Source organism: Taudactylus pleione, unplaced genomic scaffold (assembly GCF_031769625.1).
Source record: "Taudactylus pleione unplaced genomic scaffold, aTauple2 ptg000016l, whole genome shotgun sequence".
In the NCBI taxonomy this organism is placed as follows: Eukaryota; Metazoa; Chordata; class Amphibia; order Anura; family Myobatrachidae; genus Taudactylus; species Taudactylus pleione.
The window spans coordinates 16,077,371-16,149,207 of record NW_028284418.1 but is presented as its reverse complement, the minus strand read 5'-3'; the positions used below and the strand labels follow the sequence as shown (position 1 = coordinate 16,149,207).

Genomic DNA, 71,837 nt, shown 5'->3' with positions numbered 1-71,837 from the left:
GTTGTTTGGATACATCAGTTGCGCTAAATGAAGGAAATTTGAAGTCAAATATAATCATTACTTGTTAAATGTACCTGGCTTCTTTTGCATTTTATCTCAGCTTTTCCTGACTTTGGGTAAAGTTTTGAATGACATTCCAGATATGAGAGCTAAAATATTTTAAAGTGTACAGCAGGTTGTAGGATGACAGAGCTATTCAAGCCACTGGAATCAAATCCCACTGCTGCCATATTTATTCTCCAAGGAGAAGATCCAGTGATATATACCAAAGTGGTTTCCTAAAGTAGATAAGGTATAAAAGAAGCTAAATTTGGTTGGTGGAAGCACACCTTAAGCTGTCACATGCAGTAGTTTAAAACAATTTATCATCAACTGATGATTGATCAGATATTAACCAACTGAAAAGGAGAAGATCCAGTGACTTATATCAAAGTGGTTTCCTAAAGTATATAAGGTATGAAAGAAGCTACATTTGGTTGGTGGAAGCACACCTTAAGCTGTCACATGCAGTAGTTCAAAACAATTTATCATCAATTCATGATTGATCAGATATTAACCAACTGAAAAAGGATGGTGATAGTATCCTGCATTAGTCATCGAGTTCTAAACAGTTCATCATAGTTGCAACAGTCTTCTCAAACCTTTAAAATAATGATATCTGCTAACAGTAAAGATATTCAAATTTTAATTTTGCATGAAGTAATTATGTGCCCAATCAGAACTAATATTTTACTACTTCATGCATCTCAATTTCTTTTGTTATTTCAATGAAAATAAACAAAATGCAATTCAATAAAAAATATGAATTTCTCATCGATTTTATGTTTAATAATGAACTTTCTTTTAACCTTTGCTGACATCTTTTCAATTAATACTTTAAAACAAAAAAACTTTCATTTTGATGTTCTAGATCTGTGAGCTATCCTAATGATAAGCACATGTGGTAGCATGGCCGAGCGGTCTAAGGCGCTGGATTAAGGCTCCAGTGTCTTCGGAGGCATGGGTTCAAATCCCTCTGCCGCCATATTTATTATACAAAGAGTAGGCCAGTTATTGATGTCAAACTGATTCTTTTTTTCCATTAGAAAGGATATTACCCAGCTGAAATTTGTTGGTGGAAGATTCCTCTAGCTACTCAACAGTTCATCATTGTTACAAGAGACTTCCCAAATGTTTTAAAAATGTTATCTGCTAACAGTCAAGATGAGCCAAAATTAAGTTGGCATGAAGTAACTAGAAGTAATATCATAACTAATATTTAATTACTGAGTTGTCTTATCATACAATTAGAGATGGAAATGTTGGCAACGTGACTCATTGGTATAAATTGATGGATTTATATTCCGATTTCTCTAACTTTTCTATCACTCTGGATTTTAATCTCACAGCTGTCTATTTTAGGCATTTGAATAATACTTCAAAGTTGTTTGGATACATCAGTTGCGCTAAATGAAGGAAATTTGAAGTCAAATATAATCATTACTTGTTAAATGTACCTGGCTTCTTTTGCATTTTATCTCAGCTTTTCCTGACTTTGGGTAAAGTTTTGAATGACATTCCAGATATGAGAGCTAAAATATTTTAAAGTGTACAGCAGGTTGTAGGATGACAGAGCTATTCAAGCCACTGGAATCAAATCCCACTGCTGCCATATTTATTCTCCAAGGAGAAGATCCAGTGATATATACCAAAGTGGTTTCCTAAAGTAGATAAGGTATAAAAGAAGCTAAATTTGGTTGGTGGAAGCACACCTTAAGCTGTCACATGCAGTAGTTTAAAACAATTTATCATCAACTGATGATTGATCAGATATTAACCAACTGAAAAGGAGAAGATCCAGAGACTTATATCAAAGTGGTTTCCTAAAGTAGATAAGGTATAAAAGAAGCTACATTTGGTTGGTGGAAGCACACCTTAAGCTGTCACATGCAGTAGTTCAAAACAATTTATCATCAATTCATGATTGATCAGATATTAACCAACTGAAAAAGGATGGTGATAGTATCCTGCATTAGTCACCGAGTTCTAAACAGTTCATCATAGTTGCAACAGTCTTCTCAAACCTTTAAAATAATGATATCTGCTAACAGTAAAGATATTCAAATTTTAATTTTGCATGAAGTAATTATGTGCCCAATCAGAACTAATATTTTACTACTTCATGCATCTCAATTTCTTTTGTTATTTCAATGAAAATAAACAAAATGCAATTCAATAAAAAATATGAATTTCTCATCGATTTTATGTTTAATAATGGACTTTCTTTTAACCTTTGCTGACATCTTTTCAATTAATACTTTAAAACAAAAAAACCTTTCATTTTGATGTTCTAGATCTGTGAGCTATCCTAATGACAAGCACATGTGGTAGCATGGCCGAGCGGTCTAAGGCGCTGGATTAAGGCTCCAGTCTCTTCGGAGGCGTGGGTTCAAATCCCTCTGCTGCCATATTTATTATACAAAGAGTAGGCCAGTTATTGATGTCAAACTGATTCTTTTTTTCCATTAGAAAGGATATTACCCAGCTGAAATTTGTTGGTGGAAGATTCCTCTAGCTACTCAACAGTTCATCATTGTTACAAGAGACTTCCCAAATGTTTTAAAAATGTTATCTGCTAACAGTCAAGATGAGCCAAAATTAAGTTGGCATGAAGTAACTAGAAGTAATATCATAACTAATATTTAATTACTGAGTTGTCTTATCATACAATTAGAGATGGAAATGTTGGCAACGTGACTCATTGGTATAAATTGATGGATTTATATTCCGATTTCTCTAACTTTTCTATCACTCTGGATTTTAATCTCACAGCTGTCTATTTTAGGCATTTGAATAATACTTCAAAGTTGTTTGGATACATCAGTTGCGCTAAATGAAGGAAATTTGAAGTCAAATATAATCATTACTTGTTAAATGTACCTGGCTTCTTTTGCATTTTATCTCAGCTTTTCCTGACTTTGGGTAAAGTTTTGAATGACATTCCAGATATGAGAGCTAAAATATTTTAAAGTGTACAGCAGGTTGTAGGATGACAGAGCTATTCAAGCCACTGGAATCAAATCCCACTGCTGCCATATTTATTCTCCAAGGAGAAGATCCAGTGATATATACCAAAGTGGTTTCCTAAAGTCGATAAGGTATAAAAGAAGCTAAATTTGGTTGGTGGAAGCACACCTTAAGCTGTCACATGCAGTAGTTTAAAACAATTTATCATCAACTGATGATTGATCAGATATTAACCAACTGAAAAGGAGAAGATCCAGTGACTTATATCAAAGTGGTTTCCTAAAGTAGATAAGGTATAAAAGAAGCTACATTTGGTTGGTGGAAGCACACCTTAAGCTGTCACATGCAGTAGTTCAAAACAATTTATCATCAATTCATGATTGATCAGATATTAACCAACTGAAAAAGGATGGTGATAGTATCCTGCATTAGTCACCGAGTTCTAAACAGTTCATCATAGTTGCAACAGTCTTCTCAAACCTTTAAAATAATGATATCTGCTAACAGTAAAGATATTCAAATTTTAATTTTGCATGAAGTAATTATGTGCCCAATCAGAACTAATATTTTACTACTTCATGCATCTCAATTTCTTTTGTTATTTCAATGAAAATAAACAAAATGCAATTCAATAAAAAATATGAATTTCTCATCGATTTTATGTTTAATAATGGACTTTCTTTTAACCTTTGCTGACATCTTTTCAATTAATACTTTAAAACAAAAAAACCTTTCATTTTGATGTTCTAGATCTGTGAGCTATCCTAATGATATGCACATGTGGTAGCATGGCCGAGCGGTCTAAGGCGCTGTATTAAGGCTCCAGTCTCTTCGGAGATGTGGTTTCAAATCCCTCTGCTGCCATATTTATTATACAAAGAGTAGGCCAGTTATTGATGTCAAACTGATTCTTTTTTTCCATTAGAAAGGATATTACCCAGCTGAAATTTGTTGGTGGAAGATTCCTCTAGCTACTCAACTGTTCATCATTGTTACAAGAGACTTCCCAAATGTTTTAAAAATGTTATCTGCTAACAGTCAAGATGAGCCAAAATTAAGTTGGCATGAAGTAATTAGAAGTAATATCATAACTAATATTTAATTACTGAGTTGTCTTATCATACAATTAGAGATGGAAATGTTGGCAACGTGACTCATTGGTATAAATTGATGGATTTATATTCCGATTTCTCTAACTTTCCTATCACTCTGGATTTTAATCTCACAGCTGTCTATTTTAGGCATTTGAATAATACTTCAAAGTTGTTTGGATTCATCAGTTGTGCTAAATGAAGGAAATTTGAAGTCAAATATAATCATTACTTGTTAAATGTACCTGGCTTCTTTTGCATTTTATCTCAGCTTTTCCTGACTTTGGGTAAAGTTTTGAATGACATTCCAGATATGAGAGCTAAAATATTTTAAAGTGTACAGCAGGTTGTAGGATGACAGAGCTATTCAAGCCACTGGAATCAAATCCCACTGCTGCCATATTTATTCTCCAAGGAGAAGATCCAGTGATATATACCAAAGTGGTTTCCTAAAGTAGATAAGGTATAAAAGAAGCTAAATTTGGTTGGTGGAAGCACACCTTAAGCTGTCACATGCAGTAGTTTAAAACAATTTATCATCAACTGATGATTGATCAGATATTAACCAACTGAAAAGGAGAAGATCCAGTGACTTATATCAAAGTGGTTTCCTAAAGTATATAAGGTATGAAAGAAGCTACATTTGGATGGTGGAAGCACACCTTAAGCTGTCACATGCAGTAGTTCAAAACAATTTATCATCAATTCATGATTGATCAGATATTAACCAACTGAAAAAGGATGGTGATAGTATCCTGCATTAGTCAACGAGTTCTAAACCGTTCATCATAGTTGCAACAGTCTTCTCAAACCTTTAAAATAATGATATCTGCTAACAGTAAAGATATTCAAATTTTAATTTTGCATGAATTAATTATGTGCCCTATCAGAACTAATATTTTACTACTTCATGCATCTCAATTTCTTTTGCTATTTCAATGAAAATAAACAAAATTCAATTCAATAAAAAATATGAATTTATCATCGATTTTATGTTTAATAATGAACTTTCTTTTAACCTTTGCTGACATCTTTTCAATTAATACTTTAAAACAAAAAAACCTTTCATTTTGATGTTCTAGATCTGTGAGCTATCCTAATGACAAGCACAAATGGTAGCATGGCCGAGCGGTCTAATGCGCTGGATTAAGGCTCCAGTCTCTTCGGAGGCGTGGGTTCAAATCCCTCTGCTGCCATATTTATTATACAAAGAGTAGGCCAGTTATTGATGTCAAACTGATTCTTTTTTTCCATTAGAAAGGATATTACCCAGCTGAAATTTGTTGGTGGAAGATTCCTCTAGCTACTCAACTGTTCATCATTGTTACAAGAGACTTCCCAAATGTTTTAAAAATGTTATCTGCTAACAGTCAAGATGAGCCAAAATGAAGTTGGCATGAAGTAATTAGAAGTAATATCATAACTAATATTTAATTACTGAGTTGTCTTATCATACAATTAGAGATGGAAATGTTGGCAACGTGACTCATTGGTATAAATTGATGGATTTATATTCCGATTTCTCTAACTTTTCTATCACTCTGGATTTTAATCTCACAGCTGTCTATTTTAGGCATTTGAATAATACTTCAAAGTTGTTTGGATACATCAGTTGCGCTAAATGAAGGAAATTTGAAGTCAAATATAATCATTACTTGTTAAATGTACCTGGCTTCTTTTGCATTTTATCTCAGTTTTTCCTGACTTTGGGTAAAGTTTTGAATGACATTCCAGATATGAAAGCTAAAATATTTTAAAGTGTACAGCAGGTTGTAGGATGACAGAGCTATTCAAGCCACTGGAATCAAATCCCACTGCTGCCATATTTATTCTCCAAGGAGAAGATCCAGTGATGTATATCAAAGTGGTTTCCTAAAGTAGATAAGGTATAAAAGAAGCTAAATTTGGTTGGTGGAAGCACACCTTAAGCTGTCACATGCAGTAGTTTAAAACAATTTATCATCAACTGATGATTGATCAGATATTAACCAACTGAAAAGGAGAAGATCCAGTGACTTATATCAAAGTGGTTTCCTAAAGTAGATAAGGTATAAATGAAGCTACATTTGGTTGGTGGAAGCACACCTTAAGCTGTCACATGCAGTAGTTCAAAACAATTTATCATCAATTCATGATTGATCAGATATTAACCAACTGAAAAAGGATGGTGATAGTATCCTGCATTAGTCACCGAGTTCAAAACCGTTCATCATAGTTGCAACAGTCTTCTCAAACCTTTAAAATAATGATATCTGCTAACAGTAAAGATATTCAAATTTTAATTTTGCATGAATTAATTATGTGCCCTATCAGAACTAATATTTTACTACTTCATGCATCTCAATTTCTTTTGTTATTTCAATGAAAATAAACAAAATGCAATTCAATAAAAACTATGAATTTCTCATCGATTTTATGTTTAATAATGAACTTTCTTTTAACCTTTGCTGACATCTTTTCAATTAATACTTTAAAACAAAAAACCCTTTAATTTTGATGTTCTAGATCTGTGAGCTATCCTAATGATATGCACATGTGGTAGCATGGCCGAGCGGTCTAAGGCGCTGTATTAAGGCTCCAGTCTCTTCGGAGACGTGGTTTCAAATCCCTCTGCTGCCATATGTATTATACAAAGAGTAGGCCAGTTATTGATGTCAAACTGATTCTTTTTTTCCATTAGAAATGATATTACCCAGCTGAAATTTGTTGGTGGAAGATTCCTCTAGCTACTCAACAGTTCATCATTGTTACCAGAGACTTCCCAAATGTTTTAAAAATGTTATCTGCTAACAGTCAAGATGAGCCAAAATTAAGTTGGCATGAAGTAATTAGAAGTAATATCATAACTAATATTTAATTACTGAGTTGTCTTATCATACAATTAGAGATGGAAATGTTGGCAACGTGACTCATTGGTATAAATTGCTGGATTTATATTCCGATTTCTCTAACTTTTCTATCACTCTGGATTTTAATCTCACAGCTGTCTATTTTAGGCATTTGAATAATACTTCAAAGTTGTTTGGATACATCAGTTGCGCTAAATGAAGGAAATTTGAAGTCAAATATAATCATTACTTGTTAAATGTACCTGGCTTCTTTTGCATTTTATCTCAGCTTTTCCTGACTTTGTGTAAATTTTTGAATGACATTCCAGATATGAGAGCTAAAATATTTTAAAGTGTACAGCAGGTTGTAGGATGACAGAGCTATTCAAGCCACTGGAATCAAATCCCACTGCTGCCATATTTATTCTCCAAGGAGAAGATCCAGTGATATATACCAAAGTGGTTTCCTAAAGTAGATAAGGTATAAAAGAAGCTAAATTTGGTTGGTGGAAGCACACCTTAAGCTGTCACATGCAGTAGTTTAAAACAATTTATCATCAACTGATGATTGATCAGATATTAACCAACTGAAAAGGAGAAGATCCAGTGACTTATATCAAAGTGGTTTCCTAAAGTATATAAGGTATGAAAGAAGCTACATTTGGTTGGTGGAAGCACACCTTAAGCTGTCACATGCAGTAGTTCAAAACAATTTATCATCAATTCATGATTGATCAGATATTAACCAACTGAAAAAGGATGGTGATAGTATCCTGCATTAGTCATCGAGTTCTAAACAGTTCATCATAGTTGCAACAGTCTTCTCAAACCTTTAAAATAATGATATCTGCTAACAGTAAAGATATTCAAATTTTAATTTTGCATGAATTAATTATGTGCCCTATCAGAACTAATATTTTACCACTTCATGCATCTCAATTTCTTTTGTTATTTCAATGAAAATAAACAAAATGCAATTCAATAAAAAATATGAATTTCTCATCGATTTTATGTTTAATAATGAACTTTCTTTTAACCTTTGCTGACATCTTTTCAATTAATACTTTAAAACAAAAAACCCTTTAATTTTGATGTTCTAGATCTGTGAGCTATCCTAATGATATGCACATGTGGTAGCATGGCCGAGCGGTCTAAGGCGCTGTATTAAGACTCCAGTCTCTTCGGAGACGTGGTTTCAAATCCCTCTGCTGCCATATTTATTATACAAAGAGTAGGCCAGTTATTGATGTCAAACTGATTCTTTTTTTCCATTAGAAAGGATATTACCCAGCTGAAATTTGTTGGTGGAAAATTCCTCTAGCTACTCAACTGTTCATCATTGTTACAAGAGACTTCCCAAATGTTTTAAAAATGTTATCTGCTAACAGTCAAGATGAGCCAAAATTAAGTTGGCATGAAGTAATTAGAAGTAATATCATAACTAATATTTAATTACTGAGTTGTCTTATCATACAATTAGAGATGGAAATGTTGGCAACGTGACTCATTGGTATAAATTGATGGATTTATATTCCGATTTCTCTAACTTTCCTATCACTCTGGATTTTAATCTCACAGCTGTCTATTTTAGGCATTTGAATAATACTTCAAAGTTGTTTGGATTCATCAGTTGCGCTAAATGAAGGAAATTTGAAGTCAAATATAATCATTACTTGTTAAATGTACCTGGCTTCTTTTGCATTTTATCTCAGCTTTTCCTGACTTTGGGTAAAGTTTTGAATGACATTCCAGATATGAGAGCTAAAATATTTTAAAGTGTACAGCAGGTTGTAGGATGACAGAGGTATTCAAGCCACTGGAATCAAATCCCACTGCTGCCATATTTATTCTCCAAGGAGAAGATCCAGTGATATATACCAAAGTGGTTTCCTAAAGTAGATAAGGTATAAAAGAAGCTAAATTTGGTTGGTGGAAGCACACCTTAAGCTGTCACATGCAGTAGTTTAAAACAATTTATCATCAACTGATGATTGATCAGATATTAACCAACTGAAAAGGAGAAGATCCAGTGACTTATATCAAAGTGGTTTCCTAAAGTATATAAGGTATGAAAGAAGCTACATTTGGATGGTGGAAGCACACCTTAAGCTGTCACATGCAGTAGTTCAAAACAATTTATCATCAATTCATGATTGATCAGATATTAACCAACTGAAAAAGGATGGTGATAGTATCCTGCATTAGTCACCGAGTTCTAAACCGTTCATCATAGTTGCAACAGTCTTCTCAAACCTTTAAAATAATGATATCTGCTAACAGTAAAGATATTCAAATTTTAATTTTGCATGAATTAATTATGTGCCCTATCAGAACTAATATTTTACTACTTCATGCATCTCAATTTCTTTTGCTATTTCAATGAAAATAAACAAAATGCAATTCATTAAAAAATATGAATTTCTCATCGATTTTATGTTTAATAATGAACTTTCTTTTAACCTTTGCTGACATCTTTTCAATTAATACTTTAAAACAAAAAAACCCTTTAATTTTGATGTTCTAGATCTGTGAGCTACTGTAATGACATGCACAAGTGGTAGCATAGCTGAGCGGTCTAAGGTGCTGGATTAAGGCTCCAGTTTCTTCAGAGGCATGGGTTCAAATCCCTCTGCTGCCATATTTGTTATACAAAGAGTAGCCCAGTTATTGATGTCAAACTGATTCTTTTTTTCCATTAGAAATGATATTACCCAGCTGAAATTTGTTGGTGGAAGATTCCTCTAGCTACTCAACAGTTCATCATTGTTACAAGAGACTTCCCAAATGTTTTAAAAATGTTATCTGCTAACAGTCAAGATGAGCCAAAATTAAGTTGGCATGAAGTAATTAGAAGTAATATCATAACTAATATTTAATTACTGAGTTGTCTTATCATACAATTAGAGATGGAAATGTTGGCAACGTGACTCATTGGTATAAATTGATGGATTTATATTCCGATTTCTCTAACTTTTCTATCACTCTGGATTTTAATCTCACAGCTGTCTATTTTAGGCATTTGAATAATACTTCAAAGTTGTTTGGATACATCAGTTGCGCTAAATGAAGGAAATTTGAAGTCAAATATAATCATTACTTGTTAAATGTACCTGGCTTCTTTTGCATTTTATCTCAGCTTTTCCTGACTTTGGGTAAAGTTTTGAATGACATTCCAGATATGAGAGCTAAAATATTTTAAAGTGTACAGCAGGTTGTAGGATGACAGAGCTATTCAAGCCACTGGAATCAAATCCCACTGCTGCCATATTTATTCTCCAAGGAGAAGATCCAGTGATATATACCAAAGTGGTTTCCTAAAGTAGATAAGGTATAAAAGAAGCTAAATTTGGTTGGTGGAAGCACACCTTAAGCTGTCACATGCAGTAGTTTAAAACAATTTATCATCAACTGATGATTGATCAGATATTAACCAACTGAAAAGGAGAAGATCCAGTGACTTATATCAAAGTGGTTTCCTAAAGTATATAAGGTATGAAAGAAGCTACATTTGGTTGGTGGAAGCACACCTTAAGCTGTCACATGCAGTAGTTCAAAACAATTTATCATCAATTCATGATTGATCAGATATTAACCAACTGAAAAAGGATGGTGATAGTATCCTGCATTAGTCATCGAGTTCTAAACAGTTCATCATAGTTGCAACAGTCTTCTCAAACCTTTAAAATAATGATATCTGCTAACAGTAAAGATATTCAAATTTTAATTTTGCATGAAGTAATTATGTGCCCAATCAGAACTAATATTTTACTACTTCATGCATCTCAATTTCTTTTGTTATTTCAATGAAAATAAACAAAATGCAATTCAATAAAAAATATGAATTTCTCATCGATTTTATGTTTAATAATGAACTTTCTTTTAACCTTTGCTGACATCTTTTCAATTAATACTTTAAAACAAAAAAAACTTTCATTTTGATGTTCTAGATCTGTGAGCTATCCTAATGATAAACACATGTGGTAGCATGGCCGAGCGGTCTAAGGCGCTGGATTAAGGCTCCAGTCTCTTCGGAGGCATGGGTTCAAATCCCTCTGCTGCCATATTTATTATACAAAGAGTAGGCCAGTTATTGATGTCAAACTGATTCTTTTTTTCCATTAGAAAGGATATTACCCATCTGAAATTTGTTGGTGGAAGATTCCTCTAGCTACTCAACAGTTCATCATTGTTACAAGAGACTTCCCAAATGTTTTAAAAATGTTATCTGCTAACAGTCAAGATGAGCCAAAATTAAGTTGGCATGAAGTAACTAGAAGTAATATCATAACTAATATTTAATTACTGAGTTGTCTTATCATACAATTAGAGATGGAAATGTTGGCAACGTGACTCATTGGTATAAATTGATGGATTTATATTCCGATTTCTCTAACTTTTCTATCACTCTGGATTTTAATCTCACAGCTGTCTATTTTAGGCATTTGAATAATACTTCAAAGTTGTTTGGATACATCAGTTGCGCTAAATGAAGGAAATTTGAAGTCAAATATAATCATTACTTGTTAAATGTACCTGGCTTCTTTTGCATTTTATCTCAGCTTTTCCTGACTTTGGGTAAAGTTTTGAATGACATTCCAGATATGAGAGCTAAAATATTTTAAAGTGTACAGCAGGTTGTAGGATGACAGAGCTATTCAAGCCACTGGAATCAAATCCCACTGCTGCCATATTTATTCTCCAAGGAGAAGATCCAGTGATATATACCAAAGTGGTTTCCTAAAGTAGATAAGGTATAAAAGAAGCTAAATTTGGTTGGTGGAAGCACACCTTAAGCTGTCACATGCAGTAGTTTAAAACAATTTATCATCAACTGATGATTGATCAGATATTAACCAACTGAAAAGGAGAAGATCCAGTGACTTATATCAAAGTGGTTTCCTAAAGTATATAAGGTATGAAAGAAGCTACATTTGGTTGGTGGAAGCACACCTTAAGCTGTCACATGCAGTAGTTCAAAACAATTTATCATCAATTCATGATTGATCAGATATTAACCAACTGAAAAAGGATGGTGATAGTATCCTGCATTAGTCATCGAGTTCTAAACAGTTCATCATAGTTGCAACAGTCTTCTCAAACCTTTAAAATAATGATATCTGCTAACAGTAAAGATATTCAAATTTTAATTTTGCATGAAGTAATTATGTGCCCAATCAGAACTAATATTTTACTACTTCATGCATCTCAATTTCTTTTGTTATTTCAATGAAAATAAACAAAATGCAATTCAATAAAAAATATGAATTTCTCATCGATTTTATGTTAAATAATGAACTTTCTTTTAACCTTTGCTGACATCTTTTCAATTAATACTTTAAAACAAAAAAACCCTTTAATTTTGATGTTCTAGATCTGTGAGCTACTGTAATGACATGCACAAGTGGTAGCATAGCTGAGCGGTCTAAGGTGCTGGATTAAGGCTCCAGTTTCTTCAGAGGCATGGGTTCAAATCCCTCTGCTGCCATATTTGTTATACAAAGAGTAGGCCAGTTATTGATGTCAAACTGATTCTTTTTTTCCATTAGAAATGATATTACCCAGCTGAAATTTGTTGGTGGAAGATTCCTCTAGCTACTCAACAGTTCATCATTGTTACAAGAGACTTCCCAAATGTTTTAAAAATGTTATCTGCTAACAGTCAAGATGAGCCAAAATTAAGTTGGCATGAAGTAATTAGAAGTAATATCATAACTAATATTTAATTACTGAGTTGTCTTATCATACAATTAGAGATGGAAATGTTGGCAACGTGACTCATTGGTATAAATTGATGGATTTATATTCCGATTTCTCTAACTTTTCTATCACTCTGGATTTTAATCTCACAGCTGTCTATTTTAGGCATTTGAATAATACTTCAAAGTTGTTTGGATACATCAGTTGCGCTAAATGAAGGAAATTTGAAGTCAAATATAATCATTACTTGTTAAATGTACCTGGCTTCTTTTGCATTTTATCTCAGCTTTTCCTGACTTTGGGTAAAGTTTTGAATGACATTCCAGATATGAGAGCTAAAATATTTTAAAGTGTACAGCAGGTTGTAGGATGACAGAGCTATTCAAGCCACTGGAATCAAATCCCACTGCTGCCATATTTATTCTCCAAGGAGAAGATCCAGTGATATATACCAAAGTGGTTTCCTAAAGTAGATAAGGTATAAAAGAAGCTAAATTTGGTTGGTGGAAGCACACCTTAAGCTGTCACATGCAGTAGTTTAAAACAATTTATCATCAACTGATGATTGATCAGATATTAACCAACTGAAAAGGAGAAGATCCAGTGACTTATATCAAAGTGGTTTCCTAAAGTATATAAGGTATGAAAGAAGCTACATTTGGTTGGTGGAAGCACACCTTAAGCTGTCACATGCAGTAGTTCAAAACAATTTATCATCAATTCATGATTGATCAGATATTAACCAACTGAAAAAGGATGGTGATAGTATCCTGCATTAGTCATCGAGTTCTAAACAGTTCATCATAGTTGCAACAGTCTTCTCAAACCTTTAAAATAATGATATCTGCTAACAGTAAAGATATTCAAATTTTAATTTTGCATGAAGTAATTATGTGCCCAATCAGAACTAATATTTTACTACTTCATGCATCTCAATTTCTTTTGTTATTTCAATGAAAATAAACAAAATGCAATTCAATAAAAAATATGAATTTCTCATCGATTTTATGTTTAATAATGAACTTTCTTTTAACCTTTGCTGACATCTTTTCAATTAATACTTTAAAACAAAAAAAACTTTCATTTTGATGTTCTAGATCTGTGAGCTATCCTAATGATAAACACATGTGGTAGCATGGCCGAGCGGTCTAAGGCGCTGGATTAAGGCTCCAGTCTCTTCGGAGGCATGGGTTCAAATCCCTCTGCTGCCATATTTATTATACAAAGAGTAGGCCAGTTATTGATGTCAAACTGATTCTTTTTTTCCATTAGAAAGGATATTACCCATCTGAAATTTGTTGGTGGAAGATTCCTCTAGCTACTCAACAGTTCATCATTGTTACAAGAGACTTCCCAAATGTTTTAAAAATGTTATCTGCTAACAGTCAAGATGAGCCAAAATTAAGTTGGCATGAAGTAACTAGAAGTAATATCATAACTAATATTTAATTACTGAGTTGTCTTATCATACAATTAGAGATGGAAATGTTGGCAACGTGACTCATTGGTATAAATTGATGGATTTATATTCCGATTTCTCTAACTTTTCTATCACTCTGGATTTTAATCTCACAGCTGTCTATTTTAGGCATTTGAATAATACTTCAAAGTTGTTTGGATACATCAGTTGCGCTAAATGAAGGAAATTTGAAGTCAAATATAATCATTACTTGTTAAATGTACCTGGCTTCTTTTGCATTTTATCTCAGCTTTTCCTGACTTTGGGTAAAGTTTTGAATGACATTCCAGATATGAGAGCTAAAATATTTTAAAGTGTACAGCAGGTTGTAGGATGACAGAGCTATTCAAGCCACTGGAATCAAATCCCACTGCTGCCATATTTATTCTCCAAGGAGAAGATCCAGTGATATATACCAAAGTGGTTTCCTAAAGTAGATAAGGTATAAAAGAAGCTAAATTTGGTTGGTGGAAGCACACCTTAAGCTGTCACATGCAGTAGTTTAAAACAATTTATCATCAACTGATGATTGATCAGATATTAACCAACTGAAAAGGAGAAGATCCAGTGACTTATATCAAAGTGGTTTCCTAAAGTAGATAAGGTATGAAAGAAGCTACATTTGGTTGGTGGAAGCACACCTTAAGCTGTCACATGCAGTAGTTCAAAACAATTTATCATCAATTCATGATTGATCAGATATTAACCAACTGAAAAAGGATGGTGATAGTATCCTGCATTAGTCATCGAGTTCTAAACAGTTCATCATAGTTGCAACAGTCTTCTCAAACCTTTAAAATAATGATATCTGCTAACAGTAAAGATATTCAAATTTTAATTTTGCATGAAGTAATTATGTGCCCAATCAGAACTAATATTTTACTACTTCATGCATCTCAATTTCTTTTGTTATTTCAATGAAAATAAACAAAATGCAATTCAATAAAAAATATGAATTTCTCATCGATTTTATGTTAAATAATGAACTTTCTTTTAACCTTTGCTGACATCTTTTCAATTAATACTTTAAAACAAAAAAACCTTTAATTTTGATGTTCTAGATCTGTGAGCTGTCCTAATGATAAGCACATTTGGTAGCATGGCCGAGCGGTCTAAGGCGCTGGATTAAGGCTCCAGTCTCTTTGGAGGTGTGGGTTCAAATCCCTCTGCTGCCATATTTGTTATACAAAGAGTAGGCCAGTTATTGATGTCAAACTGATTCTTTTTTTCCATTAGAAATGATATTACCCAGCTGAAATTTGTTGGTGGAAGATTCCTCTAGCTACTCAACAGTTCATCATTGTTACAAGAGACTTCCCAAATGTTTTAAAAATGTTATCTGCTAACAGTCAAGATGAGCCAAAATTAAGTTGGCATGAAGTAATTAGAAGTAATATCATAACTAATATTTAATTACTGAGTTGTCTTATCATACAATTAGAGATGGAAATGTTGGCAACGTGACTCATTGGTATAAATTGATGGATTTATATTCCGATTTCTCTAACTTTTCTATCACTCTGGATTTTAATCTCACAGCTGTCTATTTTAGGCATTTGAATAATACTTCAAAGTTGTTTGGATACATCAGTTGCGCTAAATGAAGGAAATTTGAAGTCAAATATAATCATTACTTGTTAAATGTACCTGGCTTCTTTTGCATTTTATCTCAGCTTTTCCTGACTTTGGGTAAAGTTTTGAATGACATTCCAGATATGAGAGCTAAAATATTTTAAAGTGTACAGCAGGTTGTAGGATGACAGAGCTATTCAAGCCACTGGAATCAAATCCCACTGCTGCCATATTTATTCTCCAAGGAGAAGATCCAGTGATATATACCAAAGTGGTTTCCTAAAGTAGATAAGGTATAAAAGAAGCTAAATTTGGTTGGTGGAAGCACACCTTAAGCTGTCACATGCAGTAGTTTAAAACAATTTATCATCAACTGATGATTGATCAGATATTAACCAACTGAAAAGGAGAAGATCCAGTGACTTATATCAAAGTGGTTTCCTAAAGTATATAAGGTATGAAAGAAGCTACATTTGGTTGGTGGAAGCACACCTTAAGCTGTCACATGCAGTAGTTCAAAACAATTTATCATCAATTCATGATTGATCAGATATTAACCAACTGAAAAAGGATGGTGATAGTATCCTGCATTAGTCATCGAGTTCTAAACAGTTCATCATAGTTGCAACAGTCTTCTCAAACCTTTAAAATAATGATATCTGCTAACAGTAAAGATATTCAAATTTTAATTTTGCATGAAGTAATTATGTGCCCAATCAGAACTAATATTTTACTACTTCATGCATCTCAATTTCTTTTGTTATTTCAATGAAAATAAACAAAATGCAATTCAATAAAAAATATGAATTTCTCATCGATTTTATGTTTAATAATGAACTTTCTTTTAACCTTTGCTGACATCTTTTCAATTAATACTTTAAAACAAAAAAAACTTTCATTTTGATGTTCTAGATCTGTGAGCTATCCTAATGATAAACACATGTGGTAGCATGGCCGAGCGGTCTAAGGCGCTGGATTAAGGCTCCAGTCTCTTCGGAGGCATGGGTTCAAATCCCTCTGCTGCCATATTTATTATACAAAGAGTAGGCCAGTTATTGATGTCAAACTGATTCTTTTTTTCCATTAGAAAGGATATTACCCATCTGAAATTTGTTGGTGGAAGATTCCTCTAGCTACTCAACAGTTCATCATTGTTACAAGAGACTTCCCAAATGTTTTAAAAATGTTATCTGCTAACAGTCAAGATGAGCCAAAATTAAGTTGGCATGAAGTAACTAGAAGTAATATCATAACTAATATTTAATTACTGAGTTGTCTTATCATACAATTAGAGATGGAAATGTTGGCAACGTGACTCATTGGTATAAATTGATGGATTTATATTCCGATTTCTCTAACTTTTCTATCACTCTGGATTTTAATCTCACAGCTGTCTATTTTAGGCATTTGAATAATACTTCAAAGTTGTTTGGATACATCAGTTGCGCTAAATGAAGGAAATTTGAAGTCAAATATAATCATTACTTGTTAAATGTACCTGGCTTCTTTTGCATTTTATCTCAGCTTTTCCTGACTTTGGGTAAAGTTTTGAATGACATTCCAGATATGAGAGCTAAAATATTTTAAAGTGTACAGCAGGTTGTAGGATGACAGAGCTATTCAAGCCACTGGAATCAAATCCCACTGCTGCCATATTTATTCTCCAAGGAGAAGATCCAGTGATATATACCAAAGTGGTTTCCTAAAGTAGATAAGGTATAAAAGAAGCTAAATTTGGTTGGTGGAAGCACACCTTAAGCTGTCACATGCAGTAGTTTAAAACAATTTATCATCAACTGATGATTGATCAGATATTAACCAACTGAAAAGGAGAAGATCCAGTGACTTATATCAAAGTGGTTTCCTAAAGTAGATAAGGTATAAAAGAAGCTACATTTGGTTGGTGGAAGCACACCTTAAGCTGTCACATGCAGTAGTTCAAAACAATTTATCATCAATTCATGATTGATCAGATATTAACCAACTGAAAAAGGATGGTGATAGTATCCTGCATTAGTCACCGAGTTCTAAACAGTTCATCATAGTTGCAACAGTCTTCTCAAACCTTTAAAATAATGATATCTGCTAACAGTAAAGATATTCAAATTTTAATTTTGCATGAAGTAATTATGTGCCCAATCAGAACTAATATTTTACTACTTCATGCATCTCAATTTCTTTTGTTATTTCAATGAAAATAAACAAAATGCAATTCAATAAAAAATATGAATTTCTCATCGATTTTATGTTTAATAATGGACTTTCTTTTAACCTTTGCTGACATCTTTTCAATTAATACTTTAAAACAAAAAAACCTTTCATTTTGATGTTCTAGATCTGTGAGCTATCCTAATGACAAGCACATGTGGTAGCATGGCCGAGCGGTCTAAGGCGCTGGATTAAGGCTCCAGTCTCTTCGGAGGCGTGGGTTCAAATCCCTCTGCTGCCATATTTATTATACAAAGAGTAGGCCAGTTATTGATGTCAAACTGATTCTTTTTTTCCATTAGAAAGGATATTACCCAGCTGAAATTTGTTGGTGGAAGATTCCTCTAGCTACTCAACTGTTCATCATTGTTACAAGAGACTTCCCAAATGTTTTAAAAATGTTATCTGCTAACAGTCAAGATGAGCCAAAATGAAGTTGGCATGAAGTAATTAGAAGTAATATCATAACTAATATTTAATTACTGAGTTGTCTTATCATACAATTAGAGATGGAAATGTTGGCAACGTGACTCATTGGTATAAATTGATGGATTTATATTCCGATTTCTCTAACTTTTCTATCACTCTGGATTTTAATCTCACAGCTGTCTATTTTAGGCATTTGAATAATACTTCAAAGTTGTTTGGATACATCAGTTGCGCTAAATGAAGGAAATTTGAAGTCAAATATAATCATTACTTGTTAAATGTACCTGGCTTCTTTTGCATTTTATCTCAGTTTTTCCTGACTTTGGGTAAAGTTTTGAATGACATTCCAGATATGAGAGCTAAAATATTTTAAAGTGTACAGCAGGTTGTAGGATGACAGAGCTATTCAAGCTGTTGGAATCAAATCCCACTGCTGCCATAATTATTCTCCAAGGAGAAGATCCAGTGATGTATATCAAAGTGGTTTCCTAAAGTAGATAAGGTATAAAAGAAGCTAAATTTGGTTGGTGGAAGCACACCTTAAGCTGTCACATGCAGTAGTTTAAAACAATTTATCATCAACTGATGATTGATCAGATATTAACCAACTGAAAAGGAGAAGATCCAGTGACTTATATCAAAGTGGTTTCCTAAAGTAGATAAGGTATAAAAGAAGCTACATTTGGTTGGTGGAAGCACACCTTAAGCTGTCACATGCAGTAGTTCAAAACAATTTATCATCAATTCATGATTGATCAGATATTAACCAACTGAAAAAGGATGGTGATAGTATCCTGCATTAGTCACCGAGTTCAAAACCGTTCATCATAGTTGCAACAGTCTTCTCAAACCTTTAAAATAATGATATCTGCTAACAGTAAAGATATTCAAATTTTAATTTTGCATGAATTAATTATGTGCCCTATCAGAACTAATATTTTACCACTTCATGCATCTCAATTTCTTTTGTTATTTCAATGAAAATAAACAAAATGCAATTCAATAAAAAATATGAATTTCTCATCGATTTTATGTTTAAAAATGAACTTTCTTTTAACCTTTGCTGACATCTTTTCAATTAATACTTTAAAACAAAAAACCCTTTAATTTTGATGTTCTAGATCTGTGAGCTATCCTAATGATATGCACATGTGGTAGCATGGCCGAGCGGTCTAAGGCGCTGTATTAAGGCTCCAGTCTCTTCGGAGATGTGGTTTCAAATCCCTCTGCTGCCATATTTATTATACAAAGAGTAGGCCAGTTATTGATGTCAAACTGATTCTTTTTTTCCATTAGAAAGGATATTACCCAGCTGAAATTTGTTGGTGGAAGATTCCTCTAGCTACTCAACTGTTCATCATTGTTACAAGAGACTTCCCAAATGTTTTAAAAATGTTATCTGCTAACAGTCAAGATGAGCCAAAATTAAGTTGGCATGAAGTAATTAGAAGTAATATCATAACTAATATTTAATTACTGAGTTGTCTTATCATACAATTAGAGATGGAAATGTTGGCAACGTGACTCATTGGTATAAATTGATGGATTTATATTCCGATTTCTCTAACTTTCCTATCACTCTGGATTTTAATCTCACAGCTGTCTATTTTAGGCATTTGAATAATACTTCAAAGTTGTTTGGATTCATCAGTTGCGCTAAATGAAGGAAATTTGAAGTCAAATATAATCATTACTTGTTAAATGTACCTGGCTTCTTTTGCATTTTATCTCAGCTTTTCCTGACTTTGGGTAAAGTTTTGAATGACATTCCAGATATGAGAGCTAAAATATTTTAAAGTGTACAGCAGGTTGTAGGATGACAGAGCTATTCAAGCCACTGGAATCAAATCCCACTGCTGCCATATTTATTCTCCAAGGAGAAGATCCAGTGATATATACCAAAGTGGTTTCCTAAAGTAGATAAGGTATAAAAGAAGCTAAATTTGGTTGGTGGAAGCACACCTTAAGCTGTCACATGCAGTAGTTTAAAACAATTTATCATCAACTGATGATTGATCAGATATTAACCAACTGAAAAGGAGAAGATCCAGTGACTTATATCAAAGTGGTTTCCTAAAGTATATAAGGTATGAAAGAAGCTACATTTGGATGGTGGAAGCACACCTTAAGCTGTCACATGCAGTAGTTCAAAACAATTTATCATCAATTCATGATTGATCAGATATTAACCAACTGAAAAAGGATGGTGATAGTATCCTGCATTATTCACCGAGTTCTAAACCGTTCATCATAGTTGCAACAGTCTTCTCAAACCTTTAAAATAATGATATCTGCTAACAGTAAAGATATTCAAATTTTAATTTTGCATGAATTAATTATGTGCCCTATCAGAACTAATATTTTACTACTTCATGCATCTCAATTTCTTTTGCTATTTCAATGAAAATAAACAAAATGCAATTCAATAAAAAATATGAATTTCTCATCGATTTTATGTTTAATAATGAACTTTCTTTTAACCTTTGCTGACATCTTTTCAATTAATACTTTAAAACAAAAAAACCCTTTAATTTTGATGTTCTAGATCTGTGAGCTACCGTAACGACATGCACAAGTGGTAGCATAGCTGAGCGGTCTAAGGTGCTGGATTAAGGCTCCAGTTTCTTCAGAGGCATGGGTTCAAATCTCTCTGCTGCCATATTTATTATACAAAGAGTAGGCCAGTTATTGATGTCAAACTGATTCTTTTTTTCCATTAGAAATGATATTACCCAGCTGAAATTTGTTGGTGGAAGATTCCTCTAGCTACTCAACTGTTCATCATTGTTACAAGAGACTTCCCAAATGTTTTAAAAATGTTATCTGCTAACAGTCAAGATGAGCCAAAATTAAGTTGGCATGAAGTAAATAGAAGTAATATCATAACTAATATTTAATTACTGAGTTGTCTTATCATACAATTAGAGATGGAAATGTTGGCAACGTGACTCATTGGTATAAATTGATGGATTTATATTCCGATTTCTCTAACTTTCCTATCACTCTGGATTTTAATCTCACAGCTGTCTATTTTAGGCATTTGAATAATACTTCAAAGTTGTTTGGATTCATCAGTTGCGCTAAATGAAGGAAATTTGAAGTCAAATATAATCATTACTTGTTAAATGTACCTGGCTTCTTTTGCATTTTATCTCAGCTTTTCCTGACTTTGGGTAAAGTTTTGAATGACATTCCAGATATGAGAGCTAAAATATTTTAAAGTGTACAGCAGGTTGTAGGATGACAGAGCTATTCAAGCCACTGGAATCAAATCCCACTGCTGCCATATTTATTCTCCAAGGAGAAGATCCAGTGATATATACCAAAGTGGTTTCCTAAAGTAGATAAGGTATAAAAGAAGCTAAATTTGGTTGGTGGAAGCACACCTTAAGCTGTCACATGCAGTAGTTTAAAACAATTTATCATCAACTGATGATTGATCAGATATTAACCAACTGAAAAGGAGAAGATCCAGTGACTTATATCAAAGTGGTTTCCTAAAGTATATAAGGTATGAAAGAAGCTACATTTGGATGGTGGAAGCACACCTTAAGCTGTCACATGCAGTAGTTCAAAACAATTTATCATCAATTCATGATTGATCAGATATTAACCAACTGAAAAAGGATTGTGATAGTATCCTGCATTAGTCACCGAGTTCTAAACCGTTCATCATAGTTGCAACAGTCTTCTCAAACCTTTAAAATAATGATATCTGCTAACAGTAAAGATATTCAAATTTTAATTTTGCATGAATTAATTATGTGCCCTATCAGAACTAATATTTTACTACTTCATGCATCTCAATTTCTTTTGCTATTTCAATGAAAATAAACAAAATGCAATTCAATAAAAAATATGAATTTCTCATCGATTTTATGTTTAATAATGAACTTTCTTTTAACCTTTGCTGACATCTTTTCAATTAATACTTTAAAACAAAAAAACCCTTTAATTTTGATGTTCTAGATCTGTGAGCTACCGTAATGATATGCACAAGTGGTAGCATAGCTGAGCGGTCTAAGGTGCTGGATTAAGGCTCCAGTTTCTTCAGAGGCATGGGTTCAAATCTCTCTGCTGCCATATTTATTATACAAAGAGTAGGCCAGTTATTGATGTCAAACTAATTCTTTTTTTCCATTAGAAATGATATTACCCAGCTGAAATTTGTTGGTGGAAGATTCCTCTAGCTACTCAACTGTTCATCATTGTTACAAGAGACTTCCCAAATGTTTTAAAAATGTTATCTGCTGACAGTCAAGATGAGCCAAAATTAAGTTGGCATGAAGTAATTAGAAGTAATATCATAACTAATATTTAATTACTGAGTTGTCTTATCATACAATTAGAGATGGAAATGTTGGCAACGTGACTCATTGGTATAAATTGATGGATTTATATTCCGATTTCTCTAACTTTCCTATCACTCTGGATTTTAATCTCACAGCTGTCTATTTTAGGCATTTGAATAATACTTCAAAGTTGTTTGGATTCATCAGTTGCGCTAAATGAAGGAAATTTGAAGTCAAATATAATCATTACTTGTTAAATGTACCTGGCTTCTTTTGCATTTTATCTCAGCTTTTCCTGACTTTGGGTAAAGTTTTGAATGACATTCCAGATATGAGGGCTAAAATATTTTAAAGTGTACAGCAGGTTGTAGGATGACAGAGCTATTCAAGCCACTGGAATCAAATCCCACTGCTGCCATATTTATTCTCCAAGGAGAAGATCCAGTGATATATACCAAAGTGGTTTCCTAAAGTAGATAAGGTATAAAAGAAGCTAAATTTGGTTGGTGGAAGCACACCTTAAGCTGTCACATGCAGTAGTTTAAAACAATTTATCATCAACTGATGATTGATCAGATATTAACCAACTGAAAAGGAGAAGATCCAGTGACTTATATCAAAGTGGTTTCCTAAAGTAGATAAGGTATAAAAGAAGCTACATTTGGTTGGTGGAAGCACACCTTAAGCTGTCACATGCAGTAGTTCAAAACAATTTATCATCAATTCATGATTGATCAGATATTAACCAACTGAAAAAGGATGGTGATAGTATCCTGCATTAGTCACCGAGTTCTAAACCGTTCATCATAGTTGCAACAGTCTTCTCCAACCTTTAAAATAATGATATCTGCTAACAGTAAAGATATTCAAATTTTAATTTTGCATGAATTAATTATGTGCCCTATCAGAACTAATATTTTACTACTTCATGCATCTCAATTTCTTTTGTTATTTCAATGAAAATAAACAAAATGCAATTCAATAAAAAATATGAATTTCTCATCGATTTTATGTTTAATAATGAACTTTCTTTTAACCTTTGCTGACATCTTTTCAATTAATACTTTAAAACAAAAAACCCTTTAATTTTGATGTTCTAGATCTGTGAGCTATCCTAATGATATGCACATGTGGTAGCATGGCCGAGCGGTCTAAGGCGCTGGATTAAGGCTCCAGTCTCTTTGGAGGTGTGGGTTCAAATCCCACTGCTGCCATATTTATTATACAAAGAGTAGGTCAGTTATTGATGTCAAACTGATTCTTTTTTCCATTAGAAAGGATATTACCCAGCTGAAATTTGTTGGTGGAAGATTCCTCTAGCTACTCAACAGTTCATCATTGTTACAAGAGACTTCCCAAATGTTTTAAAAATGTTATCTGCTAACAGTCAAGATGAGCCAAAATTAAGTTGGCATGAAGTCATTAGAAGTAATATCATAACTAATATTTAATTACTGAGTTTTCTTATCATACAATTAGAGATGGAAATGTTGGCAACGTGACTCATTGGTATAAATTGATGGATTTATATTCCGATTTCTCAAACTTTTCTATCACTCTGGATTTTAATCTCACAGCTGTCTATTTTAGGCATTTGAATAATACTTCAAAGTTGTTTGGATACATCAGTTGCGCTAAATGAAGGAAATTTGAAGTCAAATATAATCATTACTTGTTAAATGTACCTGGCTTCTTTTGCATTTTATCTCAGCTTTTCCTGACTTTGGGTAAAGTTTTGAATGACATTCCAGATATGAGAGCTAAAATATTTTAAAGTGTACAGCAGGTTGTAGGATGACAGAGCTATTCAAGCCACTGGAATCAATTCCCACTGCTGCCATATTTATTCTCCAAGGAGAAGATCCAGTGATATATACCAAAGTGGTTTCCTAAAGTAGATAAGGTATAAAAGAAGCTAAATTTGGTTGGTGGAAGCACACCTTAAGCTGTCACATGCAGTAGTTTAAAACAATTTATCATCAACTGATGATTGATCAGATATTAACCAACTGAAAAGGAGAAGATCCAGTGACTTATATCAAAGTGGTTTCCTAAAGTATATAAGGTATGAAAGAAGCTACATTTGGTTGGTGGAAGCACACCTTAAGCTGTCACATGCAGTAGTTCAAAACAATTTATCATCAATTCATGATTGATCAGATATTAACCAACTGAAAAAGGATGGTGATAGTATCCTGCATTAGTCACCGAGTTCTAAACAGTTCATCATAGTTGCAACAGTCTTCTCAAACCTTTAAAATAATGATATCTGCTAACAGTAAAGATATTCAAATTTTAATTTTGCATGAAGTAATTATGTGCCCTATCAGAACTAATATTTTACTACTTCATGCATCTCAATTTCTTTTGTTATTTCAATGAAAATAAACAAAATGCAATTCAATAAAAAATATGAATTTCTCATCGATTTTATGTTTAATAATGAACTTTCTTTTAACCTTTGCTGACATCTTTTCAATTAATACTTTAAAACAAAAAAACCTTTAATTTTGATGTTCTAGATCTGTGAGCTATCCTAATGATAAGCACATGTGGTAGCATGGCCGAGCGGTCTAAGGCGCTGGATTAAGGCTCCAGTCTCTTCGGAGGTGTGGGTTCAAATCCCTCTGCTGCCATATTTATTATACAAAGAGTAGGCCAGTTATTGATGTCAAACTAATTCTTTTTTTCCATTAGAAAGGATATTACCCAGCTGAAATTTGTTGGTGGAAGATTCCTCTAGCTACTCAACAGTTCATCATTGTTACAAGAGACTTCCCAAATGTTTTAAAAATGTTATCTGCTAACAGTCAAGATGAGCCAAAATTAAGTTGGCATGAAGTAATTAGAAGTAATATCATAACTAATATTTAATTACTGAGTTGTCTTATCATACAATTAGAGATGGAAATGTTGGCAACGTGACTCATTGGTATAAATTGATGGATTTATATTCCGATTTCTCTAACTTTTCTATCACTCTGGATTTTAATCTCACAGCTGTCTATTTTAGGCATTTGAATAATACTTCAAAGTTGTTTGGATACATCAGTTGCGCTAAATGAAGGAAATTTGAAGACAAATATAATCATTACTTGTTAAATGTACCTGGCTTCTTTTGCATTTTATCTCAGCTTTTCCTGACTTTGGGTAAAGTTTTGAATGACATTCCAGATATGAGAGCTAAAATATTTTAAAGTGTACAGCAGGTTGTAGGATGACAGAGCTATTCAAGCTGTTGGTATCAAATCCCACTGCTGCCATATTTATTCTCCAAGGAGAAGATCCAGTGATGTATATCAAAGTGGTTTCCTAAAGTAGATAAGGTATAAAAGAAGCTAAATTTGGTTGGTGGAAGCACACCTTAAGCTGTCACATGCAGTAGTTTAAAACAATTTATCATCAACTGATGATTGATCAGATATTAACCAACTGAAAAGGAGAAGATCCAGTGACTTATATCAAAGTGGTTTCCTAAAGTAGATAAGGTATAAAAGAAGCTACATTTGGTTGGTGGAAGCACACCTTAAGCTGTCACATGCAGTAGTTCAAAACAATTTATCATCAATTCATGATTGATCAGATATTAACCAACTGAAAAAGGATGGTGATAGTATCCTGCATTAGTCACCGAGTTCTAAACCGTTCATCATAGTTGCAACAGTCTTCTCCAACCTTTAAAATAATGATATCTGCTACCAGTAAAGATATTCAAATTTTAATTTTGCATGAATTAATTATGTGCCCTATCAGAACTAATATTTTACTACTTCATGCATCTCAATTTCTTTTGTTATTTCAATGAAAATAAACAAAATGCAATTCAATAAAAAATATGAATTTCTCATCGATTTTATGTTTAATAATGAACTTTCTTTTAACCTTTGCTGACATCTTTTCAATTAATACTTTAAAACAAAAAACCCTTTAATTTTGATGTTCTAGATCTGTGAGCTATCCTAATGATATGCACATTTGGTAGCATGGCCGAGCGGTCTAAGGCGCTGGATTAAGGCTCCAGTCCCTTTGGAGGCGTGGGTTCAAATCCCACTGCTGCCATATTTATTATACAAAGAGTAGGTCAGTTATTGATGTCAAACTGATTCTTTTTTTCCATTAGAAAGGATATTACCCAGCTGAAATTTGTTGGTGGAAGATTCCTCTAGCTACTCAACAGTTCATCATTGTTACAAGAGACTTCCCAAATGTTTTAAAAATTTTATCTGCTAACAGTCAAGATGAGCCAAAATTAAGTTGGCATGAAGTAATTAGAAGTAATATCATAACTAATATTTAATTACTGAGTTGTCTTATCATACAATTAGAGATGGAAATGTTGGCAACGTGACTCATTGGTATAAATTGATGGATTTATATTCCGATTTCTCTAACTTTTCTATCACTCTGGATTTTAATCTCACAGCTGTCTATTTTAGGCATTTGAATAATACTTCAAAGTTGTTTGGATACATCAGTTGCGCTAAATGAAGGAAATTTGAAGTCAAATATAATCATTACTTGTTAAATGTACCTGGCTTCTTTTGCATTTTATCTCAGCTTTTCCTGACTTTGGGTAAAGTTTTGAATGACATTCCAGATATGAGAGCTAAAATATTTTAAAGTGTACAGCAGGTTGTAGGATGACAGAGCTATTCAAGCCACTGGAATCAATTCCCACTGCTGCCATATTTATTCTCCAAGGAGAAGATCCAGTGATATATACCAAAGTGGTTTCCTAAAGTAGATAAGGTATAAAAGAAGCTAAATTTGGTTGGTGGAAGCACACCTTAAGCTGTCACATGCAGTAGTTTAAAACAATTTATCATCAACTGATGATTGATCAGATATTAACCAACTGAAAAGGAGAAGATCCAGTGACTTATATCAAAGTGGTTTCCTAAAGTATATAAGGTATGAAAGAAGCTACATTTGGTTGGTGGAAGCACACCTTAAGCTGTCACATGCAGTAGTTCAAAACAATTTATCATCAATTCATGATTGATCAGATATTAACCAACTGAAAAAGGATGGTGATAGTATCCTGCATTAGTCACCGAGTTCTAAACAGTTCATCATAGTTGCAACAGTCTTCTCAAACCTTTAAAATAATGATATCTGCTAACAGTAAAGATATTCAAATTTTAATTTTGCATGAAGTAATTATGTGCCCAATCAGAACTAATATTTTACTACTTCATGCATCTCAATTTCTTTTGTTATTTCAATGAAAATAAACAAAATGCAATTCAATAAAAAATATGAATTTCTCATCGATTTTATGTTTAATAATGAACTTTCTTTTAACCTTTGCTGACATCTTTTCAATTAATACTTTAAAACAAAAAACCCTTTAATTTTGATGTTCTAGATCTGTGAGCTATCCTAATGATATGCACATTTGGTAGCATGGCCGAGCGGTCTAAGGCGCTGGATTAAGGCTCCAGTCTCTTTGGAGGCGTGGGTTCAAATCCCACTGCTGCCATATTTATTATACAAAGAGTAGGCCAGTTATTGATGTCAAACTGATTCTTTTTTTCCATTAGAAAGGATATTACCCAGCTGAAATTTGTTGGTGGAAGATTCCTCTAGCTACTCAACAGTTCATCATTGTTACAAGAGACTTCCCAAATGTTTTAAAAATGTTATCTGCTAACAGTCAAGATGAGCCAAAATTAAGTTGGCATGAAGTCATTAGAAGTAATATCATAACTAATATTTAATTACTGAGTTGTCTTATCATACAATTAGAGATGGAAATGTTGGCAACGTGACTCATTGGTATAAATTGATGGATTTATATTCCGATTTCTCTAACTTTTCTATCACTCTGGATTTTAATCTCACAGCTGTCTATTTTAGGCATTTGAATAATACTTTAAAGTTGTTTGGATACATCAGTTGCGCTAAATGAAGGAAATTTGAAGTCAAATATAATCATTACTTGTTAAATGTACCTGGCTTCTTTTGCATTTTATCTCAGCTTTTCCTGACTTTGGGTAAAGTTTTGAATGACATTCCAGATATGAGAGCTAAAATATTTTAAAGTGTACAGCAGGTTGTAGGATGACAGAGCTATTCAAGCCACTGGAATCAATTCCCACTGCTGCCATATTTATTCTCCAAGGAGAAGATCCAGTGATATATACCAAAGTGGTTTCCTAAAGTAGATAAGGTATAAAAGAAGCTAAATTTGGTTGGTGGAAGCACACCTTAAGCTGTCACATGCAGTAGTTTAAAACAATTTATCATCAACTGATGATTGATCAGATATTAACCAACTGAAAAGGAGAAGATCCAGTGACTTATATCAAAGTGGTTTCCTAAAGTATATAAGGTATGAAAGAAGCTACATTTGGTTGGTGGAAGCACACCTTAAGCTGTCACATGCAGTAGTTCAAAACAATTTATCATCAATTCATGATTGATCAGATATTAACCAACTGAAAAAGGATGGTGATAGTATCCTGCATTAGTCACCGAGTTCTAAACAGTTCATCATAGTTGCAACAGTCTTCTCAAACCTTTAAAATAATGATATCTGCTAACAGTAAAGATATTCAAATTTTAATTTTGCATGAAGTAATTATGTGCCCAATCAGAACTAATATTTTACTACTTCATGCATCTCAATTTCTTTTGTTATTTCAATGAAAATAAACAAAATGCAATTCAATAAAAAATATGAATTTCTCATCGATTTTATGTTTAATAATGAACTTTCTTTTAACCTTTGCTGACATCTTTTCAATTAATACTTTAAAACAAAAAAACCTTTAATTTTGATGTTCTAGATCTGTGAGCTATCCTAATGATAAGCACATGTGGTAGCATGGCCGAGCGGTCTAAGGCGCTGGATTAAGGCTCCAGTCTCTTCGGAGGTGTGGGTTCAAATCCCTCTGCTGCCATATTTATTATACAAAGAGTAGGCCAGTTATTGATGTCAAACTAATTCTTTTTTTCCATTAGAAAGGATATTACCCAGCTGAAATTTGTTGGTGGAAGATTCCTCTAGCTACTCAACAGTTCATCATTGTTACAAGAGACTTCCCAAATGTTTTAAAAATGTTATCTGCTAACAGTCAAGATGAGCCAAAATTAAGTTGGCATGAAGTAATTAGAAGTAATATCATAACTAATATTTAATTACTGAGTTGTCTTATCATACAATTAGAGATGGAAATGTTGGCAACGTGACTCATTGGTATAAATTGATGGATTTATATTCCGATTTCTCTAACTTTTCTATCACTCTGGATTTTAATCTCACAGCTGTCTATTTTAGGCATTTGAATAATACTTCAAAGTTGTTTGGATACATCAGTTGCGCTAAATGAAGGAAATTTGAAGTCAAATATAATCATTACTTGTTAAATGTACCTGGCTTCTTTTGCATTTTATCTCGGCTTTTCCTGACTTTGGGTAAAGTTTTGAATGACATTCCAGATATGAGAGCTAAAATATTTTAAAGTGCACAGCAGGTTGTAGGATGACAGAGCTATTCAAGCCACTGGAATCAATTCCCACTGCTGCCATATTTATTCTCCAAGGAGAAGATCCAGTGATATATACCAAAGTGGTTTCCTAAAGTAGATAAGGTATAAAAGAAGCTAAATTTGGTTGGTGGAAGCACACCTTAAGCTGTCACATGCAGTAGTTTAAAACAATTTATCATCAACTGATGATTGATCAGATATTAACCAACTGAAAAGGACAAGATCCAGTGACTTATATCAAAGTGGTTTCCTAAAGTATATAAGGTATGAAAGAAGCTACATTTGGTTGGTGGAAGCACACCTTAAGCTGTCACATGCAGTAGTTCAAAACAATTTATCATCAATTCATGATTGATCAGATATTAACCAACTGAAAAAGGATGGTGATAGTATCCTGCATTAGTCACCGAGTTCTAAACAGTTCATCATAGTTGCAACAGTCTTCTCAAACCTTTAAAATAATGATATCTGCTAACAGTAAAGATATTCAAATTTTAATTTTGCATGAAGTAATTATGTGCCCAATCAGAACTAATATTTTACTACTTCATGCATCTCAATTTCTTTTGTTATTTCAATGAAAATAAACAAAATGCAATTCAATAAAAAATATGAATTTCTCATCGATTTTATGTTAAATAATGAACTTTCTTTTAACCTTTGCTGACATCTTTTCAATTAATACTTTAAAACAAAAAAACCTTTAATTTTGATGTTCTAGATCTGTGAGCTGTCCTAATGATAAGCACATTTGGTAGCATGGCCGAGCGGTCTAAGGCGCTGGATTAAGGCTCCAGTCTCTTCGGAGGTGTGGGTTCAAATCCCTCTGCTGCCATATTTATTATACAAAGAGTAGGCCAGTTATTGATGTCAAACTAATTCTTTTTTTCCATTAGAAAGGATATTACCCAGCTGAAATTTGTTAGTGGAAGATTCCTCTAGCTACTCAACAGTTCATCATTGTTACAAGAGACTTCCCAAATGTTTTAAAAATGTTATCTGCTAACAGTCAAGATGAGCCAAAATTAAGTTGGCATGAAGTAATTAGAAGTAATATCATAACTAATATTTAATTACTGAGTTGTCTTATCATACAATTAGAGATGGAAATGTTGGCAACGTGACTCATTGGTATAAATTGATGGATTTATATTCCGATTTCTCTAACTTTTCTATCACTCTGGATTTTAATCTCACAGCTGTCTATTTTAGGCATTTGAATAATACTTCAAAGTTGTTTGGATACATCAGTTGCGCTAAATGAAGGAAATTTGAAGTCAAATATAATCATTACTTGTTAAATGTACCTGGCTTCTTTTGCATTTTATCTCAGCTTTTCCTGACTTTGGGTAAAGTTTTGAATGACATTCCAGATATGAGAGCTAAAATATTTTAAAGTGTACAGCAGGTTGTAGGATGACAGAGCTATTCAAGCTGTTGGAATCAAATCCCACTGCTGCCATATTTATTCTCCAAGGAGAACATCCAGTGATGTATATCAAAGTGGTTTCCTAAAGTAGATAAGGTATAAAAGAAGCTAAATTTGGTTGGTGGAAGCACACCTTAAGCTGTCACATGCAGTAGTTTAAAACAATTTATCATCAACTGATGATTGATCAGATATTAACCAACTGAATAGGAGAAGATCCAGTGACTTATATCAAAGTGGATTCCTAAAGTATATAAGGTATGAAAGAAGCTACATTTGGTTGGTGGAAGCACACCTTAAGCTGTCACATGCAGTAGTTCAAAACAATTTATCATCAATTCATGATTGATCAGATATTAACCAACTGAAAAAGGATGGTGATAGTATCCTGCATTAGTCACCGAGTTCTAAACCATTCATCATAGTTGCAACAGTCTTCTCAAACCTTTAAAATAATGATATCTGCTAACAGTAAAGATATTCAAATTTTAATTTTGCATGAATTAATTATGTGCCCTATCAGAACTAATATTTTACTACTTCATGCATCTCAATTTCTTTTGTTATTTCAATGAAAATAAACAAAATGCAATTCAATAAAAAATATGAATTTCTCATCGATTTTATGTTTAATAATGAACTTTCTTTTAACCTTTGCTGACATCTTTTCAATTAATACTTTAAAACAAAAAACCCTTTAATTTTGATGTTCTAGATCTGTGAGCTATCCTTATGATATGCACATGTGGTAGCATGGCCGAGCGGTCTAAGGCGCTGGATTAAGGTTCCAGTCTCTTCGGAGGCGTGGGTTCAAATCCCTCTGCTGCCATATTTATTATACAAAGAGTAGGCCAGTTATTGATGTCAAACTGATTCTTTTTTTCCATTAGAAAGGATATTACCCAGCTGAAATTTGTTGGTGGAAGATTCCTCTAGCTACTCAACAGTTCATCATTGTTACAAGAGACTTCCCAAATGTTTTAAAAATGTTATCTGCTAACAGTCAAGATGAGCCAAAATTAAGTTGGCATGAAGTAATTAGAAGTAATATCATAACTAATATTTAATTACTGAGTTGTCTTATCATACAATTAGAGATGGAAATGTTGGCAACGTGACTCATTGGTATAAATTGATGGATTTATATTCCGATTTCTCTAACTTTTCTATCACTCTGGATTTTAATCTCACAGCTGTCTATTTTAGGCATTTGAATAATACTTCAAAGTTGTTTGGATACATCAGTTGCGCTAAATGAAGGAAATTTGAAGTCAAATATAATCATTACTTGTTAAATGTACCTGGCTTCTTTTGCATTTTATCTCAGCTTTTCCTGACTTTGGGTAAAGTTTTGAATGACATTCCAGATATGAGAGCTAAAATATTTTAAAGTGTACAGCAGGTTGTAGGATGACAGAGCTATTCAAGCCACTGGAATCAAATCCCACTGCTGCCATATTTATTCTCCAAGGAGAAGATCCAGTGATATATACCAAAGTGGTTTCCTAAAGTAGATAAGGTATAAAAGAAGCTAAATTTGGTTGGTGGAAGCACACCTTAAGCTGTCACATGCAGTAGTTTAAAACAATTTATCATCAACTGATGATTGATCAGATATTAACCAACTGAAAAGGAGAAGATCCAGTGACTTATATCAAAGTGGTTTCCTAAAGTATATAAGGTATGAAAGAAGCTACATTTGGTTGGTGGAAGCACACCTTAAGCTGTCACATGCAGTAGTTCAAAACAATTTATCATCAATTCATGATTGATCAGATATTAACCAACTGAAAAAGGATGGTGATAGTATCCTGCATTAGTCACCGAGTTCTAAACAGTTCATCATAGTTGCAACAGTCTTCTCAAACCTTTAAAATAATGATATCTGCTAACAGTAAAGATATTCAAATTTTAATTTTGCATGAAGTAATTATGTGCCCAATCAGAACTAATATTTTACTACTTCATGCATCTCAATTTCTTTTGTTATTTCAATGAAAATAAACAAAATGCAATTCAATAAAAAATATGAATTTCTCATCGATTTTATGTTTAATAATGAACTTTCTTTTAACCTTTGCTGACATCTTTTCAATTAATACTTTAAAACAAAAAAACCCTTTAATTTTGATGTTCTAGATCTGTGAGCTATCCTAATGATAAGCACATGTGGTAGCATGGCCGAGCAGCCTAAGGCGCTGGATTAAGGCTCCAGTCTCTTCGGAGGCGTGGGTTCAAATCCCTCTGCTGCCATATTTATTATACAAAGAGTAGGCCAGTTATTGATGTCAAACTGATTCTTTTTTTCCATTAGAAAGGATATTACCCAGCTGAAATTTGTTGGTGGAAGATTCCTCTAGCTACTCAACAGTTCATCATTGTTACAAGAGACTTCCCAAATGTTTTAAAAATGTTATCTGCTAACAGTCAAGATGAGCCAAAATTAAGTTGGCATGAAGTAATTAGAAGTAATATCATAACTAATATTTAATTACTGAGTTGCCTTATCATACAATTAGAGATGGAAATGTTGGCAACGTGACTCATTGGTATAAATTGATGGATTTATATTCCGATTTCTCTAACTTTTCTATCACTCTGGATTTTAATCTCGCAGCTGTCTATTTTAGGCATTTGAATAATACTTCAAAGCTGTTTGGATACATCAGTTGCGCTAAATGAAGGAAATTTGAAGTCAAATATAATCATTACTTGTTAAATGTACCTGGCTTCTTTTGCATTTTATCTCAGCTTTTCCTGACTTTGGGTAAAGTTTTGAATGACATTCCAGATATGAGAGCTAAAATATTTTAAAGTGTACAGCAGGTTGTAGGATGACAGAGCTATTCAAGCTGTTGGAATCAAATCCCACTGCTGCCATATTTATTCTCCAAGGAGAAGATCCAGTGATGTATATCAAAGTGGTTTCCTAAAGTAGATAAGGTATAAAAGAAGCTAAATTAGGTTGGTGGAAGCACACCTTAAGCTGTCACATGCAGTAGTTTAAAACAATTTATCATCAACTGATGATTGATCAGATATTAACCAACTGAAAAGGAGAAGATCCAGTGACTTATATCAAAGTGGTTTCCTAAAGTAGATAAGGTATAAAAGAAGCTACATTTGGTTGGTGGAAGCACACCTTAAGCTGTCACATGCAGTAGTTCAAAACAATTTATCATCAATTCATGATTGATCAGATATTAACCATCTGAAAAAGGATGGTGATAGTATCCTGCATTAGTCACCGAGTTCTAAACCGTTCATCATAGTTGCAACAGTCTTCTCAAACCTTTAAAATAATGATATCTGCTAACAGTAAAGATATTCAAATTTTAATTTTGCATGAATTAATTATGTGCCCAATCAGAACTAATATTTTACTACTTCATGCATCTCAATTTCTTTTGTTATTTCATCGAAAATAAACAAAATGCAATTCAATAAAAAATATGAATTTCTCATCGATTTTATGTTTAATAATGAACTTTCTTTTAACCTTTGCTGACATCTTTTCAATTAATACTTTAAAACAAAAAACCCTTTAATTTTGATGTTCTAGATCTGTGAGCTATCCTAATGATATGCACATGTGGTAGCATGGCCGAGCGGTCTAAGGCGCTGGATTAAGGCTCCAGTCTCTTCGGAGGCGTGGGTTCAAATCCCTCTGCTGCCATATTTATTATATAAAGAGTAGGTCAGTTATTGATGTCAAACTGATTCTTTTTTTCCATTAGAAAGGATATTACCCAGCTGAAATTTGTTGGTGGAAGATTCCTCTAGCTACTCAACAGTTCATCATTGTTACAAGAGACTTCCCAAATGTTTTAAAAATGTTATCTGCTAACAGTCAAGATGAGCCAAAATTAAGTTGGCATGAAGTAATTAGAAGTAATATCATAACTAATATTTAATTACTGAGTTGTCTTATCATACAATTAGAGATGGAATTGTTGGCAACGTGACTCATTGGTATAAATTGATGGATTTATATTCCGATTTCTCTAACTTTTCTATCACTCTGGATTTTAATCTCACAGCTGTCTATTTTAGGCATTTGAATAATACTTCAAAGTTGTTTGGATACATCAGTTGCGCTAAATGAAGGAAATTTGAAGTCAAATATAATCATTACTTGTTAAATGTACCTGGCTTCTTTTGCATTTTATCTCAGCTTTTCCTGTCTTTGGGTAAAGTTTTGAATGACATTCCAGATATGAGAGCTAAAATATTTTAAAGTGTACAGCAGGTTGTAGGATGACAGAGCTATTCAAGCCACTGGAATCAATTCCCACTGCTGCCATATTTATTCTCCAAGGAGAAGATCCAGTGATATATACCAAAGTGGTTTCCTAAAGTAGATAAGGTATAAAAGAAGCTAAATTTGGTTGGTGGAAGCACACCTTAAGCTGTCACATGCAGTAGTTTAAAACAATTTATCATCAACTGATGATTGATCAGATATTAACCAACTGAAAAGGAGAAGATCCAGTGACTTATATCAAAGTGGTTTCCTAAAGTATATAAGGTATGAAAGAAGCTACATTTGGTTGGTGGAAGCACACCTTAAGCTGTCACATGCAGTAGTTCAAAACAATTTATCATCAATTCATGATTGATCAGATATTAACCAACTGAAAAAGGATGGTGATAGTATCCTGCATTAGTCACCGAGTTCTAAACAGTTCATCATAGTTGCAACAGTCTTCTCAGACCTTTAAAATAATGATATCTGCTAACAGTAAAGATATTCAAATTTTAATTTTGCATGAAGTAATTATGTGCCCAATCAGAATAAATATTTTACTACTTCATGCATCTCAATTTCTTTTGTTATTTCAATGAAAATAAACAAAATGCAATTCAATAAAAAATATGAATTTCTCATCGATTTTATGTTTAATAATGAACTTTCTTTTAACCTTTGCTGACATCTTTTCAATTAATACTTTAAAACAAAAAACCCTTTAATTTTGATGTTCTAGATCTGTGAGCTATTCTAATGATATGCACATGTGGTAGCATGGCCGAGCGGTCTAAGGCGCTGGATTAAGGCTCCAGTCTCTTCGGAGGCGTGGGTTCAAATCCCTCTGCTGCCATATTTATTATACAAAGAGTAGGCCAGTTATTGATGTCAAACTAGTTCTTTCTTTCCATTAGAAAGGATATTACCCAGGTGAAATTTGTTGGTGGAAGATTCCTCTAGCTACTCAACAGTTCATCATTGTTACAAGAGACTTCCCAAATGTTTTAAAAATGTTATCTGCTAACAGTCAAGATGAGCCAAAATTAAGTTGGCATGAAGTAATTAGAAGTAATATCATAACTAATATTTAATTACTGAGTTGTCTTATCATACAATTAGAGAGGGAAATGTTGGCAACGTGACTCATTGGTATAAATTGATGGATTTATATTCCGATTTCTCTAACTTTTCTATCACTCTGGATTTTAATCTCACAGCTGTCTATTTTAGGCATTTGAATAATACTTCAAAGTTGTTTGGATACATCAGTTGCGCTAAATGAAGGAAATTTGAAGTCAAATATAATCATTACTTGTTAAATGTACCTGGCTTCTTTTGCATTTTATCTCAGCTTTTCCTGTCTTTGGGTAAAGTTTTGAATGACATTCCAGATATGAGAGCTAAAATATTTTAAAGTGTACAGCAGGTTGTAGGATGACAGAGCTATTCAAGCCACTGGAATCAATTCCCACTGCTGCCATATTTATTCTCCAAGGAGAAGATCCAGTGATATATACCAAAGTGGTTTCCTAAAGTAGATAAGGTATAAAAGAAGCTAAATTTGGTTGGTGGAAGCACACCTTAAGCTGTCACATGCAGTAGTTTAAAACAATTTATCATCAACTGATGATTGATCAGATATTAACCAACTGAAAAGGACAAGATCCAATGACTTATATCAAAGTGGTTTCCTAAAGTATATAAGGTATGAAAGAAGCTACATTTGGTTGGTGGAAGCACACCTTAAGCTGTCACATGCAGTAGTTCAAAACAATTTATCATCAATTCATGATTGATCAGATATTAACCATCTGAAAAAGGATGGTGATAGTATCCTGCATTAGTCACCGAGTTCTAAACCGTTCATCATAGTTGCAACAGTCTTCTCAAACCTTTAAAATAATGATATCTGCTAACAGTAAAGATATTCAAATTTTAATTTTGCATGAATTAATTATGTGCCCAATCAGAACTAATATTTTACTACTTCATGCATCTCAATTTCTTTTGTTATTTCATCGAAAATAAACAAAATGCAATTCAATAAAAAATATGAATTTCTCATCGATTTTATGTTTAATAATGAACTTTCTTTTAACCTTTGCTGACATCTTTTCAATTAATACTTTAAAACAAAAAACCCTTTAATTTTGATGTTCTAGATCTGTGAGCTATCCTAATGATATGCACATGTGGTAGCATGGCCGAGCGGTCTAAGGCGCTGGATTAAGGCTCCAGTCTCTTCGGAGGCGTGGGTTCAAATCCCTCTGCTGCCATATTTATTATATAAAGAGTAGGTCAGTTATTGATGTCAAACTGATTCTTTTTTTCCATTAGAAAGGATATTACCCAGCTGAAATTTGTTGGTGGAAGATTCCTCTAGCTACTCAACAGTTCATCATTGTTACAAGAGACTTCCCAAATGTTTTAAAAATGTTATCTGCTAACAGTCAAGATGAGCCAAAATTAAGTTGGCATGAAGTAATTAGAAGTAATATCATAACTAATATTTAATTACTGAGTTGTCTTATCATACAATTAGAGATGGAAATGTTGGCAACGTGACTCATTGGTATAAATTGATGGATTTATATTCCGATTTCTCTAACTTTTCTATCACTCTGGATTTTAATCTCACAGCTGTCTATTTTAGGCATTTGAATAATACTTCAAAGTTGTTTGGATACATCAGTTGCGCTAAATGAAGGAAATTTGAAGTCAAATATAATCATTACTTGTTAAATGTACCTGGCTTCTTTTGCATTTTATCTCAGCTTTTCCTGTCTTTGGGTAAAGTTTTGAATGACATTCCAGATATGAGAGCTAAAATATTTTAAAGTGTACAGCAGGTTGTAGGATGACAGAGCTATTCAAGCCACTGGAATCAATTCCCACTGCTGCCATATTTATTCTCCAAGGAGAAGATCCAGTGATATATACCAAAGTGGTTTCCTAAAGTAGATAAGGTATAAAAGAAGCTAAATTTGGTTGGTGGAAGCACACCTTAAGCTGTCACATGCAGTAGTTTAAAACAATTTATCATCAACTGATGATTGATCAGATATTAACCAACTGAAAAGGACAAGATCCAGTGACTTATATCAAAGTGGTTTCCTAAAGTATATAAGGTATGAAAGAAGCTACATTTGGTTGGTGGAAGCACACCTTAAGCTGTCACATGCAGTAGTTCAAAACAATTTATCATCAATTCATGATTGATCAGATATTAACCAACTGAAAAAGGATGGTGATAGTATCCTGCATTAGTCACCGAGTTCTAAACAGTTCATCATAGTTGCAACAGTCTTCTCAGACCTTTAAAATAATGATATCTGCTAACAGTAAAGATATTCAAATTTTAATTTTGCATGAAGTAATTATGTGCCCAATCAGAATAAATATTTTACTACTTCATGCATCTCAATTTCTTTTGTTATTTCAATGAAAATAAACAAAATGCAATTCAATAAAAAATATGAATTTCTCATCGATTTTATGTTTAATAATGAACTTTCTTTTAACCTTTGCTGACATCTTTTCAATTAATACTTTAAAACAAAAAACCCTTTAATTTTGATGTTCTAGATCTGTGAGCTATTCTAATGATATGCACATGTGGTAGCATGGCCGAGCGGTCTAAGGCGCTGGATTAAGGCTCCAGTCTCTTCGGAGGCGTGGGTTCAAATCCCTCTGCTGCCATATTTATTATACAAAGAGTAGGCCAGTTATTGATGTCAAACTAGTTCTTTCTTTCCATTAGAAAGGATATTACCCAGGTGAAATTTGTTGGTGGAAGATTCCTCTAGCTACTCAACAGTTCATCATTGTTACAAGAGACTTCCCAAATGTTTTAAAAATGTTATCTGCTAACAGTCAAGATGAGCCAAAATTAAGTTGGCATGAAGTAATTAGAAGTAATATCATAACTAATATTTAATTACTGAGTTGTCTTATCATACAATTAGAGAGGGAAATGTTGGCAACGTGACTCATTGGTATAAATTGATGGATTTATATTCCGATTTCTCTAACTTTTCTATCACTCTGGATTTTAATCTCACAGCTGTCTATTTTAGGCATTTGAATAATACTTCAAAGTTGTTTGGATACATCAGTTGCGCTAAATGAAGGAAATTTGAAGTCAAATATAATCATTACTTGTTAAATGTACCTGGCTTCTTTTGCATTTTATCTCAGCTTTTCCTGTCTTTGGGTAAAGTTTTGAATGACATTCCAGATATGAGAGCTAAAATATTTTAAAGTGTACAGCAGGTTGTAGGATGACAGAGCTATTCAAGCCACTGGAATCAATTCCCACTGCTGCCATATTTATTCTCCAAGGAGAAGATCCAGTGATATATACCAAAGTGGTTTCCTAAAGTAGATAAGGTATAAAAGAAGCTAAATTTGGTTGGTGGAAGCACACCTTAAGCTGTCACATGCAGTAGTTTAAAACAATTTATCATCAACTGATGATTGATCAGATATTAACCAACTGAAAAGGACAAGATCCAATGACTTATATCAAAGTGGTTTCCTAAAGTATATAAGGTATGAAAGAAGCTACATTTGGTTGGTGGAAGCACACCTTAAGCTGTCACATGCAGTAGTTCAAAACAATTTATCATCAATTCATGATTGATCAGATATTAACCAACTGAAAAAGGATGGTGATAGTATCCTGCATTAGTCACCGAGTTCTAAACAGTTCATCATAGTTGCAACAGTCTTCTCAGACCTTTAAAATAATGATATCTGCTAACAGTAAAGATATTCAAATTTTAATTTTGCATGAAGTAATTATGTGCCCAATCAGAACTAATATTTTACTACTTCATGCATCTCAATTTCTTTTGTTATTTCAATGAAAATAAACAAAATGCAATTCAATAAAAAATATGAATTTCTCATCGATTTTATGTTTAATAATGAACTTTCTTTTAACCTTTGCTGACATCTTTTCAATTAATACTTTAAAACAAAAAACCCTTTAATTTTGATGTTCTAGATCTGTGAGCTATCCTAATGATATGCACATGTGGTAGCATGGCCGAGCGGTCTAAGGCGCTGGATTAAGGCTCCAGTCTCTTTGGAGGCGTGGGTTCAAATCCCTCTGCTGCCATATTTATTATACAAAGAGTAGGCCAGTTATTGATGTCAAACTAGTTCTTTCTTTCCATTAGAAAGGATATTACCCAGGTGAAATTTGTTGGTGGAAGATTCCTCTAGCTACTCAACAGTTCATCATTGTTACAAGAGACTTCCCAAATGTTTTAAAAATGTTATCTGCTAACAGTCAAGATGAGCCAAAATTAAGTTGGCATGAAGTAATTAGAAGTAATATCATAACTAATATTTAATTACTGAGTTGTCTTATCATACAATTAGAGAGGGAAATGTTGGCAACGTGACTCATTGGTATAAATTGATGGATTTATATTCCGATTTCTCTAACTTTTCTATCACTCTGGATTTTAATCTCACAGCTGTCTATTTTAGGCATTTGAATAATACTTCAAAGTTGTTTGGATACATCAGTTGCGCTAAATGAAGGAAATTTGAAGTCAAATATAATCATCACTTGTTAAATGTACCTGGCTTCTTTTGCATTTTATCTCAGCTTTTCCTGTCTTTGGGTAAAGTTTTGAATGACATTCCAGATATGAGAGCTAAAATATTTTAAAGTGTACAGCAGGTTGTAGGATGACAGAGCTATTCAAGCCACTGGAATCAATTCCCACTGCTGCCATATTTATTCTCCAAGGAGAAGATCCAGTGATATATACCAAAGTGGTTTCCTAAAGTAGATAAGGTATAAAAGAAGCTAAATTTGGTTGGTGGAAGCACACCTTAAGCTGTCACATGCAGTAGTTTAAAACAATTTATCATCAACTGATGATTGATCAGATATTAACCAACTGAAAAGGACAAGATCCAGTGACTTATATCAAAGTGGTTTCCTAAAGTATATAAGGTATGAAAGAAGCTACATTTGGTTGGTGGAAGCACACCTTAAGCTGTCACATGCAGTAGTTCAAAACAATTTATCATCAATTCATGATTGATCAGATATTAACCAACTGAAAAAGGATGGTGATAGTATCCTGCATTAGTCACCGAGTTCTAAACAGTTCATCATAGTTGCAACAGTCTTCTCAGACCTTTAAAATAATGATATCTGCTAACAGTAAAGATATTCAAATTTTAATTTTGCATGAATTAATTATGTGCCCAATCAGAACTAATATTTTACTACTTCATGCATCTCAATTTCTTTTGTTATTTCAATGAAAATAAACAAAATGCAATTCAATAAAAAATATGAATTTCTCATCGATTTTATGTTTAATAATGAATTTTCTTTTAACCTTTGCTGACATCTTTTCAATTAATACTTTAAAACAAAAAACCCTTTAATTTTGATGTTCTAGATCTGTGAGCTATCCTAATGATATGCACATGTGGTAGCATGGCCGAGCGGTCTAAGGCGCTGGATTAAGGCTCCAGTCTCTTCGGAGGCGTGGGTTCAAATCCCTCTGCTGCCATATTTATTATACAAAGAGTAGGCCAGTTATTGATGTCAAACTAGTTCTTTCTTTCCATTAGAAAGGATATTACCCAGGTGAAATTTGTTGGTGGAAGATTCCTCTAGCTACTCAACAGTTCATCATTGTTACAAGAGACTTCCCAAATGTTTTAAAAATGTTATCTGCTAACAGTCAAGATGAGCCAAAATTAAGTTGGCATGAAGTAATTAGAAGTAATATCATAACTAATATTTAATTACTGAGTTGTCTTATCATACAATTAGAGAGGGAAATGTTGGCAACGTGACTCATTGGTATAAATTGATGGATTTATATTCCGATTTCTCTAACTTTTCTATCACTCTGGATTTTAATCTCACAGCTGTCTATTTTAGGTATTTGAATAATACTTCAAAGTTGTTTGGATACATCAGTTGCGCTAAATGAAGGAAATTTGAAGTCAAATATAATCATTACTTGTTAAATGTACCTGGCTTCTTTTGCATTTTATCTCAGCTTTTCCTGACTTTGGGTAAAGTTTTGAATGACATTCCAGATATGAGAGCTAAAATATTTTAAAGTGTACAGCAGGTTGTAGGATGACAGAGCTATTCAAGCTGTTGGAATCAAATCCCACTGCTGCCATATTTATTCTCCAAGGCGAAGATCCAGTGATGTATATCAAAGTGGTTTGCTAAAGTAGATAAGGTATAAAAGAAGCTAAATTTGGTTGGTGGAAGCACACCTTAAGCTGTCACATGCAGTAGTTTAAAACAATTTATCATCAACTGATGATTGATCAGATATTAACCAACTGAAAAGGACAAGATCCAGTGACTTATATCAAAGTGGTTTCCTAAAGTATATAAGGTATGAAAGAAGCTACATTTGGTTGGTGGAAGCACACCTTAAGCTGTCACATGCAGTAGTTCAAAACAATTTATCATCAATTCATGATTGATCAGATATTAACCAACTGAAAAAGGATGGTGATAGTATCCTGCATTAGTCACCGAGTTCTAAACAGTTCATCATAGTTGCAACAGTCTTCTCAGACCTTTAAAATAATGATATCTGCTAACAGTAAAGATATTCAAATTTTAATTTTGCATGAATTAATTATGTGCCCAATCAGAACTAATATTTTACTACTTCATGCATCTCAATTTCTTTTGTTATTTCAATGAAAATAAACAAAATGCAATTCAATAAAAAATATGAATTTATCATCGATTTTATGTTTAATAATGAACTTTCTTTTAACCTTTGCTGACATCTTTTCAATTAATACTTTAAAACAAAAAACCCTTTAATTTTGATGTTCTAGATCTGTGAGCTATCCTAATGATATGCACATGTGGTAGCATGGCCGAGCGGTCTAATGCGCTGGATTAAGGCTCCAGTCTCTTCGGAGGCGTGGGTTCAAATCCCTCTGCTGCCATATTTATTATACAAAGAGTAGGCCAGTTATTGATGTCAAACTAGTTCTTTCTTTCCATTAGAAAGGATATTACCCAGGTGAAATTTGTTGGTGGAAGATTCCTCTAGCTACTCAACAGTTCATCATTGTTACAAGAGACTTCCCAAATGTTTTAAAAATGTTATCTGCTAACAGTCAAGATGAGCCAAAATTAAGTTGGCATGAAGTAATTAGAAGTAATATCATAACTAATATTTAATTACTGAGTTGTCTTATCATACAATTAGAGAGGGAAATGTTGGCAACGTGACTCATTGGTATAAATTGATGGATTTATATTCCGATTTCTCTAACTTTTCTATCACTCTGGATTTTAATCTCACAGCTGTCTATTTTAGGTATTTGAATAATACTTCAAAGTTGTTTGGATACATCAGTTGCGCTAAATGAAGGAAATTTGAAGTCAAATATAATCATTACTTGTTAAATGTACCTGGCTTCTTTTGCATTTTATCTCAGCTTTTCCTGACTTTGGGTAAAGTTTTGAATGACATTCCAGATATGAGAGCTAAAATATTTTAAAGTGTACAGCAGGTTGTAGGATGACAGAGCTATTCAAGCTGTTGGAATCAAATCCCACTGCTGCCATATTTATTCTCCAAGGAGAAGATCCAGTGATGTATATCAAAGTGGTTTGCTAAAGTAGATAAGGTATAAAAGAAGCTAAATTTGGTTGGTGGAAGCACACCTTAAGCTGTCACATGCAGTAGTTTAAAACAATTTATCATCAACTGATGATTGATCAGATATTAACCAACTGAAAAGGACAAGATCCAGTGACTTATATCAAAGTGGTTTCCTAAAGTAGATAAGGTATAAAAGAAGCTACATTTGGTTGGTGGAAGCACACCTTAAGCTGTCACATGCAGTAGTTCAAAACAATTTATCATCAATTCATGATTGATCAGATATTAACCAACTGAAAAAGGATGGTGATAGTATCCTGCGTTAGTCACCGAGTTCTAAACCGTTCATCATAGTTGCAACAGTCTTCTCAAACCTTTAATATAATGATATCTGCTAACAGTAAAGATATTCAAATTTTAATTTTGCATGAATTAATTATGTGCCCTATCAGAACTAATATTTTACTACTTCATGCATCTCAATTTCTTTTGTTATTTCAATGAAAATAAACAAAATGCAATTCAATAAAAAATATGAATTTCTCATCGATTTTATGTTTAATAATGAACTTTCTTTTAACCTTTGCTGACATCTTTTCAATTAATACTTTAAAACAAAAAACCCTTTAATTTTGATGTTCTAGATCTGTGAGCTATCCTAATGATATGCACATGTGGTAGCATGGCCGAGCGGTCTAAGGCGCTGGATTAAGGCTCCAGTCTCTTCGGAGGCGTGGGTTCAAATCCCTCTGCTGCCATATTTATTATACAAAGAGTAGGCCAGTTATTGATGTCAAACTGATTCTTTTTTTTCCATTAGAAAGGATATTACCCAGCTGAAATTTGTTGGTGGAAGATTCCTCTAGCTACTCAACTGTTCATCATTGTTACAAGAGACTTCCCAAATGTTTTAAAAATGTTATCTGCTAACAGTCAAGATGAGCCAAAATTAAGTTGGCATGAAGTAATTAGAAGTAATATCATAACTAATATTTAATTACTGAGTTGTCTTATCATACAATTAGAGATGGAAATGGTGGCAACGTGACTCATTGGTATAAATTGATGGATTTATATTCCGATTTCTCTAATTTTCCTATCACTCTGGATTTTAATCTCACAGCTGTCTATTTTAGGCATTTGAATAATACTTCAAAGTTGTTTGGATTCATCAGTTGCACTAAATGAAGGAAATTTGAAGTCAAATATAATCATTACTTGTTAAATGTACCTGTCTAATTTTGCATTTTATCTCAGCTTTTCCTGACATTGGGTAAAGTTTTGAATGACATTCCAGATATGAGAGCTAAAATATTTTAAAGTGTACTGCAGGTTGTAGGATGACAGAGCTATTCAAGCTGTTGGAATCAAATCCCACTGCTGCCATATTTATTCTCCAAGGAGAAGATCCAGTGATGTATATCAAAGTGGTTTGCTAAAGTAGATAAGGTATAAAAGAAGCTAAATTTGGTTGGTGGAAGCACACCTTAAGCTGTCACATGCAGTAGTTTAAAACAATTTATCATCAACTGATGATTGATCAGATATTAACCAACTGAAAAGGACAAGATCCAGTGACTTATATCAAAGTGGTTTCCTAAAGTATATAAGGTATGAAAGAAGCTTCATTTGGTTGGTGGAAGCACACCTTAAGCTGTCACATGCAGTAGTTCAAAACAATTTATCATCAATTCATGATTGATCAGATATTAACCAACTGAAAAAGAATGGTGATAGTATCCTGCATTAGTCACCGAGTTCTAAACAGTTCATCATAGTTGCAACAGTCTTCTCAAACCTTTAAAATAATGATATCTGCTAACAGTAAAGATATTCAAATTTTAATTTTGCATGAAGTAATTATGTGCCCAATCAGAACTAATATTTTACTACTTCATGCATCTCAATTTCTTTTGTTATTTCAATGAAAATAAACAAAATGCAATTCAATAAAAAATATGAATTTCTCATCGATTTTATGTTTAATAATGAACTTTCTTTTAACCTTTGCTGACATCTTTTCAATTAATACTTTAAAACAAAAACCCTTTAATTTTTTATGTTCTAGATCTGTGAGCTATCCTAATGATATGCACATGTGGTAGCATGGCTGAGCGGTCTAAGGCGCTGGATTAAGGCTCCAGTCTCTTCGGAGGCGTGGGTTCAAATCCCTCTGCTGCCATATTTATTATACAAAGAGTAGGCCAGTTATTGATGTCAAAGTGATTCTTTTTTTCCATTAGATAGGATATTACCCAGCTGAAATTTGTTGGTGAAAGATTCCTCTAGCTACTCAACAGTTCATCATTGTTACAAGAGACTTCCCAAATGTTTTAAAAATGTTATCTGCTAACAGTCAAGATGAGCCAAAATTAAGTTGGCATGAAGTAATTAGAAGTAATATCATAACTAATATTTAATTACTGAGTTGTCTTATCATACAATTAGAGATGGAAATGGTGGCAACGTGACTCATTGGTATAAATTGATGGATTTATATTCCGATTTCTCTAACTTTCCTATCACTCTGGATTTTAATCTCACAGCTGTCTATTTTAGGCATTTGAATAATACTTCAAAGTTGTTTGGATTCATCAGTTGCGCTAAATGAAGGAAATTTGAAGTCAAATAAAATCATTACTTGTTAAATGTACCTGGCTAATTTTGCATTTTATCTCAGCTTTTCCTGACTTTGGGTAAAGTTTTGAATGACATTCCAGATATGAGAGCTAAAATAATTTAAAGTGTACTTCAGGTTGTAGGATGACAGAGCTATTCAAGCTGTTGGAATCAAATCCCACTGCTGCCATATTTATTCTCCAAGGAGAAGATCCAGTGATGTATATCAAAGTGGTTTGCTAAAGTAGATAAGGTATAAAAGAAGCTAAATTTGGTTGGTGGAAGCACACCTAAAGCTGTCACATGCAGTAGTTTAAAACAATTTATCATCAACTGATGATTGATCAGATATTAACCAACTGAAAAGGACAAGATCCAGTGACTTATATCAAAGTGGTTTCCTAAAGTAGATAAGGTATAAAAGAAGCTACATTTGGTTGGTGGAAGCACACCTTAAGCTGTCACATGCAGTAGTTCAAAACAATTTATCATCAATTCATGATTGATCAGATATTAACCAACTGAAAAAGGATGGTGATAGTATCCTGCATTAGTCACCGAGTTCTAAACCGTTCATCATAGTTGCAACAGTCTTCTCAAACCTTTAAAATAATGATATCTGCTAACAGTAAAGATATTCAAATTTTAATTTTGCATGAATTAATTATGTGCCCTATCAGAACTAATATTTTACTACTTCATGCATCTCAATTTCTTTTGTTATTTCAATGAAAATAAACAAAATGCAATTCAATAAAAAATATGAATTTCTCATCGATTTTATGTTTAATAATGAACTTTCTTTTAACCTTTGCTGACATCTTTTCAATTAATACTTTAAAACAAAAAACCCTTTAATTTTGATGTTCTAGATCTGTGAGCTATCCTAATGATATGCACATGTGGTAGCATGGCCAAGCGGTCTAAGGCGCTGTATTAAGGCTCCAGTCTCTTCGGAGGCGTGGGTTCAAATCCCTCTGCTGCCATATTTATTATACAAAGAGTAGGTCAGTTATTGATGTCAAACTGATTCTTTTTTTCCATTAGAAAGGATATTACCCAGCTGAAATTTGTTGGTGGAAGATTCCTCTAGCTACTCAACAGTTCATCATTGTTACAAGAGACTTCCCAAATGTTTTAAAAATGTTATCTGCTAACAGTCAAGATGAGCCAAAATTAAGTTGGCATGAAGTAATTAGAAGTAATATCATAACTAATATTTAATTACTGAGTTGTCTTATCATACAATTAGAGATGGAAATGTTGGCAACGTGACTCATTGGTATAAATTGATGGATTTATATTCCGATTTCTCTAACTTTTCTATCACTCTGGATTTTAATCTCACAGCTGTCTATTTTAGGCATTTGAATAATACTTCAAAGTTGTTTGGATACATCAGTTGCGCTAAATGAAGGAAATTTGAAGTCAAATATAATCATTACTTGTTAAATGTACCTGGCTTCTTTTGCATTTTATCTCAGCTTTTCCTGTCTTTGGGTAAAGTTTTGAATGACATTCCAGATATGAGAGCTAAAAAATTTTAAAGTGTACAGCAGGTTGTAGGATGACAGAGCTATTCAAGCCACTGGAATCAATTCCCACTGCTGCCATATTTATTCTCCAAGGAGAAGATCCAGTGATATATACCAAAGTGGTTTCCTAAAGTAGATAAGGTATAAAAGAAGCTAAATTTGGTTGGTGGAAGCACACCTTAAGCTGTCACATGCAGTAGTTTAAAACAATTTATCATCAACTGATGATTGATCAGATATTAACCAACTGAAAAGGACTAGATCCAGTGACTTATATCAAAGTGGTTTCCTAAAGTATATAAGGTATGAAAGAAGCTACATTTGGTTGGTGGAAGCACACCTTAAGCTGTCACATGCAGTAGTTCAAAACAATTTATCATCAATTCATGATTGATCAGATATTAACCAACTGAAAAAGGATGGTGATAGTATCCTGCATTAGTCACCGAGTTCTAAACAGTTCATCATAGTTGCAACAGTCTTCTCAGACCTTTAAAATAATGATATCTGCTAACAGTAAAGATATTCAAATTTTAATTTTGCATGAAGTAATTATGTGCCCAATCAGAACTAATATTTTACTACTTCATGCATCTCAATTTCTTTTGTTATTTCAATGAAAATAAACAAAATGCAATTCAATAAAAAATATGAATTTCTCATCGATTTTATGTTTAATAATGAACTTTCTTTTAACCTTTGCTGACATCTTTTCAATTAATACTTTAAAACAAAAAACCCTTTAATTTTGATGTTCTAGATCTGTGAGCTATCCTAATGATATGCACATGTGGTAGCATGGCCGAGCGGTCTAAGGCACTGGATTAAGGCTCCAGTCTCTTCGGAGGCGTGGGTTCAAATCCCTCTGCTGCCATATTTATTATACAAAGAGTAGGCCAGTTATTGATGTCAAACTAGTTCTTTCTTTCCATTAGAAAGGATATTACCCAGGTGAAATTTGTTGGTGGAAGATTCCTCTAGCTACTCAACAGTTCATCATTGTTACAAGAGACTTCCCAAATGTTTTAAAAATGTTATCTGCTAACAGTCAAGATGAGCCAAAATTAAGTTGGCATGAAGTAATTAGAAGTAATATCATAACTAATATTTAATTACTGAGTTGTCTTATCATACAATTAGAGAGGGAAATGTTGGCAACGTGTCTCATTGGTATAAATTGATGGATTTATATTCCGATTTCTCTAACTTTTCTATCACTCTGGATTTTAATCTCACAGCTGTCTATTTTAGGCATTTGAATAATACTTCAAAGTTGTTTGGATACATCAGTTGCGCTAAATGAAGGAAATTTGAAGTCAAATATAATCATTACTTGTTAAATGTACCTGGCTTCTTTTGCATTTTATCTCAGCTTTTCCTGTCTTTGGGTAAAGTTTTGAATGACATTCCAGATATGAGAGCTAAAATATTTTAAAGTGTACAGCAGGTTGTAGGATGACAGAGCTATTCAAGCCACTGGAATCAATTCCCACTGCTGCCATATTTATTCTCCAAGGAGAAGATCCAGTGATATATACCAAAGTGGTTTCCTAAAGTAGATAAGGTATAAAAGAAGCTAAATTTGGTTGGTGGAAGCACACCTTAAGCTGTCACATGCAGTAGTTTAAAACAATTTATCATCAACTGATGATTGATCAGATATTAACCAACTGAAAAGGACAAGATCCAGTGACTTATATCAAAGTGGTTTCCTAAAGTATATAAGGTATGAAAGAAGCTACATTTGGTTGGTGGAAGCACACCTTAAGCTGTCACATGCAGTAGTTCAAAACAATTTATCATCAATTCATGATTGATCAGATATTAACCAACTGAAAAAGGATGGTGATAGTATCCTGCATTAGTCACCGAGTTCTAAACAGTTCATCATAGTTGCAACAGTCTTCTCAGACCTTTAAAATAATGATATCTGCTAACAGTAAAGATATTCAAATTTTAATTTTGCATGAATTAATTATGTGCCCAATCAGAACTAATATTTTACTACTTCATGCATCTCAATTTCTTTTGTTATTTCAATGAAAATAAACAAAATGCAATTCAATAAAAAATATGAATTTCTCATCGATTTTATGTTTAATAATGAACTTTCTTTTAACCTTTGCTGACATCTTTTCAATTAATACTTTAAAACAAAAAACCCTTTAATTTTGATGTTCTAGATCTGTGAGCTATCCTAATGATATGCACATGTGGTAGCATGGCCGAGCGGTCTAAGGCGCTGGATTAAGGCTCCAGTCTCTTCGGAGGCGTGGGTTCAAATCCCTCTGCTGCCATATTTATTATACAAAGAGTAGGCCAGTTATTGATGTCAAACTAGTTCTATCTTTCCATTAGAAAGGATATTACCCAGGTGAAATTTGTTGGTGGAAGATTCCTCTAGCTACTCAACAGTTCATCATTGTTACAAGAGACTTCCCAAATGTTTTAAAAATGTTATCTGCTAACAGTCAAGATGAGCCAAAATTAAGTTGGCATGAAGTAATTAGAAGTAATATCATAACTAATATTTAATTACTGAGTTGTCTTATCATACAATTAGAGAGGGAAATGTTGGCAACGTGACTCATTGGTATAAATTGATGGATTTATATTCCGATTTCTCTAACTTTTCTATCACTCTGGATTTTAATCTCACAGCTGTCTATTTTAGGTATTTGAATAATACTTCAAAGTTGTTTGGATACATCAGTTGCGCTAAATGAAGGAAATTTGAAGTCAAATATAATCATTACTTGTTAAATGTACCTGGCTTCTTTTGCATTTTATCTCAGCTTTTCCTGACTTTGGGTAAAGTTTTGAATGACATTCCAGATATGAGAGCTAAAATATTTTAAAGTGTACAGCAGGTTGTAGGATGACAGAGCTATTCAAGCTGTTGGAATCAAATCCCACTGCTGCCATATTTATTCTCCAAGGAGAAGATCCAGTGATGTATATCAAAGTGGTTTGCTAAAGTAGATAAGGTATAAAAGAAGCTAAATTTGGTTGGTGGAAGCACACCTTAAGCTGTCACATGCAGTAGTTTAAAACAATTTATCATCAACTGATGATTGATCAGATATTAACCAACTGAAAAGGACAAGATCCAGTGACTTATATCAAAGTGGTTTCCTAAAGTAGATAAGGTATAAAAGAAGCTACATTTGGTTGGTGGAAGCACACCTTAAGCTGTCACATGCAGTAGTTCAAAACAATTTATCATCAATTCATGATTGATCAGATATTAAACAACTGAAAAAGGATGGTGATAGTATCCTGCATTAGTCACCGAGTTCTAAACCGTTCATCATAGTTGCAACAGTCTTCTCAAACCTTTAAAATAATGATATCTGCTAACAGTAAAGATATTCAAATTTTAATTTTGCATGAATTAATTATGTGCCCTATCAGAACTAATATTTTACTACTTCATGCATCTCAATTTCTTTTGTTATTTCAATGAAAATAAACAAAATGCAATTCAATAAAAAATATGAATTTCTCATCGATTTTATGTTTAATAATGAACTTTCTTTTAACCTTTGCTGACATCTTTTCAATTAATACTTTAAAACAAAAAACCCTTTAATTTTGATGTTCTAGATCTGTGAGCTATCCTAATGATATGCACATGTGGTAGCATGGCCGAGCGGTCTAAGGCGCTGGATTAAGGCTCCAGTCTCTTCGGAGGCGTGGGTTCAAATTCCTCTGCTGCCATATTTATTATACAAAGAGTAGGCCAGTTATTGATGTCAAACTGATTCTTTTTTTCCATTAGATAGGATATTACCCAGCTGAAATTTGTTGGTGAAAGATTCCTCTAGCTACTCAACAGTTCATCATTGTTACAAGAGACTTCCCAAATGTTTTAAAAATGTTATCTGCTAACAGTCAAGATGAGCCAAAATTAAGTTGGCATGAAGTAATTAGAAGTAATATCATAACTAATATTTAATTACTGAGTTGTCTTATCATACAATTAGAGATGGAAATGGTGGCAACGTGACTCATTGGTATAAATTGATGGATTTATATTCCGATTTCTCTAACTTTCCTATCACTCTGGATTTTAATCTCACAGCTGTCTATTTTAGGCATTTGAATAATACTTCAAAGTTGTTTGGATTCATCAGTTGCGCTAAATGAAGGAAATTTGAAGTCAAATATAATCATTACTTGTTAAATGTACCTGGCTAATTTTGCATTTTATCTCAGCTTTTCCTGACTTTGGGTAAAGTTTTGAATGACATTCCAGATATGAGAGCTAAAATAATTTAAAGTGTACTTCAGGTTGTAGGATGACAGAGCTATTCAAGCTGTTGGAATCAAATCCCACTGCTGCCATATTTATTCTCCAAGGAGAAGATCCAGTGATGTATATCAAAGTGGTTTGCTAAAGTAGATAAGGTATAAAAGAAGCTAAATTTGGTTGGTGGAAGCACACCTAAAGCTGTCACATGCAGTAGTTTAAAACAATTTATCATCAACTGATGATTGATCAGATATTAACCAACTGAAAAGGACAAGATCCAGTGACTTATATCAAAGTGGTTTCCTAAAGTAGATAAGGTATAAAAGAAGCTACATTTGGTTGGTGGAAGCACACCTTAAGTTGTCACATGCAGTAGTTCAAAACAATTTATCATCAATTCATGATTGATCAGATATTAACCAACTGAAAAAGGATGGTGATAGTATCCTGCATTAGTCACCGAGTTCTAAACCGTTCATCATAGTTGCAACAGTCTTCTCAAACCTTTAAAATAATGATATCTGCTAACAGTAAAGATATTCAAATTTTAATTTTGCATGAATTAATTATGTGCCCTATCAGAACTAACATTTTACTACTTCATGCATCTCAATTTCTTTTGTTATTTCAATGAAAATAAACAAAATGCAATTCAATAAAAAATATGAATTTCTCATCGATTTTATGTTTAATAATGAACTTTCTTTTAACCTTTGCTGACATCTTTTCAATTAATACTTTAAAACAAAAAACCCTTTAATTTTGATGTTCTAGATCTGTGAGCTATCCTAATGATATGCACATGTGGTAGCATGGCCGAGTGGTCTAAGGCGCTGCATTAAGGCTCCAGTCTCTTCGGAGGCGTGGGTTCAAATCCCTCTGCTGCCATATTTATTATACAAAGAGTAGGCCAGTTATTGATGTCAAAGTGATTCTTTTTTTCCATTAGATAGGATATTACCCAGCTGAAATTTGTTGGTGAAAGATTCCTCTAGCTACTCAACAGTTCATCATTGTTACAAGAGACTTCCCAAATGTTTTAAAAATGTTATCTGCTAACAGTCAAGATGAGCCAAAATTAAGTTGGCATGAAGTAATTAGAAATAATATCATAACTAATATTTAATTACTGAGTTGTCTTATCATACAATTAGAGAGGGAAATGTTGGCAACGTGACTCATTGGTATAAATTGATGGATTTATATTCCGATTTCTCTAACTTTTCTATCACTCTGGATTTTAATCTCACAGCTGTCTATTTTAGGTATTTGAATAATACTTCAAAGTTGTTTGGATACATCAGTTGCGCTAAATGAAGGAAATTTGAAGTCAAATATAATCATTACTTGTTAAATGTACCTGGCTTCTTTTGCATTTTATCTCAGCTTTTCCTGACTTTGGGTAAAGTTTTGAATGACATTCCAGATATGAGAGCTAAAATATTTTAAAGTGTACAGCAGGTTGTAGGATGACAGAGCTATTCAAGCTGTTGGAATCAAATCCCACTGCTGCCATATTTATTCTCCAAGGAGAAGATCCAGTGATGTATATCAAAGTGGTTTGCTAAAGTAGATAAGGTATAAAAGAAGCTAAATTTGGTTGGTGGAAGCACACCTTAAGCTGTCACATGCAGTAGTTTAAAACAATTTATCATCAACTGATGATTGATCAGATATTAACCAACTGAAAAGGACAAGATCCAGTGACTTATATCAAAGTGGTTTCCTAAAGTAGATAAGGTATAAAAGAAGCTACATTTGGTTGGTGGAAGCACACCTTAAGCTGTCACATGCAGTAGTTCAAAACAATTTATCATCAATTCATGATTGATCAGATATTAACCAACTGAAAAAGGATGGTGATAGTATCCTGCATTAGTCACCGAGTTCTAAACAGTTCATCGTAGTTGCAACAGTCTTCTCAGACCTTTAAAATAATGATATCTGCTAACAGTAAAGATATTCAAATTTTAATTTTGCATGAATTAATTATGTGCCCAATCAGAACTAATATTTTACTACTTCATGCATCTCAATTTCTTTTGTTATTTCAATGAAAATAAACAAAATGCAATTCAATAAAAAATATGAATTTCTCATCGATTTTATGTTTAATAATGAACTTTCTTTTAACCTTTGCTGACATCTTTTCAATTAATACTTTAAAACAAAAAACCCTTTAATTTTGATGTTCTAGATCTGTGAGCTATCCTAATGATATGCACATGTGGTAGCATGGCTGAGCGGTCTAAGGCGCTGGATTAAGGCTCCAGTCTCTTCGGAGGCGTGGGTTCAAATCCCTCTGCTGCCATATTTATTATACAAAGAGTAGGCCAGTTATTGATGTCAAACTAGTTCTTTCTTTCCATTAGAAAGGATATTACCCAGGTGAAATTTGTTGGTGGAAGATTCCTCTAGCTACTCAACAGTTCATCATTGTTACAAGAGACTTCCCAAATGTTTTAAAAATGTTATCTGCTAACAGTCAAGATGAGCCAAAATTAAGTTGGCATGAAGTAATTAGAAGTAATATCATAACTAATATTTAATTACTGAGTTGTCTTATCATACAATTAGAGAGGGAAATGTTGGCAACGTGACTCATTGGTATAAATTGATGGATTTATATTCCGATTTCTCTAACTTTTCTATCACTCTGGATTTTAATCTCACAGCTGTCTATTTTAGGTATTTGAATAATACTTCAAAGTTGTTTGGATACATCAGTTGCGCTAAATGAAGGAAATTTGAAGGCAAATATAATCATTACTTGTTAAATGTACCTGGCTTCTTTTGCATTTTATCTCAGCTTTTCCTGACTTTGGGTAAAGTTTTGAATGACATTCCAGATATGAGAGCTAAAATATTTTAAAGTGTACAGCAGGTTGTAGGATGACAGAGCTATTCAAGCTGTTGGAATCAAATCCCACTGCTGCCATATTTATTCTCCAAGGAGAAGATCCAGTGATGTATATCAAAGTGGTTTGCTAAAGTAGATAAGGTATAAAAGAAGCTAAATTTGGTTGGTGGAAGCACACCTTAAGCTGTCACATGCAGTAGTTTAAAACAATTTATCATCAACTGATGATTGATCAGATATTAACCAACTGAAAAGGACAAGATCCAGTGACTTATATCAAAGTGGTTTCCTAAAGTAGATAAGGTATAAAAGAAGCTACATTTGGTTGGTGGAAGCACACCTTAAGCTGTCACATGCAGTAGTTCAAAACAATTTATCATCAATTCATGATTGATCAGATATTAACCAACTGAAAAAGGATGGTGATAGTATCCTGCATTAGTCACCGAGTTCTAAACCGTTCATCATAGTTGCAACAGTCTTCTCAAACCTTTAAAATAATGATATCTGCTAACAGTAAAGATATTCAAATTTTAATTTTGCATGAATTAATTATGTGCCCTATCAGAACTAATATTTTACTACTTCATGCATCTCAATTTCTTTTGTTATTTCAATGAAAATAAACAAAATGCAATTCAATAAAAAATATGAATTTCTCATCGATTTTATGTTTAATAATGAACTTTCTTTTAACCTTTGCTGACATCTTTTCAATTAATACTTTAAAACAAAAAACCCTTTAATTTTGATGTTCTAGATCTGTGAGCTATCCTAATGATATGCACATGTGGTAGCATGGCCGAGCGGTCTAAGGCGCTGGATTAAGGCTCCAGTCTCTTCGGAGGCGTGGGTTCAAATCCCTCTGCTGCCATATTTATTATACAAAGAGTAGGCCAGTTATTGATGTCAAACTGATTCTTTTTTTCCATTAGAAAGGATATTACCCAGCTGAAATTTGTTGGTGGAAGATTCCTCTAGCTACTCAACTGTTCATCATTGTTACAAGAGACTTCCCAAATGTTTTAAAAATGTTATCTGCTAACAGTCAAGATGAGCCAAAATTAAGTTGGCATGAAGTAATTAGAAGTAATATCATAACTAATATTTAATTACTGAGTTGTCTTATCATACAATTAGAGATGGAAATGGTGGCAACGTGACTCATTGGTATAAATTGATGGATTTATATTCCGATTTCTCTAACTTTCCTATCACTCTGGATTTTAATCTCACAGCTGTCTATTTTAGGCATTTGAATAATACTTCAAAGTTGTTTGGATTCATCAGTTGCGCTAAATGAAGGAAATTTGAAGTCAAATATAATCATTACTTGTTAAATGTACCTGTCTAATTTTGCATTTTATCTCAGCTTTTCCTGACTTTGGGTAAAGTTTTGAATGACATTCCAGATATGAGAGCTAAAATATTTTAAAGTGTACTGCAGGTTGTAGGATGACAGAGCTATTCAAGCTGTTGGAATCAAATCCCACTGCTGCCATATTTATTCTCCAAGGAGAAGATCCAGTGATGTATATCAAAGTGGTTTGCTAAAGTAGATAAGGTATAAAAGAAGCTAAATTTGGTTGGTGGAAGCACACCTTAAGCTGTCACATGCAGTAGTTTAAAACAATTTATCATCAACTGATGATTGATCAGATATTAACCAACTGAAAAGGACAAGATCCAGTGACTTATATCAAAGTGGTTTCCTAAAGTATATAAGTTATGAAAGAAGCTACATTTGGTTGGTGGAAGCACACCTTAAGCTGTCACATGCAGTAGTTCAAAACAATTTATCATCAATTCATGATTGATCAGATATTAACCAACTGAAAAAGAATGGTGATAGTATCCTGCATTAGTCACCGAGTTCTAAACAGTTCATCATAGTTGCAACAGTCTTCTCAAACCTTTAAAATAATGATATCTGCTAACAGTAAAGATATTCAAATTTTAATTTTGCATGAAGTAATTATGTGCCCAATCAGAACTAATATTTTACTACTTCATGCATCTCAATTTCTTTTGTTATTTCAATGAAAATAAACAAAATGCAATTCAATAAAAAATATGAATTTCTCATCGATTTTATGTTTAATAATGAACTTTCTTTTAACCTTTGCTGACATCTTTTCAATTAATACTTTAAAACAAAAACCCTTTAATTTTTTATGTTCTAGATCTGTGAGCTATCCTAATGATATGCACATGTGGTAGCATGGCTGAGCGGTCTAAGGCGCTGGATTAAGGCTCCAGTCTCTTCGGAGGCGTGGGTTCAAATCCCTCTGCTGCCATATTTATTATACAAAGAGTAGGCCAGTTATTGATGTCAAAGTGATTCTTTTTTTCCATTAGATAGGATATTACCCAGCTGAAATTTGTTGGTGAAAGATTCCTCTAGCTACTCAACAGTTCATCATTGTTACAAGAGACTTCCCAAATGTTTTAAAAATGTTATCTGCTAACAGTCAAGATGAGCCAAAATTAAGTTGGCATGAAGTAATTAGAAGTAATATCATAACTAATATTTAATTACTGAGTTGTCTTATCATACAATTAGAGATGGAAATGGTGGCAACGTGACTCATTGGTATAAATTGATGGATTTATATTCCGATTTCTCTAACTTTCCTATCACTCTGGATTTTAATCTCACAGCTGTCTATTTTAGGCATTTGAATAATACTTCAAAGTTGTTTGGATTCATCAGTTGCGCTAAATGAAGGAAATTTGAAGTCAAATATAATCATTACTTGTTAAATGTACCTGGCTAATTTTGCATTTTATCTCAGCTTTTCCTGACTTTGGGTAAAGTTTTGAATGACATTCCAGATATGAGAGCTAAAATAATTTAAAGTGTACTTCAGGTTGTAGGATGACAGAGCTATTCAAGCTGTTGGAATCAAATCCCACTGCTGCCATATTTATTCTCCAAGGAGAAGATCCAGTGATGTATATCAAAGTGGTTTGCTAAAGTAGATAAGGTATAAAAGAAGCTAAATTTGGTTGGTGGAAGCACACCTAAAGCTGTCACATGCAGTAGTTTAAAACAATTTATCATCAACTGATGATTGATCAGATATTAACCAACTGAAAAGGACAAGATCCAGTGACTTATATCAAAGTGGTTTCCTAAAGTAGATAAGGTATAAAAGAAGCTACATTTGGTTGGTGGAAGCACACCTTAAGCTGTCACATGCAGTAGTTCAAAACAATTTATCATCAATTCATGATTGATCAGATATTAACCAACTGAAAAAGGATGGTGATAGTATCCTGCATTAGTCACCGAGTTCTAAACCGTTCATCATAGTTGCAACAGTCTTCTCAAACCTTTAAAATAATGATATCTGCTAACAGTAAAGATATTCAAATTTTAATTTTGCATGAATTAATTATGTGCCCTATCAGAACTAACATTTTACTACTTCATGCATCTCAATTTCTTTTGTTATTTCAATGAAAATAAACAAAATGCAATTCAATAAAAAATATGAATTTCTCATCGATTTTATGTTTAATAATGAACTTTCTTTTAACCTTTGCTGACATCTTTTCAATTAATACTTTAAAACAAAAAACCCTTTAATTTTGATGTTCTAGATCTGTGAGCTATCCTAATGATATGCACATGTGGTAGCATGGCCGAGTGGTCTAAGGCGCTGCATTAAGGCTCCAGTCTCTTCGGAGGCGTGGGTTCAAATCCCTCTGCTGCCATATTTATTATACAAAGAGTAGGCCAGTTATTGATGTCAAAGTGATTCTTTTTTTCCATTAGATAGGATATTACCCAGCTGAAATTTGTTGGTGAAAGATTCCTCTAGCTACTCAACAGTTCATCATTGTTACAAGAGACTTCCCAAATGTTTTAAAAATGTTATCTGCTAACAGTCAAGATGAGCCAAAATTAAGTTGGCATGAAGTAATTAGAAGTAATATCATAACTAATATTTAATTACTGAGTTGTCTTATCATACAATTAGAGATGGAAATGTTGGCAACGTGACTCATTGGTATAAATTGTTGGATTTATATTCCGATTTCTCTAACTTTTCTATCACTCTGGATTTTAATCTCACAGCTGTCTATTTTAGGCATTTGAATAATACATCAAAGTTGTTTGGATACATCAGTTGCGCTAAATGAAGGAAATTTGAAGTCAAATATAATCATTACTTGTTAAATGTACCTGGCTTCTTTTGCATTTTATCTCAGCTTTTCCTGACTTTGGGTAAAGTTTTGAATGACATTCCAGATATGAGAGCTAAAATATTTTAAAGTGTACAGCAGGTTGTAGGATGACAGAGCTATTCAAGCTGTTGGAATCAAATCCCACTGCTGCCATATTTATTCTCCAAGGAGAAGATCCAGTGATGTATATCAAAGTGGTTTCCTAAAGTAGATAATGTATAAAAGAAGCTAAATTTGGTTGGTGGAAGCACACCTTAAGCTGTCACATGCAGTAGTTTAAAACAATTTATCATCAACTGATGATTGATCAGATATTAACCAACTGAAAAGGAGAAGATCCAGTGACTTATATCAAAGTGGTTTCCTAAAGTAGATAAGGTATAAAAGAAGCTACATTTGGTTGGTGGAAGCACACCTTAAGCTGTCACATGCAGTAGTTCAAAACAATTTATCATCAATTCATGATTGATCAGATATTAACCAACTGAAAAGGATGGTGATAGTATCCTGCATTAGTCACCGAGTTCTAAACCGTTCATCATAGTTGCAACAGTCTTCTCAAACCTTTAAAATAATGATATCTGCTAACAGTAAAGATATTCAAATTTTAATTTTGCATGAATTAATTATGTGCCCTATCAGAACTAATATTTTACTACTTCATGCATCTCAATTTCTTTTGTTATTTCAATGAAAATAAACGAAATGCAATTCAATAAAAAATATGAATTTCTCATCGATTTTATGTTTAATAATGAACTTTCCTTTAACCTTTGCTGACATCTTTTCAATTAATACTTTAAAACAAAAAACCCTTTAATTTTGATGTTCTAGATCTGTGAGCTATCCTAATGATATGCACATGTGGTAGCATGGCCGAGCGGTCTAAGGCGCTGGATTAAGGCTCCAGTCTCTTCGGAGGCGTGGGTTCAAATCCCTCTGCTGCCATATTTATTATACAAAGAGTAGGTCAGTTATTGATGTCAAACTGATTCTTTTTTTCCATTAGAAAGGATATTACCCTGCTGAAATTTGTTGGTGGAAGATTCTTCTAGCTACTCAACAGTTCATCATTGTTACAAGAGACTTCCCAAATGTTTTAAAAATGTTATCTGCTAACAGTCAAGATGAGCCATAATTAAGTTGGCATGAAGTAATTAGAAGTAATATCATAACTAATATTTAATTACTGAGTTGTCTTATCATACAATTAGAGATGGAAATGTTGGCAACGTGACTCATTGGTATAAATTGATGGATTTATATTCCGATTTCTCTAACTTTTCTATCACTCTGGATTTTAATCTCACAGCTGTCTATTTTAGGCATTTGAATAATACTTCAAAGCTGTTTGGATACATCAGTTGCGCTAAATGAAGGAAATTTGAAGTCAAATATAATCATTACTTGTTAAATGTACCTGGCTTCTTTTGCATTTTATCTCAGCTTTTCCTGTCTTTGGGTAAAGTTTTGAATGACATTCCAGATATGAGAGCTAAAATATTTTAAAGTGTACAGCAGGTTGTAGGATGACAGAGCTATTCAAGCCACTGGAATCAATTCCCACTGCTGCCATATTTATTCTCCAAGGAGAAGATCCAGTGATATATACCAAAGTGGTTTCCTAAAGTAGATAAGGTATAAAAGAAGCTAAATTTGGTTGGTGGAAGCACACCTTAAGCTGTCACATGCAGTAGTTTAAAACAATTTATCATCAACTGATGATTGATCAGATATTAACCAACTGAAAAGGACAAGATCCAGTGACTTATATCAAAGTGGTTTCCTAAAGTATATAAGGTATGAAAGAAGCTACATTTGGTTGGTGGAAGCACACCTTAAGCTGTCACATGCAGTAGTTCAAAACAATTTATCATCAATTCATGATTGATCAGATATTAACCAACTGAAAAAGGATGGTGATAGTATCCTGCATTAGTCACCGAGTTCTAAACAGTTCATCATAGTTGCAACAGTCTTCTCAGACCTTTAAAATAATGATATCTGCTAACAGTAAAGATATTCAAATTTTAATTTTGCATGAAGTAATTATGTGCCCAATCAGAACTAATATTTTACTACTTCATGCATCTCAATTTCTTTTGTTATTTCAATGAAAATAAACAAAATGCAATTCAATAAAAAATATGAATTTCTCATCGATTTTATGTTTAATAATGAACTTTCTTTTAACCTTTGCTGACATCTTTCAATTAATACTTTAAAACAAAAAACCCTTTAATTTTGATGTTCTAGATCTGTGAGCTATCCTAATGATATGCACATGTGGTAGCATGGCCGAGCGGTCTAAGGCGCTGGATTAAGGCTCCAGTCTCGTCGGAGGCGTGGGTTCAAATCCCTCTGCTGCCATGTTTATTATACAAAGAGTAGGCCAGTTATTGATGTCAAACTAGTTCTTTCTTTCCATTAGAAAGGATATTACCCAGGTGAAATTTGTTGGTGGAAGATTCCTCTAGCTACTCAACAGTTCATCATTGTTACAAGAGACTTCCCAAATGTTTTAAAAATGTTATCTGCTAACAGTCAAGATGAGCCAAAATTAAGTTGGCATGAAGTAATTAGAAGTAATATCATAACTAATATTTAATTACTGAGTTGTCTTATCATACAATTAGAGAGGGAAATGTTGGCAACGTGACTCATTGGTATAAATTGATGGATTTATATTCCGATTTCTCTAACTTTTCTATCACTCTGGATTTTAATCTCACAGCTGTCTATTTTAGGTATTTGAATAATACTTCAAAGTTGTTTGGATACATCAGTTGCGCTAAATGAAGGAAATTTGAAGTCAAATATAATCATTACTTGTTAAATGTACCTGTCTAATTTTGCATTTTATCTCAGCTTTTCCTGACTTTGGGTAAAGTTTTGAATGACATTCCAGATATGAGAGCTAAAATATTTTAAAGTGTACTGCAGGTTGTAGGATGACAGAGCTATTCAAGCTGTTGGAATCAAATCCTACTGCTGCCATATTTATTCTCCAAGGAGAAGATCCAGTGATGTATATCAAAGTGGTTTGCTAAAGTAGATAAGGTATAAAAGAAGCTAAATTTGGTTGGTGGAAGCACACCTTAAGCTGTCACATGCAGTAGTTTAAAACAATTTATCATCAACTGATGATTGATCATATATTAACCAACTGAAAAGGACAAGATCCAGTGACTTATATCAAAGTGGTTTCCTAAAGTATATAAGGTATGAAAGAAGCTACATTTGGTTGGTGGAAGCACACCTTAAGCTGTCACATGCAGTAGTTCAAAACAATTTATCATCAATTCATGATTGATCAGATATTAACCAACTGAAAAAGAATGGTGATAGTATCCTGCATTAGTCACCGAGTTCTAAACAGTTCATCATAGTTGCAACAGTCTTCTCAAACCTTTAAAATAATGATATCTGCTAACAGTAAAGATATTCAAATTTTAATTTTGCATGAAGTAATTATGTGCCCAATCAGAACTAATATTTTACTACTTCATGCATCTCAATTTCTTTTGTTATTTCAATGAAAATAAACAAAATGCAATTCAATAAAAAATATGAATTTCTCATCGATTTTATGTTTAATAATGAACTTTCTTTTAACCTTTGCTGACATCTTTTCAATTAATACTTTAAAACAAAAACCCTTTAATTTTTTATGTTCTAGATCTGTGAGCTATCCTAATGATATGCACATGTGGTAGCATGGCTGAGCGGTCTAAGGCGCTGGATTAAGGCTCCAGTCTCTTCGGAGGCGTTGGTTCAAATCCCTCTGCTGCCATATTTATTATACAAAGAGTAGGCCAGTTATTGATGTCAAAGTGATTCTTTTTTTCCATTAGATAGGATATTACCCAGCTGAAATTTGTTGGTGAAAGATTCCTCTAGCTACTCAACAGTTCATCATTGTTACAAGAGACTTCCCAAATGTTTTAAAAATGTTATCTGCTAACAGTCAAGATGAGCCAAAATTAGGTTGGCATGAAGTAATTAGAAGTAATATCATAACTAATATTTAATTACTGAGTTGTCTTATCATACAATTAGAGATGGAAATGGTGGCAACGTGACTCATTGGTATAAATTGATGGATTTATATTCCGATTTCTCTAACTTTCCTATCACTCTGGATTTTAATCTCACAGCTGTCTATTTTAGGCATTTGAATAATACTTCAAAGTTGTTTGGATACATCAGTTGCGCTAAATGAAGGAAATTTGAAGTCAAATATAATCATTACTTGTTAAATGTACCTGGCTAATTTTGCATTTTATCTCAGCTTTTCCTGACTTTGGGTAAAGTTTTGAATGACATTCCAGATATGAGAGCTAAAATATTTTAAAGTGTACAGCAGGTTGTAGGATGACAGAGCTATTCAAGCTGTTGGAATCAAATCCCACTGCTGCCATATTTATTCTCCAAGGAGAAGATCCAGTGATGTATATCAAAGTGGTTTCCTAAAGTAGATAATGTATAAAAGAAGCTAAATTTGGTTGGTGGAAGCACACCTTAAGCTGTCACATGCAGTAGTTTAAAACAATTTATCATCAACTGATGATTGATCAGATATTAACCAACTGAAAAGGAGAAGATCCAGTGACTTATATCAAAGTGGTTTCCTAAAGTAGATAAGGTATAAAAGAAGCTACATTTGGTTGGTGGAAGCACACCTTAAGCTGTCACATGCAGTAGTTCAAAACAATTTATCATCAATTCATGATTGATCAGATATTAACCAACTGAAAAAGGATGGTGATAGTATCCTGCATTAGTCACCGAGTTCTAAACCGTTCATCATAGTTGCAACAGTCTTCTCAAACCTTTAAAATAATGATATCTGCTAACAGTAAAGATATTCAAATTTTAATTTTGCATGAATTAATTATGTGCCCTATCAGAACTAATATTTTACTACTTCATGCATCTCAATTTCTTTTGTTATTTCAATGAAAATAAACAAAATGCAATTCAATAAAAAATATGAATTTCTCATCGATTTTATGTTTAATAATGAACTTTCTTTTAACCTTTGCTGACATCTTTTCAATTAATACTTTAAAACAAAAAACCCTTTAATTTTGATGTTCTAGATCTGTGAGCTATCCTAATGATATGCACATGTGGTAGCATGGCCGAGTGGTCTAAGGCGCTGGATTAAGGCTCCAGTCTCTTTGGAGGCATGGGTTCAAATCCCTCTGCTGCCATATTTATTATACAAAGAGTAGGCCAGTTATTGATGTCAAAGTGATTCTTTTTTTCCATTAGATAGGATATTACCCAGCTGAAATTTGTTGGTGAAAGATTCCTCTAGCTACTCAACAGTTCATCATTGTTACAAGAGACTTCCCAAATGTTTTAAAAATGTTATCTGCTAACAGTCAAGATGAGCCAAAATTAAGTTGGCATGCAGTAATTAGAAGTAATATCATAACTAATATTTAATTACTGAGTTGTCTTATCATACAATTAGAGATGGAAATGTTGGCAACGTGACTCATTGGTTAAAATTGAAGGATTTATATTTCGATTTCTCTAACTTTTCTATCACTCTGCATTTTAATCTCACAGCTGTCTATTTTAGGCATTTGAATAATACTTCAAAGTTGTTTGGATACATCAGTTGCGCTAAATGAAGGAAATTTGAAGTCAAATATAATCATTACTTGTTAAATGTACTTGGCTTTTTTTGCATTTTATCTCAGCTTTTCCTGACTTTGGGTAAAGTTTTGAATGACATTCCAGATATGAGAGCTAAAATATTTTAAAGTGTACAGCAGGTTGTAGGATGACAGAGCTATTCAAGCCGTTGGAATCAAATCCCACTGCTGCCATATTTATTCTCCAAGGAGAAGATCCAGTGATATATATCAAAGTGGTTTCCTAAAGTAGATAAGGTATAAAAGAAGCTAAATTTGGTTGGTGGAAGCACACCTTAAGCTGTCACATGCAGTATTTTAAAACAATTTATCATCAACTGATGATTGATCAGATATTAACCAACTGAAAAGGAGAAGATAAAGTGACTTATATCAAAGTGGTTTCCTAAAGTAGATAAGGTATAAAAGAAGCTACATTTGGTTGGTGGAAGCACACCTTAAGCTGTCACATGCAGTAGTTCAAAACAATTTATCATCAATTCATGATTGATCAGATATTAACCAACTGAAAAAGGATGGTGATAGTATCCTGCATTAGTCACCGAGTTCTAAACCGTTCATCATAGTTGCAACAGTCTTCTCAAACCTTTAAAATAATGATATCTGCTAACAGTAAAGATATTCAAATTTTAATTTTGCATGAATTAATTATGTGCCCTATCAGAACTAATATTTTACTACTTCATGCATCTCAATTTCTTTTGTTATTTCAATGAAAATAAAATGCAATTCAATAAAAAATATGAATTTCTCATCGATTTTATGTTTAATAATGAACTTTCTTTTAACCTTTGCTGACATCTTTTCAATTAATACTTTAAAACAAAAAACCCTTTAATTTTGATGTTCTAGATCTGTGAGCTATCCTAATGATATGCACATGTGGTAGCATGGCCGAGCGGTCTAAAGCGCTGGATTAAGGCTTTGGAGGCGTGGGTTCAAATCCCTCTGCTGCCATATTTATTATACAAAGAGTAGGCCAGTTATTGATGTCAAACTGATTCTTTTTTTCCATTAGAAAGGATATTACCCAGCTGAAATTTGTTGGTGGAAGATTCCTCTAGCTACTCAACTGTTCATCATTGTTACAAGAGACTTCCCAAATGTTTTAAAAATGTTATCTGCTACCAGTCAAGATGAGCCAAAATTAAGTTGGCATGAAGTAATTAGAAGTAATATCATAACTAATATTTAATTACTGAGTTGTCTTATCATACAATTAGAGATGGAAATGTTGGCAACGTGACTCATTGGTATAAATTGATGGATTTATATTCCGATTTCTCTAACTTTCCTATCACTCTGGATTTTAATCTCAAAGCTGTCTATTTTAGGCATTTGAATAATACTTCAAAGTTGTTTGGATTCATCAGTTGCGCTAAATGAAGGAAATTTGAAGTCAAATATAATCATTACTTGTTAAATGTACCTGGCTAATTTTGCATTTTATCTCAGCTTTTCCTGACTTTGGGTAAAGTTTTGAATGACATTCCAGATATGAGAGCTAAAATATTTTAAAGTGTACTGCAGGTTGTAGGATGACAGAGGTATTCAAGCCGTTGGAATCAAATCCCACTGCTGCCATATTTATTCTCCAAGGAGAAGATCCAGTGATATATACCAAAGTGGTTTCCTAAAGTAGATAAGGTATAAAAGAAGCTAAATTTGGTTGCTGGAAGCACACCTTAAGCTGTCACATGCAGTAGTTTAAAACAATTTATCATCAACTGATGATTGATCAGATATTAACCAACTGAAAAGGAGAAGATCCAGTGACTTATATCAAAGTGGTTTCCTAAAGTATATAAGGTATGAAAGAAGCTACATTTGGTTGGTGGAAGCACACCTTAAGCTGTCACATGCAGTAGTTCAAAACAATTTATCATCAATTCATGATTGATCAGATATTAACCAACTGAAAAAGAATGGTGATAGTATCCTGCATTAGTCACCGAGTTCTAAACAGTTCATCATAGTTGCAACAGTCTTCTCAAACCTTTAAAATAATGATATCTGCTAACAGTAAAGATATTCAAATTTTAATTTTGCATGAAGTAATTATGTGCCCAATCAGAACTAATATTTTACTACTTCATGCATCTCAATTTCTTTTGTTATTTCAATGAAAATAAACAAAATGCAATTCAATAAAAAATATGAATTTCTCATCGATTTTATGTTTAATAATGAACTTTCTTTTAACCTTTGCTGACATCTTTTCAATTAATACTTTAAAACAAAAAACCCTTTAATTTTGATGTTCTAGATCTGTGAGCTATCCTAATGATATGCACATGTGGTAGCATGGCTGAGCGGTCTAAGGCGCTGGATTAAGGCTCCAGTCTCTTCGGAGGCATGGGTTCAAATCCCTCTGCTGCCATATTTATTATACAAAGAGTAGGCCAGTTATTGATGTCAAAGTGATTCTTTTTTTCCATTAGATAGGATATTACCCAGCTGAAATTTGTTGGTGAAAGATTCCTCTAGCTACTCAACAGTTCATCATTGTTACAAGAGACTTCCCAAATGTTTTAAAAATGTTATCTGCTAACAGTCAAGATGAGCCAAAATTAAGTTGGCATGAAGTAATTAGAAGTAATATCATAACTAATATTTAATTACTGAGTTGTCTTATCATACAATTAGAGATGGAAATGGTGGCAACGTGACTCATTGGTATAAATTGATGGATTTATATTCCGATTTCTCTAACTTTCCTATCACTCTGGATTTTAATCTCACAGCTGTCTATTTTAGGCATTTGAATAATACTTCAAAGTTGTTTGGATTCATCAGTTGCGCTAAATGAAGGAAATTTGAAGTCAAATATAATCATTACTTGTTAAATGTACCTGGCTTCTTTTGCATTTTATCTCAGCTTTTCCTGACTTTGGGTAAAGTTTTGAATGACATTCCAGATATGAGAGCTAAAATAATTTAAAGTGTACTTCAGGTTGTAGGATGACAGAGCTATTCAAGCTGTTGGAATCAAATCCCACTGCTGCCATATTTATTCTCCAAGGAGAAGATCCAGTGATGTATATCAAAGTGGTTTGCTAAAGTAGATAAGGTATAAAAGAAGCTAAATTTGGTTGGTGGAAGCACACCTAAAGCTGTCACATGCAGTAGTTTAAAACAATTTATCATCAACTGATGATTGATCAGATATTAACCAACTGAAAAGGACAAGATCCAGTGACTTATATCAAAGTGGTTTCCTAAAGTAGATAAGGTATAAAAGAAGCTACATTTGGTTGGTGGAAGCACACCTTAAGCTGTCACATGCAGTAGTTCAAAACAATTTATCATTAATTCATGATTGATCAGATATTAACCAACTGAAAAAGGATGGTGATAGTATCCTGCATTAGTCACCGAGTTCTAAACCGTTCATCATAGTTGCAACAGTCTTCTCAAACCTTTAAAATAATGATATCTGCTAACAGTAAAGATATTCAAATTTTAATTTTGCATGAATTAATTATGTGCCCTATCAGAACTAATATTTTACTACTTCATGCATCTCAATTTCTTTTGTTATTTCAATGAAAATAAAATGCAATTCAATAAAAAATATGAATTTCTCATCGATTTTATGTTTAATAATGAACTTTCTTTTAACCTTTGCTGACATCTTTTCAATTAATACTTTAAAACAAAAAACCCTTTAATTTTGATGTTCTAGATCTGTGAGCTATCCTAATGATATGCACATGTGGTAGCATGGCCAAGCGGTCTAAAGCGCTGGATTAAGACTCCAGTCTCTTCGGAGGCGTGGGTTCAAATCCCTCTGCTGCCATATTTATTATACAAAGAGTAGGCCAGTTATTGATGTCAAACTGATTCTTTTTTTCCATTAGAAAGGATATTACCCAGCTGAAATTTGTTGGTGGAAGATTCCTCTAGCTACTCAACTGTTCATCATTGTTACAAGAGACTTCCCAAATGTTTTAAAAATGTTATCTGCTAACAGTCAAGATGAGCCAAAATTAAGTTGGCATGAAGTAATTAGAAGTAATATCATAACTAATATTTAATTACTGAGTTGTCTTATCATACAATTAGAGATGGAAATGTTGGCAACGTGACTCATTGGTATAAATTGTTGGATTTATATTCCGATTTCTCTAACTTTTCTATCACTCTGGATTTTAATCTCACAGCTGTCTATTTTAGGCATTTGAATAATACTTCAAAGTTGTTTGGATACATCAGTTGCGCTAAATGAAGGAAATTTGAAGTCAAATATAATCATTACTTGTTAAATGTACCTGGCTTCTTTTGCATTTTATCTCAGCTTTTCCTGACTTTGGGTAAAGTTTTGAATGACATTCCAGATATGAGAGCTAAAATATTTTAAAGTGTACAGCAGGTTGTAGGATGACAGAGCTATTCAAGCTGTTGGAATCAAATCCCACTGCTGCCATATTTATTCTCCAAGGAGAAGATCCAGTGATGTATATCAAAGTGGTTTCCTAAAGTAGATAATGTATAAAAGAAGCTAAATTTGGTTGGTGGAAGCACACCTTAAGCTGTCACATGCAGTAGTTTAAAACAATTTATCATCAACTGATGATTGATCAGATATTAACCAACTGAAAAGGAGAAGATCCAGTGACTTATATCAAAGTGGTTTCCTAAAGTAGATAAGGTATAAAAGAAGCTACATTTGGTTGGTGGAAGCACACCTTAAGCTGTCACATGCAGTAGTTCAAAACAATTTATCATCAATTCATGATTGATCAGATATTAACCAACTGAAAAAGGATGGTGATAGTATCCTGCATTAGTCACCGAGTTCTAAACCGTTCATCATAGTTGCAACAGTCTTCTCAAACCTTTAAAATAATGATATCTGCTAACAGTAAAGATATTCAAATTTTAATTTTGCATGAATTAATTATGTGCCCAATCAGAACTAATATTTTACTACTTCATGCATCTCAATTTCTTTTGTTATTTCAATGAAAATAAACGAAATGCAATTCAATAAAAAATATGAATTTCTCATCGATTTTATGTTTAATAATGAACTTTCTTTTAACCTTTGCTGACATCTTTTCAATTAATACTTTAAAACAAAAAACCCTTTAATTTTGATGTTCTAGATCTGTGAGCTATCCTAATGATATGCACATGTGGTAGCATGGCCGAGTGGTCTAAGGCACTGGATTAAGGCTCCAGTCTCTTCGGAGGCGTGGGTTCAAATCCCTCTGCTGCCATATTTATTATACAAAGAGTAGGCCAGTTATTGATGTCAAAGTGATTCTTTTTTTCCATTAGATAGGATATTACCCAGCTGAAATTTGTTGGTGAAAGATTCCTCTAGCTACTCAACAGTTCATCATTGTTACAAGAGACTTCCCAAATGTTTTAAAAATGTTATCTGCTAACAGTCAAGATGAGCCAAAATTAAGTTGGCATGCAGTAATTAGAAGTAATATCATAACTAATATTTAATTACTGAGTTGTCTTATCATACAATTAGAGATGGAAATGTTGGCAACGTGACTCATTGGTTAAAATTGAAGGATTTATATTTCGATTTCTCTAACTTTTCTATCACTCTGCATTTTAATCTCACAGCTGTCTATTTTAGGCATTTGAATAATACTTCAAAGTTGTTTGGATACATCAGTTGCGCTAAATGAAGGAAATTTGAAGTCAAATATAATCATTACTTGTTAAATGTACTTGGCTTTTTTTGCATTTTATCTCAGCTTTTCCTGACTTTGGGTAAAGTTTTGAATGACATTCCAGATATGAGAGCTAAAATATTTTAAAGTGTACAGCAGGTTGTAGGATGACAGAGCTATTCAAGCCGTTGGAATCAAATCCCACTGCTGCCATATTTATTCTCCAAGGAGAAGATCCAGTGATATATATCAAAGTGGTTTCCTAAAGTAGATAAGGTATAAAAGAAGCTAAATTTGGTTGGTGGAAGCACACCTTAAGCTGTCACATGCAGTATTTTAAAACAATTTATCATCAACTGATGATTGATCAGATATTAACCAACTGAAAAGGAGAAGATAAAGTGACTTATATCAAAGTGGTTTCCTAAAGTAGATAAGGTATAAAAGAAGCTACATTTGGTTGGTGGAAGCACACCTTAAGCTGTCACATGCAGTAGTTCAAAACAATTTATCATCAATTCATGATTGATCAGATATTAACCAACTGAAAAAGGATGGTGATAGTATCCTGCATTAGTCACCGAGTTCTAAACCGTTCATCATAGTTGCAACAGTCTTCTCAAACCTTTAAAATAATGATATCTGCTAACAGTAAAGATATTCAAATTTTAATTTTGCATGAATTA

The 71,837-nt window shown here is 33.1% G+C and overlaps 27 non-coding genes across 27 annotated transcripts; all 27 read left to right on the top strand.

Annotated features, from left to right (window-relative positions):
* Positions 1–2,365: 2,365 nt before the first annotated feature.
* TRNAL-AAG (transfer RNA leucine (anticodon AAG)) lies at positions 2,366–2,447 on the top strand. The gene has a single exon. It is a non-coding gene; the product is annotated as a tRNA-Leu (tRNA).
* A 12,727-nt stretch (positions 2,448–15,174) lies between these two features.
* On the top strand, positions 15,175–15,256 carry TRNAL-AAG (transfer RNA leucine (anticodon AAG)). The gene has a single exon. It is a non-coding gene; the product is annotated as a tRNA-Leu (tRNA).
* Positions 15,257–18,020: 2,764 nt separating this feature from the next.
* TRNAL-AAG (transfer RNA leucine (anticodon AAG)) lies at positions 18,021–18,102 on the top strand. Its single transcript has one exon. It is a non-coding gene; the product is annotated as a tRNA-Leu (tRNA).
* Positions 18,103–23,714: 5,612 nt separating this feature from the next.
* Positions 23,715–23,796, top strand: TRNAL-AAG (transfer RNA leucine (anticodon AAG)). Its single transcript has one exon. It is a non-coding gene; the product is annotated as a tRNA-Leu (tRNA).
* A 1,340-nt stretch (positions 23,797–25,136) lies between these two features.
* TRNAL-AAG (transfer RNA leucine (anticodon AAG)) lies at positions 25,137–25,218 on the top strand. Its single transcript has one exon. It is a non-coding gene; the product is annotated as a tRNA-Leu (tRNA).
* A 1,341-nt stretch (positions 25,219–26,559) lies between these two features.
* On the top strand, positions 26,560–26,641 carry TRNAL-AAG (transfer RNA leucine (anticodon AAG)). Its single transcript has one exon. It is a non-coding gene; the product is annotated as a tRNA-Leu (tRNA).
* A 1,341-nt stretch (positions 26,642–27,982) lies between these two features.
* TRNAL-AAG (transfer RNA leucine (anticodon AAG)) lies at positions 27,983–28,064 on the top strand. Its single transcript has one exon. It is a non-coding gene; the product is annotated as a tRNA-Leu (tRNA).
* A 1,341-nt stretch (positions 28,065–29,405) lies between these two features.
* Positions 29,406–29,487, top strand: TRNAL-AAG (transfer RNA leucine (anticodon AAG)). The gene has a single exon. It is a non-coding gene; the product is annotated as a tRNA-Leu (tRNA).
* Positions 29,488–30,828: 1,341 nt separating this feature from the next.
* TRNAL-AAG (transfer RNA leucine (anticodon AAG)) lies at positions 30,829–30,910 on the top strand. Its single transcript has one exon. It is a non-coding gene; the product is annotated as a tRNA-Leu (tRNA).
* A 1,341-nt stretch (positions 30,911–32,251) lies between these two features.
* On the top strand, positions 32,252–32,333 carry TRNAL-AAG (transfer RNA leucine (anticodon AAG)). The gene has a single exon. It is a non-coding gene; the product is annotated as a tRNA-Leu (tRNA).
* Positions 32,334–35,098: 2,765 nt separating this feature from the next.
* Positions 35,099–35,180, top strand: TRNAL-AAG (transfer RNA leucine (anticodon AAG)). The gene has a single exon. It is a non-coding gene; the product is annotated as a tRNA-Leu (tRNA).
* A 1,341-nt stretch (positions 35,181–36,521) lies between these two features.
* Positions 36,522–36,603, top strand: TRNAL-AAG (transfer RNA leucine (anticodon AAG)). Its single transcript has one exon. It is a non-coding gene; the product is annotated as a tRNA-Leu (tRNA).
* A 1,341-nt stretch (positions 36,604–37,944) lies between these two features.
* Positions 37,945–38,026, top strand: TRNAL-AAG (transfer RNA leucine (anticodon AAG)). Its single transcript has one exon. It is a non-coding gene; the product is annotated as a tRNA-Leu (tRNA).
* Positions 38,027–39,367: 1,341 nt separating this feature from the next.
* TRNAL-AAG (transfer RNA leucine (anticodon AAG)) lies at positions 39,368–39,449 on the top strand. The gene has a single exon. It is a non-coding gene; the product is annotated as a tRNA-Leu (tRNA).
* A 1,341-nt stretch (positions 39,450–40,790) lies between these two features.
* TRNAL-AAG (transfer RNA leucine (anticodon AAG)) lies at positions 40,791–40,872 on the top strand. Its single transcript has one exon. It is a non-coding gene; the product is annotated as a tRNA-Leu (tRNA).
* A 1,341-nt stretch (positions 40,873–42,213) lies between these two features.
* On the top strand, positions 42,214–42,295 carry TRNAL-AAG (transfer RNA leucine (anticodon AAG)). The gene has a single exon. It is a non-coding gene; the product is annotated as a tRNA-Leu (tRNA).
* Positions 42,296–45,059: 2,764 nt separating this feature from the next.
* On the top strand, positions 45,060–45,141 carry TRNAL-AAG (transfer RNA leucine (anticodon AAG)). Its single transcript has one exon. It is a non-coding gene; the product is annotated as a tRNA-Leu (tRNA).
* A 1,342-nt stretch (positions 45,142–46,483) lies between these two features.
* TRNAL-AAG (transfer RNA leucine (anticodon AAG)) lies at positions 46,484–46,565 on the top strand. The gene has a single exon. It is a non-coding gene; the product is annotated as a tRNA-Leu (tRNA).
* A 2,764-nt stretch (positions 46,566–49,329) lies between these two features.
* On the top strand, positions 49,330–49,411 carry TRNAL-AAG (transfer RNA leucine (anticodon AAG)). The gene has a single exon. It is a non-coding gene; the product is annotated as a tRNA-Leu (tRNA).
* A 1,341-nt stretch (positions 49,412–50,752) lies between these two features.
* Positions 50,753–50,834, top strand: TRNAL-AAG (transfer RNA leucine (anticodon AAG)). Its single transcript has one exon. It is a non-coding gene; the product is annotated as a tRNA-Leu (tRNA).
* A 4,187-nt stretch (positions 50,835–55,021) lies between these two features.
* On the top strand, positions 55,022–55,103 carry TRNAL-AAG (transfer RNA leucine (anticodon AAG)). Its single transcript has one exon. It is a non-coding gene; the product is annotated as a tRNA-Leu (tRNA).
* Positions 55,104–56,444: 1,341 nt separating this feature from the next.
* Positions 56,445–56,526, top strand: TRNAL-AAG (transfer RNA leucine (anticodon AAG)). Its single transcript has one exon. It is a non-coding gene; the product is annotated as a tRNA-Leu (tRNA).
* A 1,341-nt stretch (positions 56,527–57,867) lies between these two features.
* TRNAL-AAG (transfer RNA leucine (anticodon AAG)) lies at positions 57,868–57,949 on the top strand. The gene has a single exon. It is a non-coding gene; the product is annotated as a tRNA-Leu (tRNA).
* Positions 57,950–60,712: 2,763 nt separating this feature from the next.
* TRNAL-AAG (transfer RNA leucine (anticodon AAG)) lies at positions 60,713–60,794 on the top strand. Its single transcript has one exon. It is a non-coding gene; the product is annotated as a tRNA-Leu (tRNA).
* Positions 60,795–62,134: 1,340 nt separating this feature from the next.
* TRNAL-AAG (transfer RNA leucine (anticodon AAG)) lies at positions 62,135–62,216 on the top strand. The gene has a single exon. It is a non-coding gene; the product is annotated as a tRNA-Leu (tRNA).
* A 2,764-nt stretch (positions 62,217–64,980) lies between these two features.
* Positions 64,981–65,062, top strand: TRNAL-AAG (transfer RNA leucine (anticodon AAG)). The gene has a single exon. It is a non-coding gene; the product is annotated as a tRNA-Leu (tRNA).
* Positions 65,063–70,655: 5,593 nt separating this feature from the next.
* Positions 70,656–70,737, top strand: TRNAL-AAG (transfer RNA leucine (anticodon AAG)). Its single transcript has one exon. It is a non-coding gene; the product is annotated as a tRNA-Leu (tRNA).
* Positions 70,738–71,837: the final 1,100 nt, after the last annotated feature.